Source organism: Dendropsophus ebraccatus, chromosome 7 (assembly GCF_027789765.1).
Source record: "Dendropsophus ebraccatus isolate aDenEbr1 chromosome 7, aDenEbr1.pat, whole genome shotgun sequence".
NCBI classification, from domain to species: Eukaryota; Metazoa; Chordata; class Amphibia; order Anura; family Hylidae; genus Dendropsophus; species Dendropsophus ebraccatus.
The window spans coordinates 20,692,575-20,764,663 of record NC_091460.1 but is presented as its reverse complement, the minus strand read 5'-3'; the positions used below and the strand labels follow the sequence as shown (position 1 = coordinate 20,764,663).

Sequence of the window (72,089 nt, the reverse complement as noted above, 5' to 3'; positions counted from 1 at the left end):
GGATAGTCATGGGTCAGGCGGGAGGTCAGATAACAAGTCGAGCAGTCAGAGGGAATTAGGAAGAGAGACGCAGGAATAGACACGGGGAGCTGGGACCAGGAGTTAACCTAATAGCCAGCGATGAGTAAATTACCGCTGGCTCTTTAAATACAAGACCAGGAGCCCGGACCAGAACATCATTGGTCCGGACTCCTGAGTCCTGATCACAGACAGCTGTAGCACTGCAGAGCGAGTGGCAGTGGTGTCTGCCACTCACTCTGAGTGCTAAACACCGCCCAACTGAGCGGCTGAGTGAACATCACACGGCAGGATATTGACCTTTTTGACCCAGAACTGCACCGGGTCTAAAATATTTAGGGGCATGACTATGACTTCACCTGTCAGGTAAGAGACTGAGGGAGACTTTAATGTTTGGCTGACAGTTTTTTTTGGTTTTGTTTAATTTTTGGCTCTTCTTACCCCGGCTTTTGTACCCCTCTCCTTGGCATTGTGCTTCCCTAACCTTTGGCTACCATGACCAGAATTTTCTGTGGATTGTGATTTGGTACATCTGCTGGCTGTTTTGTGTGACCTCGGGCACAGATGCCCACCCGTTGGTGTTTTAAACCCTCTGCCCATATAACTCATCCTCCACCACCATTTTGCCCCTCTCCGGGCTCAGGTTCACATGGTAGATCATAGCATTGCCCCCTAGGCGATGATGTTCCTCAATGCAGTCTCCATGATCTCATGATGTAATTTATACTGTAATCGCTGTAGCTGACCAACGGAGTATCTACCTCAAATGGTACCACAAATGGTTAGACATCTCGCATCATCGAGGGGGGGGGGGGGGGATACGGGTACAACGAGAAAAGCTTGCACACAGATTTTCAGCAGAAATCAACAGTTTAGGGGGAAGGAGACTAAATAGATAATCACAAGTAAGGAATCAATTGTTAGTCTCACCATGGGCAGAAACATAGTTATGTTTGAGCGGAATACCTCTTTAAGCCTTGCTTCTGAGTCAAAGTTTATGCTAGGTGTCAGCATACAACATAGTTACATATCAAATCTGTGTATTTCCTATGATAGCAGGCCCTGTACTTATGCTGTTGCTGAAGTCCCAAGACTCATTGTTCATGAACTTTCCTTTCTGTGTTCGCTCTACATATTATTTGTACCTACCCTGTACAGAAGAGGCTTTTGGGAACATTTCTTGCATAGTTCCAAGGTGACACCCAGGAATGTACAGTGAAGATCCCTCCTATAGTGATGTCTCCTTCCTGAGAATATTTGTACTCAAAGGTGTAATCCTTCATTGTAAGATGACATTGAGCTGCGGAGTCCTGGATCTCAGAGATGCAGAAGGTCACACAGAGAACCAACATCAGGAACATTTTCCAAACGTAATAATATATATCACTACATTGTGTACAGCATCATAGGGAATCATGCAGCAGTGCCGCACAGGGTATGACAGGGAGAGGTTTATATCATCATCTTACATCTCTAAATAAGCACAAAGAAGAATTGCTGAGTTACAGCAGAAAGACACCACAGCAAAATAGTTACATCCACCAGAGACCAAACAAAACAGACAAAATCTGGATTTTCTATTTTTTTTATTAACTATACATCATCCACATCACATTTTTAAGTAAAAGAGGTTTCTTATTGTTATATTATTACTGTAGGGTTACACTTGCTAAAAAAAAAAAAAAAAAGGTCTTTGTAAAACAGTGGAGTTAATTTGTAACTATTTAAACTATTGTAACGTCCCAGAATGGATGTGCCATTACTGTTAGCATGTATATTCCGGCACTGAAAGAAGAGCCATAGACTCTGTATTCTGAGGACCGAAGGCTGTAGTAATGCTCTCCTGCCACTAGATGTCTCACTATATCTCAACCTTTATTAGGCTTACTAAGGTTAACCCCTTAAGGACAGAGCCTGAAATGGCCTTAATGACAGAGACAAATTTTATGAAAATGACCTGTGTCACTTTATTCATTAATAACTTCGGGATGCTTTTACCTATCCGGCTGATTCTGAGATTGTTTTCTCGTGAAATATTGTACTTTACATTTCTGGTAAATTGGAGATGATATTTATAACGAATATTTATGAAAAAACCCCAAATAACGTGAAAAATTGTGAAAAAATGCATTTTTTTCAACTTTGAAACTTTTTTGCTTTTACAGAAAGTGGTTATACCACATAAGTGATATATTAAATAGCATTAGCAACATGTCTACTTTATGTTGGCGGCATTTATTAAACAATCTTTCATTTTTTTTAGACAATAGAAAGCTTAAAACATAAGCAGAAAATTTTCAAATTTTCTGTAAAATTTCAAAATCAGATATTTTTAGGGACCTGTTCAGGTTTAAAGTGTATTTGAGGGGCCTGTATGTTAGAAAGCCCCACAAAGCACCCCATTTCAGAAACTGAACCCCCCAAACTCTGCAAATTCACATCCAGAAAGTGTTTTAACCCTTTAGGAGAGTCACAGAAATAAAAGCTAAGTGTGTAAGAAATTTGAAAATTTAAACTTTCTGTACAGAGATTTTATTGTAATCCAATATTTTTCATATTTATAAACTTATTACCAGAGAAATTCATCCCAATATTGATTGCCCCATTTCTGCAGTTTATAGAAATACCCCATATGTGGCCCTAATGCATTGGTTTACGCAACCACAAGCCTCAGATACAAAGGAGCGCCTAGTGAATTTAAATGGCTCCGTTCTGACTGTACCACTTCAGGTTGGCAGAGGCTCTGGGGTGCCAAAACCTAAAAAACACCCCTAAAGGGACACCATTTAGAAAACTACACCCCTTAAGGAATATAACAAGGGGTGCGGCGAGGATCTGGACCCCACAGGTGCTTCTCAGATTTTAATAACAATATGACATAAAAAAAGAAAAAAAATTTTTTTACACTAAAACGTTGTTCTAGCCTTACATTTTTCATTTTCACAAAAGGATAAAAGGAAAAAAAAAAAAAACACAAAACGTGTATCGCAGTTTCTCCCAAGTACGGAAATACCCAACATGTGGACATAAAGCGCAATTTGGGGGTTGTTACCAACCACCTGTAAGAGCAAACTAAGTACCTGTAAGAGCGACCCGGGTCTCTTTAAGAGCGACCTGGGTCCCTTGAGGGGGTAAATGGGTCCCTTTAAGAGCGAAATATGTCCCTTTAAGAGCGACCTGGGTCCCTTTAAGAGCGAAATGGGTCCCTTTAAGAGTGATCTGGGTCCCTTTAAAGGAAATATTTTGCTCTTAAAGAGACCCATTTCGCTCGAACTGGGTCCCTTTAAGAGTGAAATATGTCCCTTTAAGAGCGACCTGGGTCCCTTTAAGAGCGACCTGGGTCCCTATAAGAGCGAAATATGTCCCTTTAAGAGCGACCTTGGTCCCTTTAAGAGCGAAATATGTCCCTTTAAGAGCAAAATGGGTCCCTTTAAGACCGATCTGGGTCCATTTAAGAGCGAAATATGTCCCTTTAAGAGCAAAATATGTCCCTTTAAGAGATAAATTGGTCCCTTTAAGAGTGACCTTGTGGTCCCTTTAAGAGCGACCTTGGTCCCTTTAAGAGCGACCTGGGTCCTTTGAGGGGGGAAATGGGTCCCTTTAAGAGCGAAATATGTCCCTTTAAGAGCGACCTGGGTCCCTTTAAGAGCGAAATGGGTCCCTTTAAAAGTGATCTGGGTCCCTGTAAAGGAAGTATTTCACTCTTAAAGAGACCCATTTCGCTCTTAAAGAGCGACCTGGGTCCCTTTAAGAGTGAAATATGTCCCTTTAAGAGCAACCTGGGTCCCTTTAAGAGCGACCTGGGTCCCTATAAGAGCGAAATATGTCCCTTTAAGGGAAAAATGGGTCCCTTTAAGAGCGAAATATGTCCCTTTAAGAGCGAACTGGGTCTCTTTAAGAGCAACCTGGGTCCCTTTAAGAGAGAAATATGTCCCTTTAAGAGCGACCTTGGTCCCTTTAAGAGGGAAATATGTCCCTTTAAGAGCGAAATATGTCCCTTTAAGAGCAAAATGGGTCCCTTTAAGAGCAAAATATGTCCTTTTAGGAGCGACCTGGGTCCCTTTAAGAGCGACCTGGGTCCCTTTAAGAGCAAAATGGGTCCCTTTAAGAGCGAAATATGTCCCTTTAAGAGCGAAATATGTCCCTTTAAGAGCGACCTGGGTCCCTATAAGAGCGAAATATGTCCCTTTAAGAGCGACCTTGGTCCCTATAAGAGCGAAATATGTCCCTTTAAGACCGATCTGGGTCCATTTAAGAGCGAAATATGTCCCTTTAAGAGCAAAATATGTCCCTTTAAGAGATAAATTGGTCCCTTTAAGAGTGACCTTGTGGTCCCTTTAAGAGCGACCTTGGTCCCTTTAAGAGCGACCTGGGTCCTTTGATGGGGGAAATGGGTCCCTTTAAGAGCGAAATATGTCCCTTTAAGAGCGACCTGGGTCCCTTTAACCTCTTAAGGACATAGGACGTATGCGTACGTCATATGTCCTCACTTGCACTTCAAAGCGGGGCCGCGCGGCGGCCCCGCTTTGAAGTGCCGCGATCCCGGGTGCCGCGAGTAGCCCGGGACCGCTGCTATTAGCGGGCACGGTCTGATCGCCGTGCCCGCTAATTAGCTAATCGGAGACAGCTGTCAAAGTTGACAGCTGCCTCCGATTACCGGAGGCAACGTTTCCCTGGGGTCTAGTGGGGGAGATCGCTCCTCCGGGACCTTGTCCCGGAGGAGCGATCTCCGTTACTGATGCCGGCCGGGGATGCGTCCAAGATGGCGCCGTCCTCGGCTCGGCACTCGTTCGTTTTCGGCTGCAGCAGCCGAAAGCAAACGAGTGCCGATCTCATGGATCTCTGCAGCATATCTATGCTGCAGAGATCTCAATGAGAGATCACAGTGTATATACTAGAAGTCCCCCGGGGGGGCTTCTAGTATATGTGTAAAAAAAAAAAAAAAGTGTTGTTAATAGTAAAAAGCCCCCTCCCCTAATAAAAGTCTGAATCACCCCCCTTTTCCCAGGTTTTAAATAAAAGTAAACAAATAAATAAATAAATAAACATGTTTGCTATCGCCGCGTGCGTAATCGCCCGAACTATTAATTAATCACATTCCTGATCTCGTACGGTAAACGGCGTCAGCGCAAAAAAATCCCAAAGTGCAAAATTGCGCATTTTTGGTCGCATCAAATCCAGAAAAATTGTAATAAAAAGCGATCAAAAAGTCGTATATGCGCAATCAAGGTACCGATAGAAAGATCACATCATGGCGCAAAAATGGCACCTCGCACAGCCCCATAGACCAAAGGAGTAAAGTGCTATAAGCCTGGGAATGGAGCGATTTTAAGTGACGTATATTTGTTGACAACGGTTTGAATTTTTTACAGGCCATCAGATACAATATAAGTTATACATGTTATATATCGTTTTAATCGTAACGACTTGAGGAACATGCATAACAAGTCAGTTTTACCCCAGGGCGAATGGCGTAAAAACACATTTCCCCCAAATAAAAGAAATGCATTTTTTTTTTCAATTTCACCACACTTTGAATTTTTTTCTGGTTTCGCAGTGTACTTTATGCAAAAATTCAGCCTGTAATTGCAAAGTACAATTAGTGACGCAAAAAATAATTGCTCATGGGGGTCTCTAGGTGGAAAAATGCAAGTGCTATGGCCTTTTATGCACAAGGAGGAAAAAACGAAAACGTAAAAACGAAAATGGGCCATGTCCTTAAAGGGTTAAGAGCGAAATGGGTCCCTTTAAAAGTGATCTGGGTCCCTGTAAAGGAAATATTTCACTCCTAAAGAGACCCATTTCGCTCTTAAAGAGCGACCTGGGTCCCTTTAAGAGTGAAATATGTCCCTTTAAGAGCAACCTGGGTCCCTTTAAGAGCGACCTGGGTCCCTATAAGAGCGAAATATGTCCCTTTAAGGGAAAAATGGGTCCCTTTAAGAGCGAAATATGTCCCTTTAAGAGCGAACTGGGTCTCTTTAAGAGCAACCTGGGTCCCTTTAAGAGAGAAATATGTCCCTTTAAGAGCGACCTTGGTCCCTTTAAGAGGGAAATATGTCCCTTTAAGAGCGAAATATGTCCCTTTAAGAGCAAAATGGGTCCCTTTAAGAGCAAAATATGTCCTTTTAGGAGCGACCTGGGTCCCTTTAAGAGCGACCTGGGTCCCTTTAAGAGCAAAATGGGTCCCTTTAAGAGCGAAATATGTCCCTTTAAGAGCGAAATATGTCCCTTTAAGTGCAAAATCGGTCCCTTTAAGAGCGACTTTGGTCCCTTTAAGAGCTAAATATGTCCCTTTAAGGGCAAAATGGGTCCCTTTAAGAGCAACCTGGGTCCCTTTAAGAGCGACCTGTGTACCTTTAAGAGCGACCTGGGTGCCTTTAAGAGCGAAATATGTCCCTTTAAGAGCAAAATGGGTCCCTTTAAGAGCAACCTGGGTCCCTGTAAGAGCAAAATATGTCCCTTTAAGAGCGACCTGGGTCCCTTTAAGAGCGACCTGGGTCCCTTTTAGATAAAAATGGGTACCTTTAAGAGCGAAATATGTCCCTTTAAGAGCAAAATCGGTCCCTTTAAGAGCGACCTGGGTCCCTTTAAGAGCGCAATATGTCCCTTTAAGAGCGAAATATGTCCCTTTAAGAGCAAAATGGGTCCCTTTAAGAGCGAATTATGTCCCTTTAAGAGCAATCTGGGTCCCTTTAAGAGCAAAATGGGTCCCTTTAAGAGCGACCTGGGTCCCTTTAAGAGCGAAATATGTCCCTTTAAGAGCAAAATCGGTCCCTTTAAGAGCGACCTTGGTCCCTTTAAGAGCAAAATATGTCCCTTTAAGAGAGACCTGGGTCCCTTTAAGGGCGAAATATGTCCCTTTAAGAGCAAAATCGTTCCCTTTAAGAGCGACCTTGGTCCCTTTAAGAGCAAAATATGTCCCTTTAAGAGATAAATCGGTCCCTTTAAGAGCGACCTTTGTCCCTTTAAGAGCGAAATATGTCCCTTTATGGTGCGTTCACACCTACAGGATCTGCAGCTGATTTTCTGCAGCAGATTTCATTTAAATAACTGAACACAGCATCAAATCTGCTGCAGATCTGCTGCAGATCCTGTAGGTGTGAACGCACCCTTAAGAGCGAAATATGTCCCTTTAAGAGCAAAATGGGTCCCTTTAAGAGCGACCTGGGCCCCTTTAAGAGCGAAATGGGTCCCTTTAAGAGCTAAATGTGTCCCTTTAAGAGCAAAATGGGTCCCTTTAAGAGCAAAATATGTCCCTTTAAGAGATAAATCGGTCCCTTTAAGAGCGACCTTGGTCCCTTTAAGAGCGAAATATGTCCCATTAAGAGCGAAATATGTCCCTTTAAGAGCGAAATGGGTCCCTTTAAGAGCGACCTGGGCCCCTTTAAGAGCGAAATGGGTCCCTTTAAGAGCGAAATATGTCCCTTTTAGAGCGAAATATGTCCCTTTAAGAGCAAAATCGGTCCCTTTAAGAGCGACCTTGGTCCCTTTAAGAGCGACCTTGGTCCCTTTAAGAGCGAAATATGTCCCTTTAAGGGCAAAATGGGTCCCTTTAAGAGCAACCTGGGTCCCTTTAAGAGCGACCTGTGTCCCTTTAAGAGCGACCTGGGTCCCTTTAAGAGCAAAATATGTCCCTTTAAGAGCAAAATCGGTCCCTTTAGGAGCGACCTTGGTCCCTTTAAGAGCGAAATATGTCACTTTAAGAGCTAATTGTGTCCCTTTAAGAGCAAAATGGGCCCCTTTAAGAGCGAAATATGTCCCTTTAAGAGATAAATCGGTCCCTTTAAGATCGAACTTGGTCCCTTTAAGAGCAAAATATGTCCCTTTAAGAGCTAAATATGTCCCTTTAAGAGCAAAATGGGTCCCTTTAAGAGCGACCTGGGCCCCTTTAAGAGCGAAATGGGTCCGTTTAGGAGCGACCTTGGCCCCTATAAGTTACCTGGGCCCCTTTAAGAGCGACCTTGGTCCCTTTAAGAGCGAAATATGTCCCTTTAAGAGTGAAATATGTCCCTTTAAGGGCAAAATGGGTCCCTTTAAGAGCAACCTGTGTCCCTTTAAGAGCGACCTTGGTCCCTTTAAGAGCGAAATATGTCCCTTTAAGAGTGAAATATGTCCCTTTAAGGGCAAAATGGGTCCCTTTAAGAGCAACCTGTGTCCCTTTAAGAGCGACCTTGGTCCTTTTAAGAGCGAAATATGTCCCTTTAAGAGCTAAATATGTCCCTTTAAGAGCAAAATGGGTCCCTTTAAGAGCAAAATATGTCCCTTTAAGAGCGACCTGGGTCTCTTTAAGAGCAAAATGGGTCCCTTTAAGAGCAAAATCGGTCCCTTTAAGAGCAAAATCGGTCCCTTTAAGAGCAAAATCTGTCCCTTTAAGAGCGACCTTGGTCCCTTTAATAGCAAAATATGTCCCTTTAACCCCTTAAGGACAGAGCCAATTTCGATTTTTGCGTTTTCGGTTTTTCCTCCTTGTGCTTAAAAGGTCATAGCACTTGCATTTTTCCACCTAGAGACCCACATGAGCCCTTATTTTTTGCGTCACTAATTGTACTTTGCAATTACAGGCTGAATCTTTGCATAAAGTACACTGCGAAACCAGGAAAAATTCAAAGTGTGGTGAAATTGTTTGTTTGGGGAAAATGTGTTTTTACGCCATTCGCCCTGGGGTAAAACTGACTTGTTATATATGTTCCTCAAGTCGTTACGATTACTATGATATATAACATGTATAACTTATATTGTATCTGATGGCCTGTAAAAAATTTAAACCGTTGTTAACAAATATACGTCACTTAAAACCGCTCCATTCCCAGGCTTATAGCGCTTTACTCCTTTGGTCTATGGGGCTGTGTGAGGTGTCATTTTTTGCGCCATGATGTGATCTTTCTATCAGTACCTTGATTGCGCATATACGACTTTTTGATCGCTTTTTATTACAATTTTTCTGGATTTGATGCGACCAAAAATGCGCAATTTTGCACTTTGGGATTTTTTTGTGCTGACGTCATTTACCGTGCGAGATCAGGAATGTGATTAATTAATAGTTCGGGCGATTACGCACGCGGCGATAGCAAACATGTTTATTTATTATAGTGCTTGAAAAGCACTATATTGTAATCCGTATTCTTCTTCTTCTTCTTCTTCCAGCCATTTTTCGCCGCGTAATACAGCCCAAACCGCTTTGTGCACACACTCCGTTCAAACTGCGTTTCGAAGCCCTCGGCGGTGTGTGGTGTGCTATCTATTTTTCGTTTCGATCGGATTTGTCGTTTTTAAGAAATTTACGTTAAACGACCCCAAATTTCCCATAGAAAATAATGGCCCATTGCAAATAATGGCCACACTCTAACCGCTGACAGCCAATCACAGCACATATGCAAATAGCTGAAATATAGCAGCCAATAGGAAGTCTAAGGTCTCGTCATGCAATGTATCACAACATCCACAGTCACATGTCCACTATTGGCCAATAGAAGATGTAATATATGGAAGGTCCTTAACGATTTTGTCTCCCCCGACATGAGTAAGATTGTCATGGTAACCGAGCAATGATCTTTACCATTATAAGTACTCAGATCGCTCTTAAAGGGACCCAGGTCACCCTTAAAGGAACGCAAGTCGCTCTTAAAGGGACCCAAGTCTCTCTTAAAGGGACGGGAGCCATGTCGCTCTTAAAGGGACCCAAGTTGCTCTTAAAGGGATGGGAGCCATGTCGCTCTTAAAGGGACCCAAGTCGCTCTTAAAGTGGCGGGACCCAAGTCGCTCTTAAAGGGACGGGACCCAAGTCGCTCTTAAAGGGTCCCATGTAGCTCTTAAAGGGATCCAAGTCGCTCTTAAAGGGACGGGACCCAAGTTGCTCTTAAACGGACGGGACACTCCAAAAGGTATGGGACCCATGTCGCTCTTAAAGAGACCCATGTCGCTAGAGCGACCTGGGTCCCTTTAAGAGCGGCCCGGGTCCCTTTTAAGAGCGACCTGGGTCCTTTTAAGAGCGAAATATGTCCCTTCAAGAGCGACCAAGGTCCCTTTAAGAGCGGCCCGGGTCCCTTTTAAGAGCGACCTGGGTCCTTTTAAGAGCGAAATATGTCCCTTCAAGAGCGACCAAGGTCCCTTTAAGAGCCAAATTGGTCCCTTTAAGAGCAACCTGGGTCCCTTCTAGAGCAAAATATGTCCCTTTAAGAGCGACCTGGGTCCCTTTAAGAGCAAAATATGTTCCTTTAAGAGCGACCTGGGTCCCTTTAAGAGCGAAATATGTCCCTTTAAGAGCGAAATATGTCCCTTTAAGAGCGACCTGGGTCCCTTTAAGAGCGAAATATGTCACTTTAAGAGCAAAATGGGTCCCTTTAAGAGCAACCTGGGTCCCTTTAAGAGCAAAATGGGTCCCTTTAAGAGCGATCTGGGTCCCTTTAAGAGCAAAATGGGTCCCTTTAAGAGCGAAATGGGTCCCTTTAAGAACGAAATGGGTCCCTTCAAGAGCGACCTGGGTCCCTTCAAGAGCGACCTGGGTCCCTTTAAGAGCAAAATATGTCCCTTTAAGAGCGAAATATGTCCCTTTAAGAGCAAAATATGTCCCTTTAAAAGCAAAATTGGTCCCTTTAAGAGCGACCTGGGTCCCTTTAAGAGCAAAATGGGTCCCTTTAAGAGCGATCTGGGTCCCTTTAAGAGCAAAATGGGTCCCTTTAAGAGCAAAATGGGTCCCTTTAAGAGCGACCTGGGTCCCTTTAAGAGCAAAATATGTCCCTTTAAGAGCGAAATATGTCCCTATAAGAGCAAAATATGTCCCTTTAAGAGTGAAATATGTCCCTTTAAGAGCAAAATGGGTCCTTTTAAGAGCGACCTGGGTCCCTTTAAGAGTGAAATGGGTCCCTTTAAGCGCGAAATGGGTCCCTTTAAGAGCGAAATGGGTCCCTTTAAGAGCGACCTGGGTCCCTTTAAGAGCAAAATATGTCCCTTTAAGAGCGAAATATCTCCCTTTAAGAGCAAAATATGTCCCTTTAAGAGCAAAATGGGTCCCTTTAAGAGCGACCTGGGTCCCTTTAAGAGAGAAATTGGTCCCTTTAAGCGTGAAATTGGTCCCTTTAAGAGTGAAATTGGTTCCTTTAAGAGCGACCTGGGTCCCTTTAAGAGCGACCTGGGTCCCTTTAAGAGCGACCTGGGTCCCTTTAAGAGCGACCTGGGTCCCTTTAAGAGCAATCTGGGTCCCTTTAAGAGCAAAATGGGTCCCTGTAAGAGCGATCTGGGTCCCTTTAAGAGCGAAATGGGTCCCTTTAAGAGTGAAATTGGTTCCTTTAAGAGCGACCTGGGTTACTTTAACCTCTTAAGGACAGAGCTTGAAATGGCCTTAATGACAGAGACAAATTTTATGAATATGACCAGTGTCACTTTAGTCATTAATAACTTCGGGATGCTTTTACCTATCCGGCTGATTCTGAGATTCTTTTCTCGTGACATATTGTACTTTACATTTCTGGTAAATTGGAGTCGATACTCATAACAAATCTTTATGAAAAAAACCCAAATAATGTGAAAAAATTTGAAAAAATGCATTTTTCCAACTTTGAAACTTTTTTGCGTATACAGAGAGTGGTTATACCACATAAATTATATATTAAATAGCATTAGCAACATGTCTACTTTATGTTGGCGGCATTTATTAAACTATGTTTTATTTTTTTTAGACAATAGAAAGCGTAAAACATTAGCAGCAAATTTCCAAATTTTCTGTAAAATTTCAAAATCAGATATTTTTAGGGACCTGTTCAGGTTTAAAGTGTATTTGAGGGGCCTGTATGTTAGAAAGCCCCACAAAGCACCCCATTTCAGAAACTGCACCCCCCAAACTCTGCAAAAGCACATCCAGAAAGTGTTTTAACCCTTTAGGGGAGTCACAGAAATAAAAGCTAAGTGTGTAAGAAATTTGAAAATTTTAATTTTCTGTGCAGAGATTTTATTGTAATCCAATATTTTTCATAATTATAAACCTATTACCAGAGAAATGCACCCCAATAATTATTGTCCCGTTTCTGCAGTTTATAGAAATACCCCATATGTGGCCCTATTGCGCTATTTGACGCAACCACAAGCCTCAGATATAAGGGAGCGCCTAGTGAATTTCAACGCCTCCGTTATATTTGGTCATTTCTGACTGTACCACTTCAGGTTGGCAGAGGCTCTGGGGTGCCAAAACCTAAAAAACACCCCTAAAGGGACACCATTTAGAAAACTACACCCCTCAAGGAATGTAACAAGGGGTGCGGTGAGCATCTGGACCCCACAGGTGCTTCACAGATTTTAAGAACAATATGGCTTGAAAAAAGAAAAAAAAATTTTTACACTAAAATGTTGTTCTAGCCTTCAATTTTTCATTTTCTTCAAGGTATAAGAGGGAAAAAAAGACAAAAAATGTGTAGCGCAGTTTCTCCCGAGTACGGAAATACCCCACATGTGGCGATAAAGTGCCAAGGGGGCGCAGGACGAGCCTCCAAAGGGAAGGAGCGCCAATTGGCTTTTGGAAGCTGAATTTCACTGAAAAGGATTTCAAGGGCCATGTCGCATTTACAGAGCCCTCGTGCTGCCAAGACACTGGAAACCCCCACAAGTGACCCATTTCTGGAAACTACACCCCTCAAGGAATCTAACAAGGGGTTCAGTGAGCATATAGACCCCACTGGTGACGGGCACAAATGTGGAACAATGTGACGTGAAAGGGAAAAATTTCATTTTTTCACTTTCATGGCACAAATGTGCCCGTCATCAAGGGGTCCATATCCTCACTGCACCCCTTGTTAGATTCCCTGAGGGGTGCAGTTTCCAGAATGGGGTCACTTGTGGGGGGTTTCAACTGTCTTGGCAACACAGGGGCCTTTTGAATGCAACATGGCCCCTCGAAATCCATTCCATCCAAATCCAGCCTTCAAAAACCAAATGGCGCTCCTTCCCTTCGGAGGCTTACCCTGCACCCGCATGGCGCTTTATGTCCACATGTGGGGTATTTCCGTACTCAGGGGAAATTGCGCTACACATTAAATGTTTTTTTTTATCTTTTAACCCCTTGTGAAAATGAAAAAATCATGACAAGATTAATGATTTAGAGTAAAAATTTTACAAAAATTATACTAAATGTTGGTCTAGCCTTGATTTTTTTCCATTTCCACAAGGGGTTAAAAAGAAAATGAACACAAAACGTGTAGGGTAGTTTCCCCTGAGTACGAAAATACCCCACATGTGGGTATAATGTGCTATATGGGCACAGGGCAAGCCACCAAAGGGACAGAGCGCCATTTAGAGGCTGGAATGGAGGATGGAGGCCATGTCGCAATTACAAAGCTCCTGTGCTGCCAGGTCAGTAAAAACCCCCCACAAGTGACTCCATTCTGGATACTACACCCCATAAGGAATCTAACAAGGGGTGCAGTGAGGATATGGACCCCACTGGTGACGGGCACTTACGTAGAACATGTGCCGAGAAAATAAAAAATACAATTTTTTTCATTTTCACGTCCCAAATGTGGCCGTCACCAGGGGGCCATATCCCCGCTGCCCCACTTGTTAGATTCCTTATCGGGTGTAGTTTCCAGAATGGGGTCACTTGTGGGGGGTTTCTACTGTCCTGGCCGCACAGAGGCTTTGTAATTGCATCATGGCCTCCTTTAATGGGAATGGCGGCCATACCTACTTAGCTGAGGAAAAGGGACAATTCTAATTTATTTGGGGGTATTAGGGCAATTATTAGTTTATAAGGTTGAAAATGACAGGTGTCCATCAAACTCAACCTGTGTTGATCCAGAGGAAGGCAAAAAACCCTCGTAAGGCAGACGACAGTAGCCTCATCACAGGGGAAAATTCCTTCCCGACTCCATAATGGCGATCAGAATAATCCCCGGATCAACGTGACCCCTGAAATAGGAATAAGGGACAGAATTTAGATAATGTGGAACCCCAATGACGTGTGGTGCGCCTTGGAGCGATCCAGTATGCAGAGGCCGGGGTGATCAGGACAGGTGTCACACTGGTAAATGGTGTCCTTCCTGATCCCCCTGTTACGCCACACTCTGCACTTCTTCTGGGGTCTCCCTTTCTCCAGTGTGGGGGACGTCACCTGGAAAATGTTGTCCTGGTGCGATACGGGGTCCTTCATATCCAGAAGCGCTGGGTCCGCTCCATGGCTGCTAAATATTAGGGCACTATTACGGCTTCTGATATGTTCGGATCGTGCCGCAAGCTACAGTAGCTCGGGCAGCGAGGGACCAGAAGAGGGGGGTGCTGGTATAAAAGTTATCCCCGTACAGGTGGTGACCTTTATCCAGCAGTGGGAAGATCAGTTCCCGGACGATCTTCCCACTTGTTCCGAGGATGGGGGGGGGGGCATCTGGGGGCTGCATTCGGGTGTCCCTTCCTACATACACTCTGAGGGTACGAGCACACTGCGGAATCGCGACAGATAACCCTTCGTGCATTCCGCAGTTGGCACCCACCGGCTGACTGATGCAGGCGCACGTCTCCACACGTGTCATAGACTCCATTCTATGCACGGGCGGATTCCGCTCTCTGTCCAACGTATTCATTCTTTGGACGGACGATGGAATCCGCCCGTGCATAACATGGAGACTATGACACGGGTAGAGACATGCGCCCGCATCAGTCCGCCGGCGGGTGCCAGCTGCGGAATGCACAAAGGGTTATCCTTCGCCATTCCGCAGTGTGCACGTACCCTAAATCTGTAAGAGTACCCTGAGGTACGCTCACAGAGTTAGTAGAATTTTACGCCATACCGTCATCTCTTATTGGGACGGTACTGGCGGAAAAGACGTGTCTGGGGGGCAGCGTACGCTAAGCTACCCCCAGACACGTCACTGGATGATGAGGATGATGAGGATGAATGGAGGAAAGAAGGATCCCCCCATTCATCCTCACTGGCTGTTTTGGTGTCGGAGGCAATAATAACGTATGCGTCTGACGCCGAAAACACCCTGGGGGCCATCTTTATACGGGGATTGGTATATGGGGTATGTAGTGGTGTAGTGTCAAACTTTATTCAATGTAGTGTGGTGTAATGTAGTGTTTTTTACGTGTTTTTTTACAGTAAGTATAAAAAAAAAACCTACGCCAAGAAAGGAGTTGCTGATAAATGCCGCACTTATGTGCAGCACTTATCAGCAGACCGTGGCAGTAGAATATAAAAAAAAACACCCTACGCCAAAAAGGAGGAGTTGCTGATTAGCAGCGCACTTTCGTGCGATGCTGATCAACACTCAGCGGCGATAGGGTGCGGAAAATAGAAAAAAAAAAATTTGGAAAAAAAACTTTCTACATTCTGAACATCCCTGTAGCTGCTGATAAGTGTATTACACATATCAGCCGCTAAAGGGCAGCAGAGCGCAAAATACGGAAAAAGCCGACGCTGGAGCCGAAAATAGCCGAGAGAAGCCGAACGTGACGTCACGGAGGAAGCCGAAGACCCGAACGAAGACGAGGACGCCGCGCACCCGGAAGACGCCGATCAGGAGCCCGGGACAGGTGAGTAATGTGCAAATACCTGCTCTGGACCCCTCGGCTACCTAGCTGAGGGGTCCAGGGCAGGTATTTACTATTTTGTGGGACTCTGATCGCCGTGCCACCGGCCCGATCGCCGTGAACGGGTGGCCGGCCGTTCACGGCGATCGGGCCGGTGGCACGGAGATCACCATTACTTTTTACAGTAATGGCGGTCGGTGCTGTCCGAGGACGGCACCGACCGCCATTTTTTTCCGGGTCATCGGGTCACCGATGACCCGGAAAGGTTCCGATCGCCGCTATTGGCTGATCTAAATTGATCAGCCTATAGCGGCGATCGTAAGCACGGGGGGTGTTAACCACCCCCCGTGCCGTGAAGCTAAGATGGCCTGCTAAGATTTATAGCAGGCCATCTTCCCCGATCGCTGTGTGCGAACACGCAGCGATCGGGGAAACATCGGGCGTAAATTTACGCCCTGATGCGCCAAGTACCAGGGCACGAGGGCGTAAGTTTACGCCCGATGTCGTTAAGGGGTTAAGAGCAAAATGGGTCCCTTTAAGAGCGACCTGGGTCCCTTTAAGAGCGACCTGGGTCCCTTTAAGAGCAATCTGGGTCCCTTTAAGAGCAAAATGGGTCCCTTTAAGAGCAAAATGGGTCCCTGTAAGAGCGATCTGGGTCCCTTTAAGAGCGAAATGTGTCCCTTTAAGAGCAAAATGGGTCCCTTTAAGAGTGACCTGGGTCCCTTTAAGAGCAAAATATGTCCCTTTAAGAGCGAAATATGTCCCTTTAAGAGCAAAATATGTCCCTTTAAGAGCGAAATATGTCCCTTTAAGAGCGAAATGGGTCCTTTTAAGAGCGACCTGGGTCCCTTTAAGAGCGAAATTGGTCCCTTTAAGCGTGAAATTGGTCCCTTTAAGAGCAACCTGGGTCCCTTTAAGAGCGACCTGGGTCACTTTAAGAGCGAAATATGTCCCTTTAAGAGCGACCTGGGTCCCTTTAAGAGCAAAATATGTCCCTTTAAGAGCGACTACCTCAACTACCCAGATATAGATTGGGGTCACGGTTCAGCTAAAACCACAAAGGGGAGGGAATTTCTTAACCTCCTGCAGGATAATTTTCTGGGCCAGTTTGTGGAGGAGCCAACTAGAAGTGATGCCTTGTTGGATCTGGTTATTTCTAACAACGCTGAGCTGGTTGGGGATGTCACTGTGCATGAACACCTGGGTAATAGTGACCACAATATAGTGACTTTTAGCTTAAAGTGTAGAAAAGAAAAACATGTTGGGAGGGCAAAAACTCTTAATTTTAAAAGGGCCAATTTTCCTAGGTTAAGGGCAGAACTTCAGGGCATAGACTGGGAGCGGCTGCTGTCATATACGGATACAGCTAATAAATGGGAAATCTTCAAATCCACATTAAATAACTGTACTGCCAAATATATTCCTATGGGTAACAAATATAAACGGTTAAAATCCAATCCCACATGGCGACAACCGAGGTTAGAAGGGCTATAAATGAGAAAAAAGGGGCATTCAAAAAATATAAATCAGAGGGGTCAGCTGTAGCATTTAAACATTACAAAGAAGTCAACAAAACATGTAAAAATGTAATAAAAGCAGCAAAAATTCACAATGAAAGGCAGGTAGCTATAGAAAGCAAAAGAAACCCCAAAAAATTCTTCAAATATATTAATGCAAAAAAACCAAGGTCAGAGCATGTAGGACCCCTAAATAATGGCGACGGGGAATTAATAACTGGGGATCAGGAGAAAGCTGAGTTACTTAATGGGTTCTTCAGTTCTGTATATACAAAAGAGGATGGAGCTGTGGTGGGTGGGGCCAGTACTGAGGTGGGTGGGGCCAGTGCTGCTAACACATGTAATGTACTGAACTGGTTTACTATAGATATGGTCCAAGATAAATTAAACAAACTCAATGTAACCAAAGCTCCAGGGCCTGATGGATTGCACCCCAGAGTTCTTAGGGAACTCAGTTCTGTAATTTCACTACCCTTGTATGAAATATTCCGTGATTCTTTGCTTACTGGTATTGTGCCTAGGGACTGGCGTAAGGCAAATGTAATGCCGATCTTCAAAAAGGGCTCTCGAACTTCCCCAGGTAACTATAGACCGGTAAGCTTAACGTCCATTGTGGGGAAACTATTTGAGGGGCTTATAAGGGACTACATCCAGGAGTATGTAGTGGCTAATAGTATTATAAGTGATAACCAGCATGGTTTTACTAAGGACAGAAGCTGTCAAACCAACCTAATATGTTTCTATGAAGAGGTAAGTAGAAGCCTGGATGGCGGCGCGGCTGTGGATATAGTGTACCTGGATTTTGCAAAAGCGTTTGACACAGTTCCTCATGGACGTCTGATGGGTAAGTTAAATTCTATTGGTTTGGAAAATTTAATGTGTAACTGGATTGAAAACTGGCTTAATAATCGTACCCAGAGAGTGGTGGTCAATGATTCCTACTCCGAATGGTCCCCGGTAATAAGTGGTGTACCCCAAGGGTCAGTACTGGGCCCTCTTCTGTTTAACTTGTTTATTAATGATATTGAGAATGGAATTAACAGCAATGTTTCTATCTTTGCAGATGACACCAAGCTTTGTAGTACAGTACAGTCTATGGAGGATGTGCAGATATTACAGGATGACTTAGACACTCTGAGTGTTTGGGCGTCCACTTGGCAAATGAGGTTCAATGTGGATAAATGTAAAGTTATGCACCTGGGTACTAATAACCCGCATGCATCATATGTCCTGGGGGGAGTTACTCTGGGAGAGTCACTGATGGAGAAGGATCTGGGTGTACTTGTAGATAATAGACTACAGAACAGTACACAATGTCAGTCAGCTGCTTCTAAGGCCAGCAGGATATTGTCATGCATTAAAGCAGGCATGGACTCTCGGGACAGGGATATAATATTACCGCTTTATAAAGCTTTGGTGCGGCCCCATCTGGAGTATGCCGTCCAGTTTTGGAACCCGATTCATAAAAAGGATGTTCTAGAGCTGGAGAGGGTACAAAGACGGGCAACTAAACTAATAAGGGGAATGGAGCATCTTAGTTATGAGGAGAGATTAAAAGAATTACATTTGTTTAGTCTGGAGAAGAGACGTTTAAGGGGAGATATGATTAACTTATTTAAATATATAAATGGCCCCTACAAGAAATATGGGGAAAAGATGTTCCAGGTAAAACCCCCTCAAAGGACAAGAGGGCACTGCCTCCGCCTGGAGAAAAAAAGGTTCAATCTCCGGAGGCGACAAGCCTTCTTTACCATGAGAACTGTGAATCTGTGGAACAGTCTACCACAGGATCTGGTCACAGCAAAAACAGTAGAGGGCTTCAAAACAGGGCTAGACAAGTTCTTAGAGCAAAATAATATAAATGCATATGTATAGAACCTATCATCCCTCCCCCTTCCCTGTATCCATCCCCTCCTTGGTTGAACTTGATGGACATGTGTCTTTTTTCAACCGTATTAACTATGTAACTATGTAACTATGTAACTATGAAATATGTCCCTTTAAGAGCGAAATATGTCCCTTTAAAAGTAAAATTGGTCCCTTTAAGAGCGACCTAGGTCCCTTTAAGAGCAAAATGGGTCCCTTTAAGAGCGACCTGGGTCCCTTTAAGAGCGACCTGGGTCCCTTTAAGAGCAATCTGGGTCCCTTTAAGAGCAAAATGGGTCCCTTTAAGAGCAAAATGGGTCCCTGTAAGAGCGATCTGGGTCCCTTTAAGAGCGAAATGTGTCCCTTTAAGAGCAAAATGGGTCCCTTTAAGAGTGACCTGGGTCCCTTTAAGAGCAAAATATGTCCCTTTAAGAGCGAAATATGTCCCTTTAAGAGCAAAATATGTCCCTTTAAGAGCGAAATATGTCCCTTTAAGAGCAAAATGGGTCCTTTTAAGAGCGACCTGGGTCCCTTTAAGAGCGAAATTGGTCCCTTTAAGCGTGAAATTGGTCCCTTTAAGAGCAACCTGGGTCCCTTTAATAGCGACCTGGGTCACTTTAAGAGCGAAATATGTCCCTTTAAGAGCGACCTGGGTCCCTTTAAGAGCAAAATATGTCCCTTTAAGAGCGAAATATGTCCCTTTAAGAGCGAAATATGTCCCTTTAAAAGTAAAATTGGTCCCTTTAAGAGCGACCTGGGTCCCTTTAAGAGCAAAATGGGTCCCTTTAAGAGCGACCTGGGTCCCTTTAAGAGCAACCTGGGTCCCTTTAAGAGCAACCTGGGTCCCTTTAAGAGCAAAATGGGTCCCTTTAAGAGCGAGCTGGGTCCCTTTAAGAGCGAAATGGGTCCCTTTAAGAGCGAAATGGGTCCCTTTAAGAGCGACCTGGGTCCCTTTAAGAGCAAAATATGTCCCTATAAGAGCAAAATATGTCCCTTTAAGAGTGAAATATGTCCCTTTAAGAGAAAAATGGGTCCTTTTAAGAGCGACCTGGGTCCCTTTAAGAGTGAAATGGGTCCCTTTAAGAGCGAAATGGGTCCCTTTAAGAGCGACCTGGGTCCCTTTAAGAGCAAAATATGTCCCTTTAAGAGCGAAATATGTCCCTTTAAGAGCAAAATATGTCCCTTTTAAGAGCAAAATGGGTCTCTTTAAGAGCGACCTGGGTCCCTTTAAGAGCGAAATTGGTCCCTTTAAGCGTGAAATCAGTCCCTTTAAGAGTGAAATTGGTCACTTTAAGAGCGACCTGGGTCCCTTTAAGAGCAAAATGGGTCCCTTTAAGAGCGACCTGGGTCCCTTTAACCCCTTAACGACATCGGGCGTAAACTTACGCCCTGGCGCCCTGGTACTTAGCGCATCAGGGCGTAAATTTACGCCCGATGTTTCCCCGATCGCTGCGTGTTCACACACAGCGGTCGGGGAGGATGGCCTGCTATAAATCATAGCAGGCCATCATAGCTTCTCGGCACGGGGGGTGGTTAACACCCCCCGTGCTTACGATCGCTGCTATAGGCTGATCAATTCAGATCAGCCAATAGCGGCGATCGGAACCTTTCCGGGTCATCGGTGAACCGATGACCCAGAAAAAAATGGCGGTCGGTGCTGTCCGAGGACGGCACCGACCGCCATTACTGTACAAAGTAATGTTGATCGCCGTGCCACCGGCCGTTCACGGCGATCGGGCCGGTGGCACGGCGATCAGAGTCCCACAAAATAGTAAATACCTGCCCTGGACCCCTCAGCTAGGTAGCCGAGGGGTCCAGAGCAGGTATTTGTACATTACTCACCTGTCCCGGGCTCCTGATCGGCGGCTTCCGGGTTCGCGGCGTCCTCCGTCATTCCGTTCGGTCTTCGGGTCTTTCCGGCGGTCCTCGTCGTCTTCTTTCGGCTATTTTCGGCTCCAGCCTCGTCATTTTCCGGATTTTGCGCTCTGCTGCCCCCTAGCGGCTGATATGTGTAATACACTTATCAGCAGCTACAGGGATATTCAGAATATAGAAAAAGTGTTTTTTTTTTTTCCCCAATTTTTTTTTTTCTATTTTCCGCACCCTATCGCCGCTGAGTGTTGATTAGCATCGCACAAAAGTGCGCTGCTAATCAGCAACTCCTCCTTTTTGGCGTAGGGTGTTTTTTTTCTATATTCTACTGCCACGGTCTGCTTATAAGTGCCGCACATAAGTGCGGCATTTATCAGCAACTCCTTTGTTGGCGTAGATTTTTTTTATACTTACTGTAAAAAAAACACGTAAAAAACACTACATTACACCACACTACATTGAATAAAGTTTGACACTACACCACTACATACCCCATATACTAGTCCCCATATAAAGATGGCCCCCAGGGTGTTTTCGGTGTCAGAGGGATACGTTATTATTGCCTCCGACACCGAAACAGCCAGTGAGGATCAATGGGGGGGATCGTTCTTTCCTCCATTCATCCTCATCATCCAGTGACGTGTCTGGGGGTAGCGTAGTGTACGCTGCCCCCAGACACGTCTTTTCCGCCAGTACCGTCCCAATAAGAGATGACGGTATGGTGTGAAATTCTACAAACTCTGTGAGAGTACCTCTGGGTACACTTACAGATTTAGGGTACATGCACACTGCGGAATGGCGAAGGATAACCCTTTGTGCATTCCGCAGCTGGCACCCGCCGGCGGACTGATGGAGGCGCGCGTCTCCATCCGTGTCATAGACTCCATGTTATGCACGGGCGGATTCCGTCGTCCATCCAAAGAATGAACACGTTGGACGGAGAGCGGAATCCGCCCGTGCATAGAATGGAGTCTATGACACGGACGGAGACGTGCGCCTGCATCAGTCCGCCGGCGGGTGCCAACTGCGGAATGCACAAAGGGTTATCTGTCGCGATTCCGCAGTGTGCACGTACCCTTAGAGTGTATGTAGGAAGGAACACCCGAATCCAGCCCCAGATGCCCCCTCCCCTCCCATCCTCGGAACAAGTGGGAAGATCGTCCGGGAACTGATCTTCCCACTGCTGGATAAAGGTTACCACCACCTGTACGGGGATAACATTTATACCAGCATCCCCTCTTCCGGTCCCTCGCTGCCCGAGCTACTGTAGCTTGCGGCACGATCCGAACATATCAGAAGTAGTTATAGCGCCCTAATATTTAGCAGCCATGGAGCGGACCCAGCGCTTCTGGATATGAATGACCCCGTATCGCACCAGGACAACATTTTCCAGGTGACGTCCCCCACACTGGAGAACAGGAGACCCCAGAAGAAGTGCAGAGTGTGGCGTAACAGGGGGATCAGGAAGGACACCATTTCCAGTGTGACGCCTGTCCTGATCACCCCGGCCTCTGCATATTGGATCGCTTCAAGGCGCACCACACGTCACTGGGGTTCTACATTATCTAAATTCTGTCCCTTATTCCTATTTCAGGGGTCACGTTGGTCCGGGGATTATTCTGATCGCCATTATGGAGTCAGAAAGGAATTTTTCCCATTGATGAGGCTACTGTCGTCTGCCTCACGAGGGGTTTTTGCCTTCCTCTGGATCAACACAGGTTGAATTTGATGGACACCTGTCATTTTCAACCTTATAAACTAATAATTGGCCTAATACCCCCAAATAAATTAGAATTGTCCCTTTTTCCCAGCTAAATAGGTATGGCCGCCATTCCCATTAGAGGATGCCATGATGCAATTACAAAGCCTCTGTGCGGCCAGGACAGTAGAAACCCCCCACAAGTGACCCCATTCTGGAAACTACACCCGATAAGGAATCTAACAAGGGGTGCAGCGGGGATATGGCCCCCAAGTGACGGCCACATTTGGGACGTGAAAATGAAAAAAATAGTATTTTTTTATTTTCTCGGCACATGTTCTACGTAAGTGCCTGTCACCAGTGGGGTCCATATGCTCACTGCACCCCTTGTTAGATTCCTTATGGGGTGTAGTTCCCAGAATGGGGTCACTTGTCGGGGGTTTCTACTGTCCTGGCAGCACAGGAGCTTTGTAATTGCGACATGGCCTCCATCCTCCATTCCAGCCTCTAAATGGCGCTCTGTCCCTTTGGTGGCTTGCCCTGTGCCCATATGGCACATTATGCCCACATATGGGGTATTTTCGTAATCAGGGGAAACTACCCTACACGTTTTGTGTTAATTTTCTTTTTTAACCCCTTGTGGAAATGGAAAAAATCAAGGCTAGACCAACATTTAGTGTAATTTTTGTAAAATTTTTACTCTAAATCATTAATCTTGTCATGATTTTTTCATTTTCACAAGGGGCTAAAAGATAAAAAAAAAAAAACACTAAATGTGTAGAGCAATTTCCCCTGAGTACGGAAATACCCCACTTGTGTACATAAAGCGCCATTCGGGTGCAGGGTAAGCCTCCGAAGGGAAGGAGCGCCATTTCGTTTTTGAAGGCTGTATTTGGATGGAATGGATTTTAAGGGGCCATGTTGCATTCAAAAGGCCTCTGTGTTGCCAAGACAGTTGAACCCCCCACAAGTGACCCCATTATGGAAACTACACCCCTCAAGGAATGTAACAAGGGGTGTAGTGAGCATATGGACCCCACTGGTGACGGGCACAAATGTGGAACAATGTGGCGTGAAAATGAAATATTACATTTTTTACACTATAATGTTGGTTTAGCCTTGAATTTATCATTTTCACAAGGGGTTAAAAGAGAAAAAAACACACAATATGTGTAGAGCAATTTCCCCCGAGTCTGTAAATACCCCACATGTGGACATAAAGCGCCATGTGGGCGCAGGGCAAGCCTCCAAAGGGAAGGAGCGCCATTTGGATTTTGGAGGTTGGATTTGGCTAGAATGGATGATGAACGCCATGTCGCATTTACAGAGCCCTCGTGCTGCCAAAACACTGGAAACCCCCCACAAGTGACCCCATTCTGGAAACTGCACCCCTCAAGGAATCTAACAAGGGGTGCAGTGAGGATATGGACCCCTTGATGACGGGCACATTTGTGCCATGAAAGTGAAAAAATGAAATTTTTTACTTTTACGTCACATTGTTCCACATTTGTGCCCGTCACCAGTGGGGTCCATATGCTCACTGTGCCCCTTGTTAGATTCCTTGAGGGGTGTAGTTTCCAGAATGGGGTCACTTGTGGGGGGTTTCCAGTGTCTTGGCAGCACGAGGGCTCTGTAAATGCAACATGGCCCTTGAAATCCTTTCCAGTGAAATTCAGCTTCCAAAAGCCAATTGGCGCTCCTTCCCTTTAGAGGCTCGTCCTGCGCCCCCTTGGCACTTTATCGCCACATGTGGGGTATTTCCGTACTCGGGAGAAACTGCGCTACACATTTTGTGTCTTTTTTTTCCTCTTATCCCTTTAAGAAAATGAAAAATTGAAGGCTAGAACCACGTTTTAGTGTAAAAAATAAATTTTTCTTTTTTCACGCCATATTGTTCGGAAAATCTGTGAAGCACCTGTGGGGTCCAAATGCTCACCGCACCCCTTGTTACATTCCTTGAGGGGTGTAGTTTTCTAAATAGTGTCCCTTTAGGGGTGTTTTTTAGGTTTTGGCACCCCAGAGCCTCTGCCAACCTGAAGTGGTACAGTCAGAAATGACCAAATATAACGGAGGCGTTGAAATTCACTAGGCGCTCCTTTGTATCTGAGGCTTGTGGTTGCGTCAAATAGCGCAATAGGGCCACATATGGGGTATTTCTATAAACTGCAGAAACGGGGCAATAATTATTTGGGTGCATTTCTCTGGTAATAGGTTTATAATTATGAAAAATATTGGATTACAATAAAATCTCTGCACAGAAAATTAAAATTTTCAAATTTCTTACACACTTAGCTTTTATTTCTGTGACTCCCCTAAAGGGTTAAAACACTTTCTGGATATGCTTTTGCAGAGTGTGGGGGGTGCAGTTTCTGAAATGGGGTGCTTTGTGGGGCTTTCTAACATACAGGCCCCTCAAATACACTTTCAACCTGAACAGGTCCCTAAAAATATCTGATTTTGAAATTTTACTGAAAATTTGGAAATTTGCTGCTAATGTTTTAAGCTCCCTATTGTGTAAAAAAAATGAAAAATAGTTTAATAAATGCCGCCAACATAAAGTAGACATGTTGCTAATGCTATTTAATATATAATTTATGTGGTATAACCACTTTCTGTATACGCAAAAAAGTTTCAAAGTTGGAAAAATGCATTTTTTCACATTTTTTCACATTATTTGGGTTTTTTTCATAAAGATTTGTTATGAGTATCGACTCCAATTTACCAGAAATGTAAAGTACAATATGTCACGAGAAAACAATCTCAGAAACAGCCGGATAGGTAAAAGCATCCCGAAGGTATTAATGACTAAAGTGACACTGGTCATATTCATAAAATTTGTCTCTGTCATTAAGGCCATTTCAGGCTCTGTCCTTAAGGGGTTAAACCAAGGTACCACTGTATACTCATTCCCCACCCCCCTTTATAAATGATCCCCTTTAAATAAAATACACATATTTGGTATCACCGCATTCATAATGACCCCCTCTATTAACCATTACATTAATTATCCCCCCCCCATTAACACCTCAAAAAAATAAAAAAAAAATGTAAATAAATGTAATTTTTTTTGTTTATCCCGCCCCCTAAAAATATAGATAAAAGCTATCAAAACGTCACATGTACCCAAAAGGTGTACCAATAAAAACTTCAGCTTATGCCACAAAAAAAAAAGCCCTCACATAACTCCGTTGGCGAAATAATAAAAATATTACTGCTCTTACAATATGCAAGACACAAATACAAATATAGCATAAATACCATAAACTATAACAAAAGCTATATAATATGGATACCGCTGTAATCGTACCAACCTGACAAATAATGATAACATGTCTTATGTGACATATAGTAAATGGCGTACAAAAAAACTATGAAATAGGAGCTGCTAAATTGTGTTTTTTATTTATACTACCTCATAAAAATGTAAAAAAAAAATTATTAGGGTTTCACATGTCCAGACAGATGGAAATGTCAACTTGTCTTACACAAATATTTTGGTAACGCTATGCCTTTGTGACATGGTATAATGCCTAAAGAAAAAAAAAACCTGAAATAAAAAAAAGGCACCACTGTCTGCAGCCTGTGGTTGAGTCAGGTGACGCACTGCGGCCACATAGGGGGATTTCTAGAAACATTAGAATAAGGGAAATCAATAGTGAGGGGTATTTCTCAGTTAGTATTTGCTGTGTTAGAGGAAAAAATTTATTAAAATAAAATATCTGCAAAAAAAAAAAGACATTTTTAAATTTCCTCTCCAACTTGCTTAAATCTCTGGGAAACACCTAAAGGGTTAATAGACTGATGAAATGTTAATTTAAATACTTTTAGGGGTGCAGTTTTTACAGTGGAGAGATTTATGGGGATAACTAACATACAGGCCCCACAAATCCACTTCAGAACTGAACTGAACAGAACAGAATTGAAATGATGAAAATTTAAAAAATTGCTGCAAAATTTTGAAGTCCTCTAACATCCTAACAAGTAAAAGGAAGTTCACCAAAATTATGTAACCACAAAGCAGACATGTTGTAGATGTTGGAGTAATAATTTGTTCATGTGGCTTGATTATCTTTCTTAGGAAAGGAGAATTTAGATTTTGTTTTTTGAGCAAATGTGTTTTTTTTTTTTTTTTTTTTACAAAAAACTACTGAGTGTATAAACGAAAGTATACCATAAACATAAACAGGAATATGTCAGGAAAAAACAATCTCAGAATAACTTTGTATCAAAGTCTAACTCTGTGGCGAGTATTGCAACATGACAAGGGTACCAAGGCAGGCATCCAACCACAGATGGCTGTTTTAGGGTATTTGCCCCTCATCAGTGTGGACCAGGATTCTGCCTACCAAGGGCAATGAAAAATAGACCAACAAAACACAGCAATCACTGAGCTCAAGGAGATCAGCGACCAAAAAAAACCTATGGAGTACTCACTCAAGAGTCTCCACTGATCCATTGCAAAATCAAATTTATAGGGGGCAATTTATCAGTAAACACTCTTGAGTGAGTATTCCATTGTTTGTTTGTTTTTTGTTTTACGCTGATCTCATTGAGCTCAGTGATTGCTGTGTTTTGTTGTCATAGTTTCACAGTACACTATTCCGGTACAGCTGAAGTTAAACTTCTCAGATTCAGTCACAAGGTGGGTTTCCCTCAATCCTAGAGCTTTCTGGGGTGACGGGATAAAGAAGTTTAACTTTCAGTTGATCTTCACTGCCTTGTCTGAGGAGGAGAGAGAGTGTAGGCTAGAGAGTTCCAGTGAGAAAGTTCTCTAGTATACAAAAAGAGGTCCAGAGCTAGCCATGTCTGGCTAGAACAACCTTAGTGGAGTAAAAGAGATAGGGGATAACTTTATCCAAACAGATGGGCTATCAGAAGAATAAAAGGAGATTTTGTCTTTAGTCAAGCCAAACCAACAGTTAGCTAAGTAGATTATTTGAACTGAGACTGCTGCAAGTCACTAGGATTCCTGAAGGATCATCCCAATAGCTAGCTTTCCTGCATTTGAGGTCTGCCTCCCTGATCATGTGTCACTCAGTGCCCACGGGATAGCCAAGGTGGATGTTCATCCCTGTGGATGCAGGTATTTTTCTATCTGCACTCTCAAGGTGGTCAGAACATATAATATCAGTGACCCCTGAGGCCAATATGGTGAATATCTCTACAGTGACCATGTGTTTCCCTGTACTGCTCAGATAGGCCAGGATGGCACAGATCCAGACACTGCAGAACACCAGCATGCTGAAGGTGATGTACTTGGCTTCATTGTAGATATCAGGTAATGTCCTCACCAGGAAAGCTAGAACAAAGCTCACCGCTGCCAGAAACTTCATATAACCCAACATGAGGTAAAAGGCCAAGACTGACCCTTCATTACACTGAATGATGATCTTCCCAGGATAATCCAGGTTATACTCCTGATATGGAGGAGACAGTGACAACCAGATAACTGCATTCAGGGTCTGAATAGATGAACAGACCAACACTACAGTATAAGGAAGCTTAACTTCCACACACTTTCTCCAGGGACTGTCAGGTCTGGTGGCCTTGAATGCTATGCAGACTATGATGGTCTTGGCCAGGACAGAAGACACGGCTACTGTGAAGAAGATCCCAAAAAAGATTTGTCTCAGCATGCAGGTTATATCCACTGGGCGACCGATGAAGAGAAACACACAGAGTAAGCTGAACATGAGAGAGATCAGGAGAATGAAGCTGAGGTTCCGGTTATTGGCTCTGACAATGGGAATGTTCCGGAATAAAGTGAATATTCCAATTATACATAAAGTTATAAGAGAGAGTAATATGGAGATGATGGAAAAGACTAAAGCAACAACATCAGTCTCATAGGACAAAAACTCATCATCCCTCACAACACAATTGTTCCTCCCCTCATTCGGCCATTCATGGTCAGGGCATCTCTGGCAATTTTCACTATCTGGGAAAGAATAACACAAAACGAATTGACAATAGCTAATAATTTTGCCAAATGCTTCCATCAACTTGATGGTCTATACCAGGCTTCTCCAATTGTGTCTCTTCCAATTAACATTAGGATAATCTTTTCTACCATTTATTTATCTATTTTTAACAAGGAGATGGTAAGGTGGTGATTGTGGATGGTCATGAGTATAGACGTGCCTATGACTAGCTAAGGACATACATATACTTATACTCCTGAGAAAGAAGATTAAAATTTGCGTAGATCGGCATGCAGTGTATACTTAGCAACCCTAAGAGAACTATGAGTAATGCCATTAATTGTTTCTACAAAAAGGCAGGGAGCTGCCATATATAGAGATTAGTATTAATGATGAACGAATAGTGAGATATTCCAATATTCTATATTCGTACGAATATCCGACGAATATTCAAATATTCGATCCCATTAAAGTTTATGGGAACAAGTAATCGATTAGTGAAAAACACCTATTTGACCATTTGGAGGGTGAAACCGGAAGCTGGGGAATTTGAACATTTATCGTTTATCGAATATTCGCGGGATAGTCGTACGAATATCGAATATACTAATATCTCACTATTCGATCAAATAGCTATTTGATCGAACAGTATTCGCTCATCACTATTATGTATAACTATATTAGTATTACAGTGTATTCTACAAATGGTGGATTCAAGTAATGAAAAAAACTTTTTGACAATGTAAAAAATGCCCCATATAAAATTCAATACACCCTTTTCCCATTTTCAAAGCAAAGAAGAAAAAAATCTATAAAAAATGTATATGTCAAATATGTCTAAAATGCGACCCAAGAAATGATTATAATTGACACGGTGCTTAAATGTTGGCTCATATAGATGCTATAGATGCTATCAAGGGAATAGCCCTTACTTCCCAATAGTATTAGAGTCAAGAATCAAATCAATGCATCTAGCGCTTCTACCTAGAACTCGCATATAGACGGGTATATAAAATGACTTACTCTTTATTCTTTTCAAGGGTGTAACGTAGATGGTGAATCAGTCCAATGTCCCGACAGGAGATACTTGTCCACGCTGGGAGCACGCCCTGGCCGGTGGCACGATCTCTACCAGCTACAGCGTTCCGTGAAAGTTCCCTATGACGTCACAAAGTTGGCTATGGAATCTCACAAGGACCACAATTCCTCCTACAGGTTTCAGCGTAACCTTACGCTGACGAAACGCTGTAGCTGGTAGAGATTGTGCCACCGGCTGGGGCGCACTCCCAGCGTGGTCAAATATGTTTAGTATTTTTCACATGGTAAACACCATTATTTTTATATGTTTAAATCAACATTATACATATGGCCACTGGTGTCTCCATTCACTACATATGTGTACAGCTGCTGTGTGTCCTTATTCAGTGGCAGAGAATTCTGGCGGTGCTTGTATTGTATGGTCAGCTCTCCTGTCACTCATCACCAAAACCTCTACAACCACACAGTGACATTATACTGACTAAATTGTTGCAGAACATAGAGAATTGTCTCCCATTAGCTGGATCCTTGATAATATAATTAGTACCCGGTAATAATATATGTAGCCTATATTTTGCCCTCACTTATATAACCTGCATGATGAACAGGGGACTCCTTGTGCTCGTCCAATCACAAGCCCCACAGTGATGTAAGCAACTCCCCCTCAACCTGCGTATAGTGTGCTCCACTTCCTAGCAGTCGTCTATGTGTGCAGAGGAGAGATGAATTGCAGCAGGCATTTAGTGCAAGGCAGGAAGAGAAATAGGAAGGGAGGAGAGGATAGGATAGGAGAGTTGATTGTGGGTGGGTGCTGTGGGTGAAATTATCCCAGTGTGTTTAAGAAGTGGTCTTTGTCCAGTGAATCCAGGCTGTGAGTGGTTAACCCATTGGTATCCAAATGTGAGGCTGCTATGAAGCGAGACCGCAGTGAATCCAGTGTCCAATCAAACCAGTCTGTGGGTGCTGTGAAGTCAGTGTCCATTCAAACCAATCTGTGGGTGCTGTAAAGCCAGTCTTCAGTTAATCCAGTCTGTGGGTGCTGTGAAGCCATTGTCCATTCAAACCAGTCTGTAGGTACTGTAAATCCAGTCTCCAGTGAATCTAGTCTGTGGGTGCTGTGAAGAGAGTGTCCATTCAAACCAGACTGTGGGTGTTTTGAAGCCAGTCTCCAGGGAATCCAGTCTGTGGGTGCTGTGGGTAATTAATATGATACAGTGAGGGAAGTGTGAGATCAACTGCAAAATAGTGTCTGACGAGGTGAACCTGAAAAAACTCCGATACCCTAGGAGAAGAGAAGATAATAGACAAAATACGGGGGATCAGGTCCTCAAGAGAGACAGGAGTAGAAAATAAGGAGTATAAAATATAATAAGGGTAATAATCCAGTATATGGAAGGGTCTCAAGATGGCTAAATAAATATGGGTGAAGACATGCAATAGAAAACCAGGGTTATTAGAAACTAGATGGGAAATCACTGGTAGTAGTGTAACTAGATGATGAATAATAAATGTGACAAGGGTGAATATAACAAATCACCTAGATCTAATCAAAATTAAATAAAACAAAAAATGTACATAGGTATAGAAACAACAATAAAATGGTATAAAGCACAAATAATATATTGCAAAGTAGATAAATTTATTTTACAGTTATAAAAAGTAGATATTAAAAAAGGTTGATCTGGTACCAAATCTCAAAAATGTATTAGAATGCTAAAAATAACAATGAAACATGAGAAATAAAAAAATAAAAATGAAAAAATGAATAATAAAGTAGTAAAATATGAGTTCTATGTGTTTTGATAAAAAGGAAAAGGAGATGGGAAAACACAGAGCAGTTGAGTGGTGAATTGGGTTTATGCAGTCAATAGAAACTCTGCAGAGAGGAGTTAATTGATTTACTCTGAAGTAATATAATGGAAGCAATTAAGTTGTAATTGGTCATCTGTGGCTGGTGATAGGTTGATGATTGGATCTTGTTAAGTATCCATAATATTTGTACAGTCATTAAGTGATTACTCAGCAAGAGTTACGGTGTTTGCGGTTCAGGCAACTGTCAGAGAAAGCCGGCAGTGATGTGTTCTTACTTATTTAACACTTTGTAAGCTGCTTTTGCAGTATAATGTAAAAAATGCTCACTGAATTAGTGGTTATCAGTGAAAGAAGCAGTATTTGGATTTACTGCAGCGCTTCAACTGTCAGAGAAAAGCCGGCAGCGATGTGCTCTCACTTATTTAACACTTTGTCAGACGCTTTTCTGCAGTGTAATGTAAAGATCCTCACTGAATTAGTGCTTGTCAGTGGGAGATGCAGTATTTAGAGGAGATGCAGCACTTCTACTGTGATAGACAAACGCCGTTTGTTAAATGCAAGATAGCTGTTGCTTGATAGGGTAATAACTTGTGGTGCGATATGCACCTCTCACCCTTCTGCCGGTTGCTGGTTTCAGGCCAGGTCGGGTTCGGTGTGGAGCTATTCTTTTTCCTTTTCGGCGTGGTCTGGTGCTGTTCCAAGTGTTGTAGCAGGCGCCTGCGGCCGGGTTTGCCTTCAGATTTATAGAGTGGATGACTTGCGCATGCTCAGTGGAGTTTGGGGCCCGCGGGACCTCGTGGATTTTTGGCGGTAATTACAAATTCTGCCGTTGGTGAGAAACAATTTTTACGTGGATGTAGTCTTATGGTATAAATTGTAGTGGGACTAGGAATTAGCTGGACGCATTTCAGAGCCTTCTTGGCTCTTTCCTCAGCAGCGGATATAGTGTAAAAATAATGGAAATGTCCGATATTTAAAGGGACCATTCACTAATGATTAGATGCTAGATACCCAGTAGAGTCTAATCTCTACCAGTCACTCATGTTCCAGTCCGGAGATTAGACTCTACTGGGTATCTAGCATCTAATCATTAGTGAATGGTCCCTTTAAATATCGGACATTTCCATTATTTTCACACTATATCCGCTGCTGAGGAAAGAGCCAAGAAGGCTCTGAAACGCGTCCAGCTAATTCCTAGTCCCACTACAATTTATACCATAAGACTACATCCACGTAAAAATTGTTTCTCACCAATGGCAGAATTTGTAATTACCGCCAAAAATCCACGAGGTCCCGCGGGCCCCAAACTCCACTGAGCATGCGCAAGTCATCCACTCTATAAATCTGAAGGCAAACCCGGCCGCAGGCGCATGCTACAACACTTGGAACAGCACCAGACCACGCCGAAAAGGAAAAAGAATAGCTCCACACCGAACCCGACCTGGCCTGAAACCAGCAACCGGCAGAAGGGTGAGAGGTGCATATCGCACCACAAGCTATTTCCCTATCAAGCAACAGCTATCTTGCATTTAACAAACGGCGTTTGTCTATCACAGTAGAAGTGCTGCATCTCATCTAAATACTGCATCTCCCACTGACAAGCACTAATTCAGTGAGGATCTTTACATTACACTGCAGAAAAGCGTCTGACAAAGTGTTAAATAAGTGAGAGCACATCGCTGCCGGCTTTTCTCTGACAGTTGAAGCGCTGCAGTAAATCCAAATACTGCTTCTTTCACTGATAACCACTAATTCAGTGAGCATTTTTTACATTATACTGCAAAAGCAGCTTACAAAGTGTTAAATAAGTAAGAACACATCACTGCCGGCTTTCTCTGACAGTTGCCTGAACTGCAAACACCGTAACTCTTGCTGAGTAATCACTTAATGACTGTACAAATATTATGGATACTTAACAAGATCCAATCATCAACCTATCACCAGCCACAGATGACCAATTACAACTTAATTGCTTCCATTATATTACTTCAGAGTAAATCAATTAACTCCTCTCTGCGTAAACCCAATTCACCACTCAACTGCTCTGTGTTTTCCCATCTCCTTTTCCTTTTTATCAAAACACATAGAACTCATATTTTACTACTTTATTATTCATTTTTTCATTTTTATTTTTTATTTCTCATGTTTCATTGTTATTTTTAGCATTCGAATACATTTTTGAGATTTGAAACCAGATCAACCTTTTTTAATATCTACTTTTTATAACTGTAAAATAAATGTATCTACTTTGCAATATATTATTTGTGCTTTATACCATTTTATTGTTGTTTCTATACCTATGTACATTTTTTGTTTTATTTAATTTTGATTAGATCTAGCTGTGGGTAATTAACCTAGTGGTGCCCCAGTGTGTAGGTACTGTGAAGCCAGTCTTCTGTTAATCCCTTCTGTGGATAATGTGAAGCCAGTGTCCATTCATTCCATAAAACCAGTGTGTGGGTGCTGTAAAGACTGCAGTAAATTGAGTGTCCATTTAAACCAGTCTGTGGGTGCTGTAAAGCCATTTTTAATTTAAACCAGTGTGTTAGTGCTCTAAAACCAGTGTCCATTCAAATCAGTCTGTGGGAGCTGTAAAGTCAGTGTCCATTGAAACCAGTTTTTGGGTGGTTAACCCAGTGTTTCTGCTTAGTTGAATTCCTGCTTAGTTGGATTACTGAATAGTTAGGTAAATATTTGCTGTACTTTATTGTAAAACACACATGGTTAAAATATTACAAAACACACTTAAATCTCCATCAAACCCTTTCCAACCCCAATGAGGAAGTCAAAGACCACCGATCTCTGTTGGTTTCAATCCACGAATGTATTGGATTTAGCAGAGCATGTTATGGCCACATACAAGTGGCTGAAGTGGGTACAAAGTCTGGGAAGGACAGTCTGAATGTGCAGGGTTTGATAGTGCTTGTATGCCACAGGGACATGGCTTGTTTCAGCATGATGACCAGTCGAGGTGGTGGAGGTAGATGATGAGGTCTCTGGATGATGTTCACGCAGAAATCTATGTGAAGATAGTGGCTGGACCTCCATTTATTGTTGCTGCTGCTGCCACTCTCCCGGCTGGGCTATCATCCTTCATGCCATCACGGGCATATACAGCCCCTGGCCATAGCTGGAACTCTTGACGTCCATGCTTAGATGTACCTGATGCAAGACAGAGTTTTCAAGCTTCTGTAAATAAAGGCCACTCAACTTAGCCAGTTGTCCATTTATCATCTTTGCTGTAGGGTCGGTGATGGCGTAGTGCTGTTTTATTCCGATGGCTCCAGATATGGACTCCTGTCTCAACATTGGTGGTGTTTTTCCCCTGGTCCAGACGGAGGAGGAAGAGGTAGATGTGGGCAACTTACTGCTTCCAACCAAGGCTGCATAATCCTGACTTGAGATGGTAGCTGCAGCCATTGGTTATGGGCAAGAAGTGGCATGGGGGTCCTGGTTTTTCCACACACTGGGGTTGTGAAATTCCATGTAATGACTTTTAGAAGCAGTACCTGGGTTTGAACCCTGAACTACTTTATGGTCACAGATGCTGTAAATAGCACCATGGTCTTTGCTGCCACCAACACAGAAAAACTGCCACACTACTTATTGCTTTGGAGTACCCCTTAAGTGTCTGTGTCTTTCTTAACACCAATCTGGTGACTAGCTGACACTGTACCTCTCTCCTTTTGCCTCCAGACCAACAAGCTGTGGATGGAACCTGACACTGGCTCAGTTTAACAAATACATCTTCATGCCCTGATGATGATAACATCTAGGGACCAAGATTCCACTCGGGGTCTGCGACATTACCGTAGTCTGAGACAAAGTTTTCATCTTCTAAGCTCGCCTTTTCTAGTGCCATTGACTGCTTTAAGTCCTAGAAACCACACTTTTTTTTATTTTTTAACTTTTTCGCTCATCTCTGATTATTATAAAAAGTGATGTTCTCTCGAGTCATTCAGTGCCTGTCCCCCGAACCTCCTTTTAGTTGCCTGGCCTACCCTGCTTTACATCCCTTAAATTGGAACTCCAGGTAGAGGTTAAAAAAACTGCTAAGCATATACCATTGCTTACCTGTCTAACAAAGTTTTGAAACTACCAAAAATCCATGTGGTTTGGGGGGGGTTTGGTCTGTATTGTGTGGCTGTACTTCCTGGTTGAGCAGTTGTACACAGTACTACAGGTTCCAGAATACATTGATTTTCCTCAGCTGTTCTAGTATATACACTTTGATCTCACATTGAGATCTTTGCTGAATAGTTATACAGCAAAGATCAATGAGATCGGCACTCGTTTGCTTTCGGCTGCTGCAGCCGAAAACAAACAAGTGCAGAGCCGGGGTCGGCGCCATCTTGGAGCGGACCCCGGCTGGCACAACGCACGGAGATCGCTCCTCCGGGACAACGTCCCAGAGGAGCCATCTCCCGCACTAGACACCAGGGAACGGATGCCTCCGGTAATTGGAGGCAGTTGTCAACATTGTCAATATATGCCCTTTGTCGTTAAGGGGTTAAAGGCACAATTTTTGAGGGCTCACCTCATGAACCTCCAGATAATTTTTTTAAAGTGCTCATCTCAAGGGCCATGCATATGATTTTTTCGGGGGCTCACCTCAAGGGCTTTAAACTCCACTTTTGAGGGTTCACCGCAAGGGCCTCACAAAAAATTTTGAGGCCTCACCTCAAGGTCCTCACATTCCAATTTTGGAGGGCTCAATTCAAGAGTCTCGAATGTAATATTTGGAGGGCTCACCTCAAGGGCCCCAAACTCCACCTTTTAGAGGGCTCACCTCAAGGGCCACAAATCAATTTTAGAGGGCTTACCTCAAGGACCTCAAACTCCACTTTTGGAGGGCTCACCTAAAGGGCCTCAACATCCATTTTAGAGGGCTCAGCTCAAGGGCCTAAAAATACATTTTAGAGGGCTCAGCTCATGGGTTCCAAACTCCACTTCTGGAGGGCTAACCTCAAGGGCCTCAAACTCCATTTTTAAGGGGTTGCCATGAGACCCACACCCCTTTATGTGTAAGTAAGGGCGTATGGAAGTGGCAGATGACTTTCAAAATTTAAACAGGACGTCTCTGACCACATCACAAACACACACAATGGAAGTTAGGGGTGGGTGCTGTGTGATTTCCCCCTTGTCTGTGCCATCAGTGGTTGTCATAGGCAACATGATTTAAAGGGGTGCATAAAAAATTTTCTTTTGCTTAAAATTTGGCTTTCTGTCCATGCTAATGTAAAGGAAAGAAGGTTTCCATGTTTTTTTCCCACTTTACATAGAAGTTATATTGTGTTTGGAGTGTACTGTTGAGAGGCTGTGATAGTGGTGTAATACTGCGACTTGGGCGAGTAAGATGCACCCAGGCATGCTTCCCCTGCTGTTCCAGTTGCATTCCAGAGATGTGGGCATCAATTTCTAAAGTTTTAAATATAAGAAAACAGCGTCTGGTGCACATAGTGTATTACCATAGCATATTGTGTCCAATTAATTCAGATATGGTGTTGCTCACCTTTGGCGTTCGCGTTAGGAGCCCGACACTGCCTGAAGCTTTAGCTGAAACAACTTATCGCACGCTGCCCGTCCGGGGGTCCGTAAATTCAGTGAGAAGATCCAAGAAAGTTTCACTCATCTGAGGTACAATGCGTGGAGTCCCTGGAAGCCTGGTGCAGAGCAAATCAGCCACAGATAGTAATCCAATAGATGATGGGAGTCATGGTGTAAGATTGTTAGACACCTTTATTAATATGATGTAAAAACCATATGTTTTGAGGGTGACCCTCTTCAACAGATTATTACAAACAAAAATTCTTCTCAGGGTTTTATAATCTGGACCCACAGGTGCTTCAATTTGTGGACTTGGTGACCTCCAAGTGTGTCTTTGTGTCATTGTGGACTTGGTAACCTCCAAGTGGTCGAATTTAGCTTTCCAAGAAACAAGAATTTTTCTCTCATAGAATTTATTGGGGTTCAAAATTGGATCGAATAGTCAAACATTGCTGTCTGTTCACTACAAAATTTTTCACTACTCATTCACTACTCCAATGGTCCCTAAGCAAACTTTTGATCTGTAGTATTTGGGAATATTAGCATATACTGTACATCAGAAAGGTTAAAGAAGAAGTCAGGCGAAAATTGTTAATAAAGTATTGCATTGCCCCTCAAAAGTTATACAAATTACCAATATACACTTATTACGGGAACTGCTTATAAAGTGCTTTTTTTCCTGCACTTACTACTCAAGGCTTCACTTCCTGGATAAAATAGTGATGTCACAACTCGACTCCCAGAGCTGTGCGGGCTGTGGCTGCTGGAGAGGATAATGGCTCAGTCTCCCTCCAGTGCCCTGTGTCCCTTAGTGTCCCCCTTCCATCATCCTCTCCAGAAGCTACAGCCCTCACAGCTCTGGGAGTTGGGTTGTGACATCACCATTTTATCCAGGAAGTGAAGCATTGATGCAGTAATAAGTGCAGGGAAAAAAAACACATTATGTGCATTTCCTGTAATTGGTAATTGGTAATATGTATAATTTTTGGGGAGCAATGCAATACTTTTGCTGGACTTTTTGCCAAACTTTTCCTTTAAAGCGACTCTGTACCCACAATCTAACCCCCCAAACCACTTGTACCTTTGAATAGCTGCTTTTAATCCAAGATCTGTCCTGGGGTTCATTTGGCAGGTGATGCAGCTATTGCCCTAAAAAACAACCATGTCTATGCATTAGGCTGGCACAACCTCTCTGTCCCTCCTCCCCACCCTCCTCATCATTAGAAATGCTGCAGGCAGATTGTCTCCTATTCGTCAGCTGTGTGAATACTGAACATGGGATGGATTGTTAAGGCACCTGTGCAATGTTCAGACAGGGGAAAATGTTCCAGTTGCATTCCTAATGATGAAGAGGGTGGGGAGGAGGGTCGGAGGGGTGGTGCAAAATTAGGGCACAGATACTCCCCTTGGGCACGGGGCTGCACGTTTAAAAGTTGTTTTTTAAGACAAAAACTGCATCACCTGCCGAACAGACCCCAGGACAGTTTTTGGATTAAAAGAAGCCATCCGAAGGTACAAGTGGTTTGGGGTGGACAGATTGTGGGTACAGAGTCGCTTTAAAGGGATTTTCTGAGCAAGATAGTTTTCATGTATATGGATGGGAAGGGGGTGACTGCTAAAAGACAGTACTGCAATCTAACATGTGCAGCCGCCATGTTTAGCGAATTCACGAATCGCTACGAAACTAATTGGAATTCGTCAGATTCGCTTTGATCATTTCTAATTAGGACCTTTCTAAAGCAGAAAGGTCCTAATGTTGGACTGAAACATTGCTATTGCTGGAGAAATAAACACATTTATTTGACTTCAATTGGAGTGCCACAGTGATTCTATTCGGATGGATATATAGATAGATAGATAAACAGATAGATATGATATAGATAGTCATTCTGTTGCATCTTAGAAGCCATTAAGAAAATATTTAATATATTTAGATGCCTAAAGGTCAATGTAATGACCCCTGTCTGCCAGGAACCAGGGAGGTTATCAGGAGAGGATATCACATCTGCTGCTATGACTGCGCCCCATGTCCAGAAGGAGAATTTACCAACAGTACAGGTAAAAATGTTATGGTTTACTTCTTCTTTACTTGAGTTCAATAGTGTATAGAAAAGCATTGACGAAGCCACACTTATCATTGACATGATTCATTGCTGCAGCTCACAGATTTTAATAGGAGAGTAGATGCAGTAACTCGCCATGGCCACTACACAATGGTTGGTGCTTTACGTTTCCTCCTGTACTTTACTGTGTACACCAGCACCACAGCTGCAAACGGCTAACACTAATCTCATAATGATGACGTATCTGGTGGATATTCACACAATGTACCACCTATTACCACCCCCAATCTTCCCACAAGACCGTTCCTTAATTTTAAAAAAGAAAAAAAAAACTTCTTCCTGAAGTAATCAGGGTCTTCTTGTAGATAGAAAGGAAAAAAATAAAATAAAGAGAGAGAAAAAAAGTTCAAATTCTTACCTCTTCTGTGGTGTCTGTACTGTATTGCTCATTGCCATAGGGCAGGGGTGTCAAACTCAGGCCCTCCAGCTGTTACAAAACTACAATTACCATCATGCCTAGAAAGCCAAACCTTTAGCTTTGCCTGTCCAGGCATGATGGGAATTGTAGTTTTGTAACAGCTGGAGGGCCTGAGTTTGACAACTCTGCCACAGGGTTTCCCAAGCAGCAAGAGGTTTCAGCCAACTGTGCGACAGAACTTTCTGCCCCTGTCCGGGAAACCCAGTGGCAGTAAGCAAGCCAACACATTGGTTTTCAGTCCCTAGATAGTTTTACCGACACTTGCTGACAGTATCATGAATTGTAGAATTTGATGCTTCACTAAGAGCTCCCTAATGTGATAAACCAATACTGTATCATTTCAGAGATGATCTTAACAAGGCCTACATCTGACAAAGCAAATACTGTACAGCTCACCAAGGACATGTTATGTGTGATGATGTCATTCACAATGTAGACACTCTCAGAGGTAGTAGAAAATATTTCTGGTAGCACCCATAGTATCTAAAGCTTTCTAGCTGTACACTAAAGCCCTGTCACATATTTCAATTGTCTTCCTCAGGGAAATAGGGAGGAAATGAGATAATATGAAATTGGGTATGATTACTCCAGGTCTCTGCTGTTCCTGCAATAAATTTTGAAATCTGAAAGTTTCTGTGTTATAACTTGTTGTGTCTATTTCAGTCTTCACTGGTCTCGACTCCAAAGTTTCTGACATTACAGATTATAGTGAGATCCCCCCATAATATTTTTACTCATCCGAGATAGCAAAACAAATGAATATTCCTGTTTGCAGATTTCTTAAAACCTCACTACTGTTCCTCTAATATTGTAAGATGCTTAAATAAGAAAAAAAAATCACTAGATCATATTTAATATTCTCTCGCAGACAGTGAGAATTGCCAGAGATGTCCTGACCATGAATGGCCCAATAAGTCAAATGTGTTATGAGATATTATGAGTTTTTGTCCTATGAGACTGATGTTGTTGCTTTAGTCTTTTCCATCATCTCCATATTACTCTCTCTTATAACTTTATGTATAATTGGAATATTCACTTTATTCCGGAACATTCCCATTGTCAGAGCCAATAACCGGAACCTCAGCTTTATTCTCCTGAACTCTCTCATGTTCAGCTTACTCTGTGTGTTTCTCTTCATCGGTCGCCCAGTGGATATAACCTGCATGCTGAGACAAATCTTCTATGGGGTCTTCTTCACAGTAGCCGTGTCTTCTGTCCTGGCCAAGACCATCATAGTCTGCATAGCATTCAAGGCCACCAGACCTGACAGTCCCTGGAGAAAGTGTGTGGGGGTTAAGCTTCCTTATACTGTAGTGTTGGTCTGTTCATCTATTCAGATCCTGAATGCAGTTATCTGGTTGTCACTGTCTCCTCCATATCAGGAGTATAACCTGGATTATCCTGGGAAGATCATCATTCAGTGTAATGAAGGGTCAGTCTTGGCCTTTTACCTCATGTTGGGTTATATGGGGTTTCTGGCAGCGGTGAGCTTTGTTCTAGCTTTCCTGGTGAGGACATTACCTGATATCTACAATGAAGCCAAGTACATCACCTTCAGCATGCTGGTGTTCTGCAGTGTCTGGATCTGTGCCATCCCGGCCTATCTGAGCAGTACAGGGAAACACATGGTCACTGTAGAGATATTCGCCATATTGGCCTCAGGGGGAGGAATATTGAGCTGTATGTTTTTACCTAAATGTTACAATATCCTGATGCAGCCTCAAAAGAATAGCAAAGGACACGGGAAGCAAAACTTTTTCTTCAAATAAAAAATAATGTAAAATAAAATGAATGTTTTATATATCCTTATTCTATTCTAAAGGATTATCCAGTTTGCAGATTCCATTGGTTCCACTGTACATTATTCTTGACTTGTCATGTAAGATTATAAACCTCCACGTGAAGGCAATTTTGGCAGTAAGATACAAAAATCTATTACTTGGTAAAAAGAATCTGCCAATTCTTGTGGGATCTACTACTATGTGGGATCTCTCGTTCTCTTTACTGTCTCCAGGTACCTCTCTACTCTTTCTAGGTCAATCTCCACCCCCTCAGTGAGGTCACAAAAGGACATGAGGACCTGCTGACAACCTGAAGCTGTTTTAGACAAAAAAAAAAGTAAAAAAAAATATATATACACACACATATACAGTGGGCAATGAATATGGATACATCCTGATAAAATGGAAGTGGTTGATGATCACCTTACAGCTTAGTGATAGTGGCATATTAGTACATGGGAGGGGGGCAAATATTTAAGGCTGGGTGACACCCATGGGGGCCATCTGTAAAGCCACCATTTTGAATTCAACTTTACTTTTTTCATTCGGAAGAGGGTCATGTGACACATGTCAAACACATAGGGCCACATGTATCATCCGGCGAACGGATGATTTTCGTCGGAAAGTGCCGATTTGCGTTTTTTTTTTTTTACGCAAATGGCCGATTTGCAAATAAAATATTCGCAAATCGGCACTTTCCCCCGAGTACGCCAGGGGGCGGAAAGGGGTCGGAAAGTGGGTGGAACGGAGGGCGCGGACTCAGAGTCCGCGCAATTTACCATCCGTTCCGCCAAAATGTACGCCGAAAACCTACTCCAGTCCTCAGCTGGCGTAGGTTTTCGGCGGTGCGCAACGGCGCGCACGGGATTTATGTAGAGGCAGTCTGCCTCTACATAAATCTCCGTAGCGCCGGAGCTGCGGGGGCATTTTTACGTCCGGCGTAAAAAACGCCGGACTTAATAAATGCCTCCCATAGAGAATGCAGAAGAAAAACAATGGTGTGCTCATTTTTAACAGAGATTTAATCATTATCGAGTTATTGACACATTTCTTATTGCTATAGCCATTAACATGTTACAGAGGTTAATCAACGAGGAGCGGACAGACTGTGGGGGTAAATTTATCAAGGGTTTTGTGCCTTTCTGGTAGATAAATGGATTTTTCGACCATTTTTGGTCTAAGTTCTATTTATGAACCAGTATTCGACTGGCAAATATTTTTTAAGATGCAACTTTTTTTAATCTGCCTTTTTTAAGTATTCACCCAAAAGTTCCCATAATCCAGGATTAGCTTCCAAGTTATCATTTGCGACAAGTCGTACAAACAGGTGTAGGCCTATGTCTGGTCAGTACCAGGTGAATATGATTGCGTAATTTTTGCAATTTTGCTACTTTATACTTAGATACATTCACTATGGCAGTACTAAATTTTAATGAATCAGTCACAAGATATTGGAACAAAATACACACCAATCCTCATTAGAATAGTTGCACACTTTAGACTCCTTAATAAATGCCCCCCCCCATTGAGTTGATGTCTGGCTATTGCAGCAGACTTTAATGCAAGAAACCCTACGAGACCGCCCATCTCCCCTGCGACAGTTAGCAAACTACTCGCCAAATTACATGCTACTAGTTCGGTGTTGGATAAGCTTGAATCTGGACATATGAAAACTGTCACCAATGAGCAAACATCAGTGGCTTTCCTGTGTTGGAACACAAAAACTGATGGTGTGGTGTGGTATACGGGGTACAAGGATAGTGAGGACATTCTTCATCAATGGAAACCTAAATTCCACTGGGTATCTGCAATTGATACATGATGGTGTGTTTCCCTCTCTGTGTACTGAAGCTCTCACATTCCCTGAGTTCTTCCAGCAAGAAGGTGCACCACCACATAACGGATGTCAGGTCTGAACGTTTCTCGATGAACAGTTTCCTGGGAAGTGGACTGGCTGCTGTGGCCGAGTGGAATGGTCCCCAAGATCTCCGGATCTCACTCCCTTGGACTTCTATCTCTGGGGCCATTTGAAGGCTATGGTGTACTCTGTGAAGATCCAGGATGTGGGGCAACTGAAACAATGGATAAGGAGGCCTGTGATAGCATTTCTTCTGCGGTGTGTCAAGAGTGGGTGAAGAGAATCACGTTGACAATTCAACACAATGCAAATGCAATGCAAAGTGAAAGCAAACGTGTTCATTTATTCACATCCTACTACGCAACATTTTGACTGCTATTCATCCTTTTTTTAAGCATGACTACACAGTGCCAAAAAATCACTGATAAATGAGCTACACGGCAATCAAGTTACAGTTAATATGCCAGTTAGTTTCACAGTAAACATTAATCATCATCATTAAATTATAATTGGTACTGTCGTTGCTCCATGTCAAAAACATGTCAATAACTCCATAATGGATAAATCTACATTAAAAATGAGCACTCAGTTGTTTTCCTGTGCAATTCTCGATTTGTTTTTGATGTGTCACATGACCCCCGACCCATTAAAAAAAGTAAAATATGAATCCAAAATGGCAGCTTTACAGACCGCCACCCATGTACTAATATGACACTAAGCATCAGCAACCACTTCCATTTTATCAGGGTGTATACTGTAAATACTTATGACCTACCGTGTGTGTGTGTGTGTGTGTGTGTGTGTGTATATACAGTGGTTTGCAATAAATTAGAATATCAACAAAAAGTTATTTTTTTCAGTAAATCAATTCAAAAAGTGACCTCATATATTCTATAGAGTCATTACATACAGAGTGAACTTTTTCAAGCGTTTATTCCTGTTAAAGTTAATGATTATGGATTACAGCCAAGAAAAACCCATAAGTCAGTATTTCAGAAAATTAGAATATTATATAAAACCAACTGAAAAAAATGTTTTTAACACAGAAATGTCGACCAAATGAAAAGTCCGTACAGTAAATGCCCTCAATACTTGGTCGGGGCACCTATTGCATGAATGACGGCATCAAGGCGGCAGTGTGGCATGGAGGCGATCAGCTGATGGCACTGCAAAGGTGTTATTGAAGCCCAGGTTGCTTTAATAGCGGCCTTCAGCTCGTCTGCATTGTTGTCTCTCATCTTCCTCTTGACAATACCCCATAAATTCTTTATGGGGTTAAGGTCTGGCGAGTTTGCTGGCCAATCAAGCACAGTGATGCTGTAGTTAGTAAACCAGGTTTTGGTACTTTTGGCCGTGTGGACAGGTGCCAAATCCTGCTGGAAGATGAAAATTCCATCTCCAAAAATCTTTTCAGCACAGGGAAGCATGAAGTGCTCATAAATTTCCTGGTAGACGGCAGCGTTGACTTTGGTGTTGATGAAACACAGTGAACCTACACCAGCAGATGACATGGCTCCCCAAACCATCACTGATTGTGGAGACTTCACACTAGACCTCAAGCAGCTTGGATTGTGTGCCTCTTTACTCTTCCTCCAGACTCTGGGACCTTGATTTCCAAATGAAATGCAAAATTTACTGTCATCTGAAATCAGCACCTTGGACCACTGATCACCAGTCCAGTTCTTCTTTTCCTTGGCCCAGATAAGACGCTTCTGGTGTTGTTTCTTGGTCAGGAGTGACACATGGGATGCAACACTTGTAGCCCATGTCCTGCAGACCTCTGGATGTGGTGGCTTTTGAAACACTGACTCCAGCAGCAGTTCACTCTTTGTGAATCTCTCCCAAACTTTTGAATGGCATTTTCGTTACAATCCTGTTAATGTTTCAATAGTATTTTATTAAGGATTTTTCATATTTTACAGCAAACATAGGTTGCAGATATACTGTATAGGCAGGTAATGTAAGCAAAAGAAAAAGTGTACAAACAAGTAAACTGGTGTAGACTAATATCATAACAGTCGGATCTGAACTTACCAACAAACAAACAATAAGGGGATGACAAACAGACAAGTCGTTCTTGTTTAGGCTTTTTAGATAGGAGCTTTAGAAGGGAGGCAATACATTATAGTTATGTCACTGAACCAATAAATCAGTTGTTGGAGTCAGGTGAGGGTTAGGGTGGATAAGGAAGTCAACTGACAGGCAGTGTCCCAATATTAAATGTTAGCGTCATCTGGGAGTATTAGATGGTAGTGCACTTGTCAAGGTTAGTAGCAGAGAAATAAGATTGATATATAACAATTAAGGCATGGTATGGTAGGCTAGAAAGGAACAAAGAACAATTATCATGAGCCGAGGCCTCAATCTAAGGTAGGAGCTTACTGCTAGCGTATAACACACACACACCAAAGAGACAGAACAAACTAACATGGAAAGAAACAGTTACAATGGGCATACATGGAAATACGAAGCACAACAGCATACTACCGATAGCACAGTACGCTGACTGTCGCATAGCAGTGATTTACCTGGACTGTATGGCTACACACAACTGATTCCTTTGTGCAAATTGCTGGTCCCTACCAAAAAGATTTTCCACATCTAGAGTGCCGTTCCTGATTATATATAAATATATATATATATATATATATATATATATATATATATATATATATACAGTATGGACCAAAAGTTTGGACACACCTTGTCGTTCAAAGAGTTGTCTGTTTTTTTCATGACTATGAAAACTGTAGATTCACACTGAAGGCATCAAAACTATGAATTAGCACATGTGGAATTACTGTATATACTTAACAAAAAAGTGTGAAAAAACTAAAAATACAGTATGTCTTATATTCTAGGCTCTTCAACGTAGCCACATTTTGCTTTGATTACTGCTTTGCACACTCTTGGCATTCTCTTGATGAATTGGTCTTGATGAAGACCTAAAATGATCTTAACAGTCTTAAAGGAGTTCCTAGAGATGCTTAGCACTTGTTGGCCCTTTTGCATTCACTCTGCGGTCCAGCTCACCCCAAACCATCTCGATTGGGTTCAAGTCTGGTGACTGTGGAGGCCCCATCACTCTCCTTCATGGCCAAATAGCCCTTACACAGCCTGGAGGTGTGTTTGGGGTCATTGTCCTGTTGAAAAATAAATGATGGTCCAACTAAATGCAAAACGGATGGAATACAATGCCACTACAATGTACAGTTCACATAGTCATAAATAGACAGAAAACTCTTTGAATGAGAAGGTGTGTCTAAACTTTTGGTCTGTACTGTATATATATATATATATATATATATATATATATATATATATATATATATATACCTACTGAACCCAGCCCTTCGATGCTGGCGGAGCGACAATTTCAGAATATCGATCCTTAATTCTCCTTCCCGGTGTCTGGTAACAAGGCATGGGGGCAGAGCCACAGCGACATGTACTCATACTGTCTCCACCCTCCTCCCAGTCACTCGCGCTTAACTGGTAACCTGAGCGCTTGAAATTTAGTGCAAAACCCAGTGCTCAGGCAGCCAATCAAACAGTAGTGACTACGAAGAGGGCGGAGGCGGCATTACTACATGCCATGGTTGCTCCACTGCCATTCCTGTGCTCCACTCCATGCTGTGACTTAGGTTTAAAGATCAATATTTTGAAATTGCTGCCCTGCCGGAGTCTGCCTAGCACAGCATTGGAGATTTGTGCCAAACAGCTATAAGGTGCTTGGGTCAAGTCATACTCCCCCATGGAGGTGATAGGTTACCCATTAAGGGAAGATATATAAAAAAAAGTATTACCATTCTGAGGTTTTTTCTTTTAATGAAAATCAGACATTACTTTTGAACTGTGGTTCAACAGAAAAAAAAATAGTTTTCCATTTGCAGGCTGTAGTAGAAAATCACAGAAATAGAAGCAATACAGTACTACAGTACTAAAAGATCTGTTGTACAAGTCCCCTAGGACATTGAGTTTAAAAATTTAAACTAAATCCAGAATCAAAGTTAGTTGAGCTAAAAGTCTGGTCTAGATATGGAATCCAGATCAACTGATCCCAAAATCAAAGTACTCTCTCTCTCACAAAAAAAAAGAAAAAAAAAAGGATTAGGGAAAACAAATGATTTTTTTTTTTCATTAAAACAATCAGCCCTAAACTATCACTGAAAACTATTGTGTCAATGATTTTATTTCCCAGTTTGTATGTTATATTTTAGAATTTTGAGATATTTTCTCCTTTTCCAATGCATTGTTCCTTGTAGAAGGGTTTATCAGGGAGGAAAACAGCAGGAGACAACAGTATATTGGAATTGGGTTACTACTGTTTACCTCAGGTTCAACTTAACTTGGGCATGTAGTCACTTATAGGCTACTTCAAGAAAAGAGAAAAGGCGTCCAAGTTTAAAAAGACATCCATATATGCTGCAATTTAATTGGTTTCAATGTAATGCATTGAAGTCAATGGTATGACGGACGTCCAAATCAAACAGTATAGTAAATAACAGACATTGCGCGGATGTCAAAATATTATTATTAATATCATTAATTTTATTTTTGGATGTCTTTTGCAAACACCGGGCATTATATTTTACTTGTTCACAGATAGGGGAAGATTTATCAAACTGGTGTAAGGTAGAATTGTCTCAGTCGCCCCTAGCAACCAATCAGATTCCACTTTTCATTCCTCACAGATTCTTTGAAAAATAAAAGGTGGAATCTGATTGGTTGCTAGCAGGGCCGATTCTGGGGTCTGTGCCGCCTGAGGCAAACCTCAGGCCGCCGCCCCCCTCACTGGCACTCAAACCACCCCCGCCCCCAACCCCCCCTCCCCCCCGTTCGCGAGCGGGCCCGCGGCAAGCCCACCACCTACATACACTACCGCCCCCACCTCACTGGAACAGCCAGGGGCCGCCGGACCTCTTCAAGGTGGATCTGCCCCTTTTAAAGTAGGGGGCTCCGATACCACTACCTGTTCTAACCAGTCCATTGAGCTTCCGGGACAGGTCACCTGATGCACGCCGGCCCCGTAAGCTCACAGCTCCAGCCCCGCGCGCCGCACCTCTCTAGTCTCCTGCTCAGTGGCATACATGTAACAGCTGACCGCACAGGACCGCGGGAGAGGTGCGGCACACGCGGCTGGAGCTGTGAACTTACGGGGCCGGCGTGCATCAGGTGACCTGTCCCGGAAGCTCAATGGACTGGATAGAACAGCTAGCGGTAGCGGAGCCCCCTGCTTTTAAAGGGGCAGATCCGCCTTGAAGAGCTCCGGCGGCCGCATCCCCTGGGTGTTCCAGGGAGGTGGGGGCGGTATTGTATGTTCTGGAGGGGCCCGGCAGGCGGCCCTACAACTGATAATCTGGGCGGCCCAGTGGGCATTTGCCCGGTCCGCCAGATTATCAGCCGGGCATGCCGCCCCCTGCAGGACCGCAAAATCTGCCGCCTGAGGCGGAATACTCATTCCGCCTCATGGCAGAAGCGGGCCTGGTTGCTAGGGGCAAGTAAGACAAATCTACTTTACGCCAGTTTGATAAATCTCCCCCACGGTGTTTCTTTTTTTACCGTCCTTTCAGCTTTTTTTTTTTTACTATTATATGCAATGGACTTTTCAATTAAAGACACACGCAACAGCGTGCAAGACAGCGGCCATTGTTTGACACGGTGTCAAAATACGGCCGTTGTTCTTACATTGTGTAAACATACCCTAATAGTAAACAGACTAATTCTAAAAATCCACTATGAAGAGAAAGATTTCCCCTTCCCTCATTCTACGTGTTATTTTAATGAAAAAAATAAATAAAATAAAATAAATAAAACTCCAACAAAAACAAACAGAGTACTTAGAATTGCCCTGTGTGGAAATTTCAGAATGAATATCATTATTAGATTAAAATATAACATGCAAGAAATCGATCACATGACTCTAGGGATGAAAAAACATAAAAGTTAAAGTGTCACTGTCACTTCAGAAAATTTTTGACATGTCAAAGATACATAGCAAAAGTTTTGTTTGGCCCGGGTCTGAGTGTTCAGACCTGTATCGGTTGGGAGTTAGAGCCACAGCTACAATGCGTCCTCTCTCGGCTCGATGTTGTCACGTGATCAGTCAAAATGACCAGTCTGGCTCCATGGACCTCCATTGTAAGTCAGACTGATCGCCTGACACAAAGCCGGGAGACGACGCGCTGTTTTCTGAAGTGACAGTGACACTTTACAGAGATGCATAACAATTTTTTAAAAAGAAAGAAAGAAAACCTGCAAAATAAAGATAAGACGTCAATTGTACCGCAAAGTGAACAAAGGCCGCACAATTTTTTCTTTTTATGATTAATTTTACCTCAAAAATATGTGTTTTGTTTTTTGCAATATTTTATATAGTAAAATGAAGGGTGACATTATTTAAAATTATTTGTCTCAGAAAAAAAAATAGAAATCAGCAATTTATAAGGTATAAATCTATGTTATATAAAATAAATCCACCTGCTAAATGCAGGAAAGAGGAGTCTACTCCTCTCAGCAGTCTACTCCTGAGTTCTCTACAATTATAAGATCTGCTTACAGGAATTATTCACAATGAGTTTACATTGTGCTGATAAGTTCTGTATCAGGTTTCTGCAGAATGATGAATATAAAACAAATAACCAGACAATGAGTCTAAGCAGAAAAACCTCCGGAGGCTGCAGCGAGCAGGTCAGGAATAGACAGGGTTATGCAATGGAATTGTCAAACTGACTAAACACATTCTTAGTATTCTAAGGAATATACAACGACAGGTAACATATTATTATACGGTATATTTGTATTGTACTACAAGCTTTGTAAAGGAAGAATAAATAATTGTTACATTTTTCATATATTTCGCCTGTAGATTTACTAAATGAAAATAAAAATAAAATAGTCATTAAGGTTTTATTGGTTAAATTCCTAAGAATTATAAGTCTGTGTTGTTCCTTTAATGAATTGAAACAGACAAATAGATACAGTGGTGCCTTGGATTAAGAGCATAATTCGTTCCGGGTCCGAGCTTGTAATCCAAATCCACTCTTAAACCAAAGCAGATTTTACCATAAGAAATCACTGAAATGCAGACAATTGGTTCCACAACCCAAAAATAATGATTTATTATTCTGAATAACATGTAAAACAAAGGGAACAAACATTCAGAAACAGCAGAATATGTGATATTATAAGTTACTGTACAGTAATGGAGAGGATGGGAAACACAAGGGCGGACAGAGACTGCAGGGAGCATGAAGAAATGAGCAGGGCAGATGTGGATCTGCTATGATTTTGAAGGTGAGGGAGACTTCCTGGGTCAGGGTACAGTGCTGTAGACCCCGCTATGCAGACCATGCCCCTCCTCCACCCAGTACAGGGAGCTCTTAAACCAAAGCAATGCTCTTAAACCAAGTCACAATTTTGAAAAACTGTGAGCTCTTAAACTAAGTTACTCTTAAACCAAGGTACCACAATAGATAGATAGATAGATAGATAGATAGATAGATAGATAGATAGATAGATAGATATGCAAAGGAAAATCCACAGCACTCCCAGATTTGTGAAAAAAACTTCAAACTGGTGTTCATTTCAGTGTTTAATCACATACAGCAATCGTGAGACGCAACATTTCGGTGGCCGTCTGCCAGGATTTTCAAGCGTGCAAGTGAAATATCTTACAAACAATTTATACATTCATCAAGTGCTACAATTGGTTACTACTAAGGATGGTCCGAACCTGCCGAGGTTCGGGTTCGTATGCGGGTGGATACAGTGGGAGGACCGCCTGGAAAACTGTGATGTAGCCTATGGCTATGGGGCTATGGCTGTATCCCAGTTTTCCAGGCGGTCCTCCCACTGTATCCACCCGCTGCACGGAGCAGGCAGACAGCGGGAATCATTGCTGAGAGTTCGGTTTCGATTGAACCCGAACCTCAGCAGGTTCAGACTAGGGATGGTCCGAACCGAGTTCGGATCGGGTTCGTATGAACCCGAACGCTCGGCATCGGATTCCCGCTGTCTGCCCGCTCCGTGCAGCGGGCGGATCCAGCGGGAGGACCGCCTGGAAAAATGGGATACAGTCATAGCCATAGGCTGTATCCCATTTTTCCAGGCGGTCTTCCCGCTAAATCCGCCCGCTGCACAGAGCGGGCAGACAGCGGGAATCTGGTGCTGAGCGTTCGGGTTCATCCGAACGCGAACCTCGGCGGGTTCAGACCATCCCTAGTTCGGACCATCCCTAGTTACTACATAATTACAAAGTGAATACAACTGTGGGTTTAGGTCACATGGGGTTCCTCTCCATCCCCTGTGATTAACATATGCATTAGGCGTTTGTGCTTATTCAAAGTGAATAGTGCTGACTAACAGCTTGAAACAAAATGGCTGAAAAGCCGATGTTTACAAAATGTCCATAATAATGCACAGGTAGTATATATTCTCTCATTGGATGAGGACACTCACCACCTTCCAGCCAGATCTCATGACAGTGTGACCAAACATGTAGCGTCCATCTTAGAAACAGGTGATAATGTCACATGCTATGCTTCCTGGTCTCCCAGGCAACCGATGTTAACAGAGAGCAGATCACATGACTGAGTGTTCCGCCTCCTGGTAGCCTAGGTAACCTCACTAACAAAAGCACATACCAGCTGGGAATCATCATCAGAACTTCACCTTGCAATCCAGATCAGACACCTCACTACCAGAGTCCCGAATTGGGGTGTCCAGTAGCCATCGCACCCGCATATGGAGTCCCCACCTCAGGCAAGAGACTTCAGTTTGCAGAGTGTCATCTTTCCTGTCCAGGAGGACCCCTCCAGGTCAATAATAATAATAATAATAATAATATATAATAATATTTATTTGTATAGCGCCAACAGATTCCGCAGGTCCATAATGGTAAGTGTATGTAACGCCTGGTGTAGTGGACCCTCTGTACCGTCACTAGCGATGGCACAAACCGAACAAGGGAGCGGAGTCTAGGGGGCCGCTGGTTTTCACCAGAGCCCGCCGCAAGGTGGGATGGACTTGCTGCGGCAGGTGACCCCTAGGTTGCTACCCCTGGATGGTTGCTTGTGACGGCGGGCGAGGTGTGGCAGGAGTAGTAGGCAGGTGATAGTGCTGGCAGTGGTAGATAGGCGTCACCACGGATCACAGGCAGAGCACAGGAACAATGGACTAGGTAGCGGACGGGGACTAAGGACAGGAACAGCGGACAGGAACTAGGAACAAGGACTGAGGTCAGGAACAACAGGGAGCTGGGGCAAACACTATGGGAAGCATGTAGAGGCTCCAACACGAGGGACAGGGCATGCTGGGATTTATAGGGAGTGATTAGTGCAACTTCCAATTAGGGGCAGACTGTCCCTTTAAATCTGAGACAGCCGGTGCACGCGTGCCCTAGGAGGCGGGGACGCACGCGCCGGCCTGGACAGACGGAGACAGGAGCGGGGCGAGGTAAGGCGCCCCCCGGGTCCAAACTAGTAGCAGCGCCGGGTCCCTGCACATGGACCCCGGCGGCTGCATGGGATAGAGGGAGGTTGCGGCGGCAGCCCGGAGCACGGGCCGCAGCCGTGACAGTGTAAAAAACGCACAGTGTGAATTGACTCCAAACGGAATTTGCTGGTTCAGCAGAAAAACGGGTCGAAGTGATAATAATAAAAAGGTAGAGACCGGTCACAGTGTCCTTAACTGGATGTGGTGGCTCCTTCATCCACAAGATCTAAAAAGGTAGAAATCACAAATATTGCAAATTTTAGATATTTCACACACATATGCCAGATGTGTGGACAAAACATGGGCAAGTGGAGAAAGGCTCATCTGTACATCGCACCACTCACTTAGTACTCCACGTTGAGTCCCATGTCAACTAATGCGTCAAGATTGTAAATGCAATTTAATTCTCTTTTTTTGAGTACCGTTAGTCTATCACCTCCATAATTTAGTGGGGGAATTCTGTCGATGACCATGACCTTTAAGTCCTTCTCTGAATGTCTCATTTCCACACAAATGTTTGGACACAGGTAAGTCAAGTCGCTGCTTGCGTACCAAATACCGTCAAACAGACCTACTGTATCTGAGTCCTCCTAAAATGGGATGTTTTCCTAGTCCTAGCTGTGTCACATGTAGATATCTAGTGAAAGGGACACACTATATACATCCGCACACTAAAAAATGTTACCAAATAAAACACTACCCCACATGCTCCTCGGACTGGATAATTTATGTCATCTGGTGCCCCTGTAATAAAATCTATATAGGGGAAACCACTCATACAGGTATTTGGTACGCAAGCAGCGACTTGACTTACCTGTATCCAAACATTGTGTGGAAATGAGACATTCAGAGAAGGACTTAAAGTCATGGTCATCGACAGAATTCCACCACTAAAATATAGAGGTGATAGACTAACGGTACCGAAAAAAGAGAATTTAATTGGATTTACAATCTTGATGCATTAGTTGACATGGGACTCATCGTGGAGTACAAAGTGAGTGGTGCGATGTACAGATGAGCCTTTCTCCACTTGCCCATATTTTGTCAACACAACTGGCATATGTTTGTGAAGTATCTAAAATTTGCAATATTTGTGATTATTAATTTGTTTATTTTTTCTACCTTTTTAGATCTTGCGGATGAAGGAGCCACCACATCCAGTTAAGGACACTGTGACCGGTTTCTACCTTTTTATTATTATCACTTTGACCCGTTTTTCTTCTGAACCAGCAAATTCCGTTTGGAGTCAATTCACACTGTGCGTTTTTTACACTCACCATTATGGACCTGGAGGGGTCCTCCTGGACAGGAAAGATGACACGCTGCAAACTGAAGTCTCTTGTCTGAGGTGGGGACTCCATGTGCGGGTGCGTTGGCTACTGGACACCCCAATTCGGGACTCTGGTAGTGAGGTGTCTGATCTGGATTGCAAGGTGAAGTTCTGATGATGATTCCCAGCTGGTATGTGCTTTTGTTAGTGAGATTACCTAGGCTACCAGGAGGCGGAACACTCAGTCATGTGATCTGCTCTCTGTTAACATCGGTTGCCTGGGAGACCAGGAAGCATAGCAGTGGGTCATGTGACATGATCACCTGTTTCTAAGATGGACGCTACATGTTTGGTCACACTGTCATGAGATCTGGCTGGAAGGTGGTGAGTGTCCTCATCCAATGAGAGAATATATACTACCTGTGCATTATTATGGACATTTTGTGTACGTCAGCTTTTCAGCCATCTTGTTTCAAGCTCTTTGCATATGCAAATCACAGGGGGTGGAGAGGAACCCCATGCAACCTAAACCCACAGTTGTATCACTTTGTAATTATGTAGTAACCAATTGTAGCACTTGATGAATGTATAAATTGTTTGTAAGATATTTCACTTGCATGCTTGAAAATGGTGGCAGGCCGCCGCCGAAACGTCGCGTCTCACGATTGCTGTATGTGATGAAACTCTAAAATAAACACCAATTTGAAGTTTTTTCACAAATTCAGGAGTGCTGTGGATTTTCCTTTGCATACTGTATGTGAATACGGTCCTAGAATCAGACTTGGATCTGCTGGCACCCCTTACTACCTGGAGGTAGTGCTGCTTCCCCGTATACCTTACTGTACATAGAAAGATAGATAGATTGGAGAAAGAGATATAGATAGATAGATAGATAGAGCCAATGAGATAGATAAATAATAGATATATAGACAGACAGAGACCTGATCGGTTCGTGTTCCCAGGAGAACTGAACGGCCAGCAATCAGCTTTTAATTCACCATATGAGTCACAGGGAAGCCGGCATCTCCTAAGGGTCCAGTTACACAAAAAGATAATCTAACAGATTATCTGCCAAAGATTAGAAGCCAAAGCAAGAAACAGACTATAAACAGAGATCAGAACATAAAGGAAAGCCTGAGATTTCTCCTCTTTTCAAATCCATTCCTGGCTTTGGCTTCCAATCTTTGGCAGATAATCTGTCAGATAATCCTTCTATGTAAATGAACCCTCATGCTGATCAGTGAGTTGCTCCGTCTCGATACTCAGAACTTAATTGAATGGACTGCTTTTTTAAGTTTATTTCCTATGAACTAATAAAGTCATTGAACTTCAAACTTGCACAGATAATTAGTGGACATACTTTAGTTCATGCGTGATATGGACTTGCACTGAATGCACATAGGACCTGCAAAAAACGGCCCTAAAAATAGAAAGAAAGAAAAGAGAAAGAAAGAAAGAAAATAGAAAGAAAAATAGCAAAATTAGAATGAAATATGCAGTAAACATGCAGTAAAAAAAATATATAGTAAATTAGCGGTGGCTAATTGTCGGCTATGTTGCATTAGACACTATGCCTTTTGCATTTAAGCCGCCAGGTATTTTGCTATATATTTACTCAATACTGCATATTTTTGTTCTAATTTTCCTATTTTTCATCTACAAAAGCAAAACTGAAATAAAAATATACTGTTTTAAGTGATTATAAGGTTAATTATGGTTCAGTTCGCATGTTCGTGCATTTTATGCCCAAAATTTGTGAACTGCCCAAGTGAATTTTTGAAAAGTGTTTTCATCTCTAATAATAACAATAATAATGATGATGATTCCTTTATTTATATGACACCAACTAATTCTATATTGATGTACAGAGCTTGCCATAGATAACTCTCTGCCCCTATTCAGGCTTCCAATCTAATTTTGTCTATCAGTAGTTTTGGAGTGTGGGAGGAAACCATGCAAACACTGGGAAAACATACAAACTCTATACCGATGTGTCCTTGGTGAGATCAAAACACATAATCCTAGCACTGTAAAAAAAACTGTGCTAGCCACTGAGACACCCAGTACTCCAGGAGCGAAAAGAAGCCTCCTTTATTATCATTACAGCATATTACATGTTTATTAGACACATGACTCCAACTCCAACTACAGTAAACATTTTTTATGTCAAAATGGCCAGAGCTTTATTTATATGATAAAAAATGTTTTAGGTGAATTGCTTGGCCCTTGGAATTCAAGAATACTTTAATGGGGTATTCCACTCTAACATAACTTTTTGTATGTTGCTTCCCATGGTGACACTAACAATTCATTCCATACTTGTTATTGTCTATTTAGTCTCCTCCCAGTTCTGAGCTGAGGCTTTCTGCTGAAAACATTTGTGTATGAGCTTATCTCTTTAGACCGTAATAAAAGATTTTCAAGCATTTGATGACTCAAATCGTGAACAGAGTCTCTTTATTTAGAGGAATAAATTACATTAAGCATTTACAAGAAATCCAGTAGATACAGCTTATGGCTGGGTTTACACACAGTATATTTCAGTCAATATTGTGGTCCTCATATTACAACCAAAACCAGGAGTGGATTGAAAACACAGAAAGGATCTGTTCACACAATGTTGAAATTGAGTGGATGGTCGACATTAAATGGCAAATATTTGCTGTTACTGTAAAATAACAGCTGTGGGTGGGTTCACACTAAGGAATTCTCGCGGATAATGTCTGCCGGCTCCATAGACACCATTCTATGAGATGGCGTATTTCGCTATCCGCCGAAAGAAGTGACATGCCGGCCCATAGAATGGTATCTATGGAGCTGGCGGAAAGGCACGCGGACAGAATTCCGTAGTGTGAACCCACCCTATATGTGGATAAATTCCATGGTTTATTCCCAAACCCTCCGTGTGAAGTCTTTACAGGAGTCCCAGTTTAGTGAATGTAAGAATGAAAGATGGAACAACAATGGAACTACAATTAGAGATTAGCAGTCCTGTATGTTTTCCACCCGGTCCTCGGGCCTTCTCAACCTTCTCTACAGGGTGGGCAGACAGCAGGATTTAAAAGCTGAGTGTTCAGTACAAAGCAAAACTAAGAGTGCTCTGCTTATCTCTAACTACAATTAGTCCCAGAATAAAATAGTCTTTATAGAGAGATTCATAGAGATTGTTAAAAAAAATGATAATGGCGGAGGAGCCTATTAAATCAGCAAAAAAGAGAAACTCTTTAATACAATAAAGGAAATAAAAATTACTTTGTATTTTATATTAATAATTAGATTTTATGTGGAATTTTTTTTTTTTGTTTCTTTACTATTCCTCTTCTTAGACTCCATCAGGATATTGTAACATTTTGGAAAAAACATACAGCCCAATATTCCTCCCCCTGAGGCTAATATGGCGAATATCTCTACAGTGACCATGTGTTTCCCTGTACTGCTCAGATAGGCCGGGATGGCACAGATCCAGACACTGCAGAACACCAGCATGCTGAAGGTGATGTACTTGGCTTCATTGTAGATATCAGGTAATGTCCTCACCAGGAAAGCTAGAACAAAGCTCACCCCTGCCAGAAACCCCATATAACCCAACATGAGGTAAAAGGCCAAGACTGACCCTTCATTACACTGAATGATGATCTTCCCAGGATAATCCAGGTTATACTCCTGATATGGAGGAGACAGTGACAACCAGATAACTGCATTCAGGATCTGAATAGATGAACAGACCAACACTACAGTATAAGGAAGCTTAACCCCCACACACTTTCTCCAGGGACTGTCAGGTCTGGTGGCCTTGAATGCTATGCAGACTATGATGGTCTTGGCCAGGACAGAAGACACGGCTACTGTGAAGAAGATCCCATAGAAGATTTGTCTCAGCATGCAGGTTATATCCACTGGGCGACCGATGAAGAGAAACACACAGTGTAAGCTGAACATGAGAGAGTTCAGGAGAATGAAGCTGAGGTTCCGGTTATTGGCTCTGACAATGGGAATGTTCCGGAATAAAGTGAATATTCCAATTATACATAAAGTTATAAGAGAGAGTAATATGGAGATGATGGAAAAGACTAAAGCAAAAACATCAGTCTCATAGGACAAAAACTCATAATATCTCAGAACACATTTGGTTTTCCCCTCATTCGGCCATTCATGGTCAGGACATCTCTGGCAATTTTCACTGTCTGGAAAAGAAGAAACAAAATGAATTAACAATAGTTTATAATTTTGCCAAATGCAGGGTGGAAGAGTTATTTCCATCAAATTGATGGTCCATACTAGGCTCTTCAGATTGCATCCCTTCCATTTCACATAAGGATAATATTTATTTATTTTTCCCTCTCCCCCCCCCCCCCCCCCCCCCCATCCAAACCGATCAGGCGCAGTCAGAGGCCAAAAACATTATATCCAATTACTCTAAGGTGACGCCTCCTTATGTGCCAATGTGTCCTAATAAACTGTCACTGTGTTCCCTCATGTACCGTGCTACTGCCTCCACCTCTCGTACTGTGCCACTGTCGGTGGTGATCGGACGGTAACCTTCATAATTTCTCCAGCTACTTCTGTGTCTCACCGCACAGGATCCGTCATCTCTTCTCTCAGCACTGACAATTCTACCGGGCAGCCGTCAGCCTCATTTATAGGATCCTCAACTCTCAGACTGCTTACTACTACTATGGTCACATCCCAAAGACGTCCCCAGCTTTCCCAATAATATTTTATTACAATATTACAGTATTACTGATGTACAGTAGAACTGCGGAGAGAGGACATGACAGATCGCCAGAGAAGCTGTGAGGTCAGATACTATTTTAATGATGTTTGAGATAACAACTGTATTGCTTCCCAGTTCAACAGTGGGGGAGCTGGGGGTGACTGAGGGGGAGCTGGGGGGTGACTGAGGGGGAGAAGGGGGTGACTGAGGGGGAGAAGGGGGTGACTGAGAGGGACTGGGGAAGCTGGAGGTGACTGAGGGGGAGCTGGGTGGGACTGAGGGGGACTGGGGCAGCTGGGCATGACTGAGGGGGAGCTGGGGGTGACTGAGGGAGACTGAGAGGGACTGGGGCAGCTGGGGGGACTGAGAGGGAGCTGGGGGTGACTGAGAGGGACTGGGGCAGCTAGGGGTGACTGAAAGGGACTGGGGCAGCTATGAGTGACAGAGGGACTGGGGCAGCTAGGGGTGACTGAGGGGGAGCTGAGGGTGACTGAGAGGGACTGGGACAGCTGGGGGGGACTGAGAGAGACTGGGGCATGCTGGGAGCAGTAGTTATACACATACAGGCTTTCAGGGCATGCTGGGAGTAGTAGCTATACACAGGCTGTCAGGGCATGCTGGGAGTAGTAGTTATACACAGGCTGTAAGGGAATGGTGGGAGTAGTAGTTCTACACAGGCTGTCAGGGCATGCTGGGAGATTTAGTTCTACACAGGCTGTCAGGGCATGCTGGGAGCTGTAGTTATACACAGGCTGTCAGGGCATGCTGGGACTAGTAGTTCTACACAGGCTACCAGGGCATGCTGGGAGATTTAGTTCTACACAGGCTGTCAGGGCATGCTGGGAGCTGTAGTTATACACAGGCTGTCAGGGCATGCTGGGACTAGTAGTTCTACACAGGCTACCAGGGCATGCTGGGAGTAGTAGTTCTACACAGGCAGTCAGGGCATGCTGGGAGCTTTAGTTCTACACAGGCTGTCAGGGCATGATGGGAGTAGTAGTTCTACACAGGCTGTCAGGGCATGCTGGGAGTAATAGTGCCATACAGGCTGCCAGGGCATGCTGGGAGTAGTAGTTCTACACAGGCTGTCAGGGCATGCTGGGAGCTTTAGTTCTACACAGGGCATACTGGGAGTAGTAGGAGTAGTAGGTCTACACAGGCTGTCAGGACATGCTGTGAGTAGTAGTTCTACACAGGCTGTCAGGGCATGCTGGGAGCTTTAGTTCTACACAGGGCATGCTGGGAGTAGTAGGAGTAGTAGGTCTACACAGGCTGTCAGGGCTTACTGAGAGTAGTAGTTCTACACAGGCTGTCAGGGTGATAAGGCCAGCGATACGATTTTACCTACCTGCACCGTACCTGTATGACTACATATATATAGGCCTCTTGCTCAGAAGCTCCAGCACATTAGAGAGTCCCTGATAGGGTTAACTTATAGTTGGACCATTTCTTACCTTGGAAAACTTCTGATATGGACACTAGAAAGAATGTTTTGTCTCAAGAACTATTTCCCTCAGAGACATGTTTATCAGCGTTCAAGGCCGTTCTCAGAGGAAAGCTGACTGTCTGTTACAGTGGGAATAATGTGAAAGTATCATTGCACAGAATGTATTGTTCTAACCTTTTTGAATAATAATAATGAATACTAATATAGATGCCATTGCGCATGACTGAATATCTAAATCACTAGCACCGCCTCATCTATGTCTTATTAGCATTTGTTACCACCCTATATTTTATCTGTCTATAAAATGTGATTACCATAATAAAACTTGGGCCATTTTCTCCAGGCTTATAATCATGATACATTGTCTTATCTGTGTCCATGACGTATAAGTAACGAGCTGGTAATACTGCAGGATTCCAACTCTAGATATAATTTAAAAACCATCCTTTACCTGGGTTTTTGGCTTCTCTCCATAGAGAGAGGTCAACATATAAATTTAACCTTAACATTTGGCGTCCGAATCGGGACTCAGCCTCTTGCAACCAGAACGCAGACAGACGGGATGCGGTGATTTATCCGTCATCGGACGCACAGATATAACTGGCCAGGTAAGAAAGACTTTCCCTTTCTTACGTACTATCTGTGCCTCAGGGGAACGGATCTAATGAGATTCCCGTCACCTGCGTTCTCTATATATGTTTGTAAAGCTGAGTCTATTTGTTAGACAAAGAACTCTGTAACCCAGGATAGGACAAGGTTAAAGTGCTGCATTGCCGTCGCAAACTGTTGTGTGATTGAGATAAGCTGTTGCTGTATTCATGCTGAATTAAGGAAAGGGATTGCCGAACTTATTCACTTCTACGTCCTTACGGGGAGGCTGTGATTAATGCTTAACCCTTGTAATACAGCATGGCATCGAGAACAGCTGCGAGGTCACAGACAGCAGGCACATAACTTTTGGAGTGAACGGGTTCCTGATAAGTGATATCTGTCTCGAGCAGCGGGAACAATACTCGTATTGATCCCATTATTTGTGCTTGTACTGTGGTAGAGAGCAGGTCAGAAGATCTGTGACTTACCCCCTTGCCCCCTAGGAGGAATTAGCAACGAGGGACAGTAGGTTGCTGTAGTGCGTCGCCATAGTGTGTCACTGTGACGGCTGGGCCTATAGCAAGGTTGCTGTAGTGCGTCGCCATAGTGTGTCACTGTGACGGCTGGGCCTATAGCGGCTGTGCTTGTTAAAACCTAAGGTTTAGGTTTCGTTCCCCAATACGCTACCTAGGGATTAGCTGAGCAAGGATGAGACAGTTATTCTCTAAAAAAAGGGATCCCCAGTCTCCACAAGAAGTTTATGTGAAGCTGATGTGAAGCTAAGGAAGATATAGTTAGCGATGGGCATGAGAAGATGCAGTGCAAGATCTAGAACAGATCTTTAGGAGGTTTGATATGAAGGCAGATACATGCCTTAGCCCCACCAACCTCTGGCTCTCTGACCAACACTTGGAAAACCCCTTACACTCCTGTGCACACTTATTTTTGCCTTGTGGGTAGGTAACCAGACCTACATGTAACATGCAGGGCAAATGGGTCCTTGGAATTTCCAGGAACCTTAAGGGTCAATGTAAGTACTATCCCTAAGGGGGAATCAAGGATTAGAGTTCTAAGAGGGGAGGGTGTGGAGTAGATAGATGAGAGCCAGAGGGTCAGACAGAAGGAAAACATTTAGGATAATGGGTGGGAAGCACAGGTCCAGCTGGGTGGACATGTCATGTGCCGGTGACCAACAATTTCTAGATAAGACAGAATATTGTAGTGTGTGTGGCAGACCCAAGCCACATCATTATGTTACACCATTGTACCCAGTTTATATCTGTATACAAACCCCAGATCCTGCGAAAAGCCAACCTACATCCAATGGTGGCGTATAGACCCTTTGTTCTGCAGGAATCTTCCCCTTGGTCGGCTGTTGAAGTAGTTACTTTGATTTAAAGTGCCCCTTACCTGATAGTAAGACCAATGCCTTTGTGGAGGTGGGCAGCCTAACCTCAAATAGTGTACAGTGCCATATAAGTGTCTAAGTACAAAGCCACGTACTCAGACAAGGAGAACAGTCCAGCTCATTGCTAGATACAGTACTGAGAGAGCTGAAGAGGTTAATTAATGCTGCGTAGTGAAGCAGCATACAAAGTTTTTTTTGTGTGTTATTTGTTATGTTTTGTACAAGGCCATCAACCAGCTCTGAGAGCTGCAGATCACATGCAAGCAGCATTAGAAAAAAAGAAAAAAAAAAGAGAATCAGAGCTGTTAGTGTAATGTAATGTACTCTCCTACATTATACTGTATTTCAGCCAGTCTTACTAAGCTGGTGTTCCCCTTTAGAAGTATGTTACGTGTTAAAAAAATGTTGATCATTTTCTGTTGTCCCGACCGTGGAACATTTGCTTATTTGTGTACGCCACTTTTCTGTAATCAGCCCTCAAAGATGGCGACTGAAAGCCAACCACTCCCACATATCATCCACGTCTGTATTATAATTGTGACGTCTCAAAACCATGCCCTAAGCCAACACCCTTATATCCGGTTATCTAGTCCGGTGGCCATTTTAACTCCTGGCATTTCTGTCCTCCGCCCATACTGCTTAGTGTCACTGAGGGGGCGGGCACAGGACTCTCCGATAGAGTCTAACAACTGTTTTGCACATTTATTAATGAATATTATTACCTGATGGTGAAGAAAGTTAGACAAAGGTTTGTTGGAGGGAAAAGCAATGAGACTGTTTGAAGGAGCTGGGTCTATTAGACCTATTAGTGTATAAGATTGTTATACGGAAGTGTCAGTAGGAGTCAGAGAGAAAAAGTACGTTTTATTAGGAATGTCAAGAGAAAAGTGATAATTGGTAAAGATCAAACGCAGAATTTTGTGCACTTATTAAGAACCCAATGGTATAAGGAGCCTGTAGTAACTTATTACTGTAACTTACACATTTATTTAAAAAGTATATATATGTATCCCAATATATATTGTAAGCAGATTTTCTTTAAGTGTGTGTCCCCAACGTATGATATTTCAAAGAAGAAGTAGTTTACTACAGTAAAATATATATATTTCTATGTAACTTTATTTAACAAGTGTTTATATATATATATGTGTACATATGTGTACACATCTATCCTAATAAGTTCTACGCAAATTGTTTTTTTTCCTACTAAGTTATAAGTATGTGTGCCACTGTCCAAGGTTACAGTCTGGTGCATAAGAGCACAGCGCTGATATCTTCTGTAACTTCAAGGATGTTAGAAAAAAAAAAAAGAAGTTTTAACTCTTGTATCTATGATTTTACTGCTCACTGCTCAAGGTTAGAAGTGAGGTACAGAGCGTTCTACTTACTGATAAGAGACGCTTACTAGAGGAATGGATTCATTTCAGCTAATGATGGTACAAATTAAGCTGAAGGTTCTGACAAAAAGAATTATTCTATATACCGTATGTTTTACATTTCATCTTTAAGGTGTGTTTTATTAAATTTTTTTATCAAAAGAAGGTTAATATAGGACGAGTGTACAATGTTTTTATTTTTAGGGTTAACAGTTTTGTGATGATTATAGCAAACTTAGCTCATGAATATATATGTACTTTTATCCCTAGTAAAAACCAAACCCATGTCCATGGCTCCAGTCTGCACGCCTTATGCCCCCCCAATATATATATATTTTGTGTTAAGTGCATTGAATCTAGCATCTCTGTTGCCTCTTGATGTAGATTCAAATGGGGGAGGGGATAGAGGTGAATGGAAATGGGAGTAGCCCATTTTGATGTTTAAAAAAAAAACAAAAAAAAAAAAAAAAAAATTTTAAACACCGTACAAATTTTTATTTTTGAATAAGGATGTTTTTGTTACTTATTGTGTTTGATATTTTAAATTGTGAAAGATGAAAATGTAATTGAAAGCCCAAATATTAATGAAAGTTTAAAAGTTTTCATTGTAGATTATCTCAGACTTTTCAAAGATGGATGACACAAGACGCAAGGATATATGGTGACCGCCATGCAGAGTGACGTTCCACTGCAGAAACCGCTCCTGCTATAAGCTGGAGGTGAGGACAATCACTGAGACATGTAGGATGGTTGAAGGTAACTGTGCAGATGTCTATATGAAGCCCACCATTATGGGTTAATTGGCAAATTAGAGATTTGTTTGGTCCCTGGGCTTACCAAAAACACTTCAAAGAAGCGTTCAAAAAAACTGTTCAAAGAAGAAGAAAAGCTGCCATAGAGCGGCTGAAGCAACGTTCACGCAGACAAACCCTGAAGCCTAAATGGTGATGGATGAAGCTGGTGATGCGGTGGTTTCTGTGCTCTTCCCAAGGTAACAGTGTACAAAGCGTACAAGGGAATGGGGAGATGTTTCCAGTCTCTTCCTGAGGTAACCGTACATAGTGTACAGGGGGATGGGGAGATGTTTCCGGTCTCTTCCTGAGGTAACCGCACATAGTGTACAGGTGGAGGAGGAGATGTGGATCTGTTTGTTTTTAAGTCTTTTCCAGAGACAATCAGCAACAAGCTGTGAGACCAGCGGATGGAGAAGAGGTACTGGGTAAAGATGGCAGTCAGACAGTAAGTAACTGTGTTTGCCGCCTGCCTTGTATCCCACTGTAAGTTATCTGACAAAACCAGCAGAAGGAAGCCATGTGTAATGTGATGTAGAATCCTCACATTGGGCGGCCCAGGGGACAACAAATATAGCAGAGAGGGTTGTGTACGGCTGTATTATCTACACCTGTCATAACCTACTGTAAGTAACACCGTAAAGTGCCTGTCTGCATAGTCTGTCATCTTCCTGCCTGTTTCAGGGAATGTAAGTGGACGTCATCCACCTGCCACAGGTGGCCTATACAGGTATGTCCTTGTCTGTATTGGTGTCTTCTTTACAGGTCAAGCCAAAACTATGGGAGACGACAAAGCCAATGTCTGAGGTGATACGAGTGGCCTTAAAAGAAGCGATATAACTGAGGCCAAGAGTCCAAGTGTCTGTAAAGAGGCCTGTCAGTCAAAAGATGGGTTTAAGGATAAAGGATCCATACCAATGCTACTATTACAAAAAGGATCATATGATATATATTATTCTCATAAAAAGGCTTTGAAACTTTAGGTGATGTATGGTTTACACTTTGCTGTTATTTCTATGGTGGTTATCTTATGTGTAATATATGATGATCTCAGTCAGACAAGAGACAATTCAGTAGGATCCAAATATTATATCGGTAATAAGCGCCCAGTTACTTCATATTATTGGTGTATGTATTATACTATATGATTATGTACAGGAAGAGATGTGACCATGCGACCAGTCATTAGTCCTGTGTGATCTAATCATAAAGACGTTTTCTAGGTACAAAATGAAGTAAAAAGACTAAAAAGAAGTGGGAATTTTGAGAATCCCTTACTGAAGATTGTGAATTCACTAATTGGTTATTATAAGTGAATCTAATGGTTACATAGTAGGTCACATTGTGGAGATGTTATTGCATTTACCTGTTGTGCTGTTTTTGGTTTATGTATCAATCAACTTTTCATTTTGCTTTTGCCATGAGATAAGATTTGCTCACATCTAAACTTTTTATTTTCAGAAACTTTTTAAAGTTAGTTTTTGTGACTTTCCAATACCCACATGATACCAAAGTGGTAGAGTCCTTGTGATAGAGTCACATCTGTTATATACAGTGAAGAACTTATCGTCTGATCACTCAGTGTCACAGGGAGACGTAGGAGTGACAGGAGACTAGTTAGGTTCGGGACGGAGGATTGTCTTACCTTTAAAGCAGTCCTACGGTAAAGGGACCTAGAGAAGGGGGCTACATCTGTAGTCAAGATTAGGGACAAATCTTAGGGACAGGAGTGATGAGACAATAAGGTTTGGTTATTTTGATAAAATCCGGAGAGGTATTTGTCATATACATATATTAGTTTGGGTATTGATAATAAGCTTTTATTTGTTTTGTTGTAACTAAGCTGTATATTGATGTATACTGTACAGACTCACCCATTGTTTAGTATTTTCTTTCGGTTATTGCAGATCTTCCTACCACATCTGCTGTAAGTTTGTTCCGCCATCTATAACTTTCAATAAAACGTATGGTACTATTTTTGTCTATCCTATGGTGATGCCCATAAACTAATGGGAGTCCTTCAGGGTCTCTTCCAAGTGGTCTTATGCATAATACTGATCTGTTTTTCAGTAAAAGTGTTCATGTGTATTTTCTCTCGTGTAAAACCTCGACAAACAGGAAGAAGCTTCACCCTCATATAAGAGACTAACGTTACTATGCTTTCTTTCTCTTATCGGTTCTCTTGAATCTGTGCCGCCTGGACATTTCTGGAGGTTGGATGCTGTACTAGTACTTGGAGGATGTTTTCACCTGTGGTCCCTTGATCAACCTGCGGCTGAGGGTGGAGTCCTTAAAACCTCCGGCTACGACCCAACCACCAGTGATGACCCATATCCATGCTCCACGGATGTCAAATGGGGGAATGATAAGGCCAGCGATACGATTTTACCTACCTGCACCGTACCTGTATGACTACATATATATAGGCCTCTTGCTCAGAAGCTCCAGCACATTAGAGAGTCCCTGATAGGGTTAACTTATAGTTGGACCATTTCTTACCTTGGAAAACTTCTGATATGGACACTAGAAAGAATGTTTTGTCTCAAGAACTATTTCCCTCAGAGACATGTTTATCAGCGTTCAAGGCCATTCTCAGAGGAAAGCTGCCTGTCTGTTACAGTGGGAATAATGTGAAAGTATTATTGCACAGAATGTATTGTTCTAACCTTTTTGAATAATAATAATGAATACTAATATAGATGCCATTGCGCATGACTGAATATCTAAATCACTAGCACCGCCTCATCTATGTCTTATTAGCATTTGTTACCACCCTATATTTTATCTGTCTATAAAATGTGATTACCATAATAAAACTTGGGCCATTTTCTCCAGGCTTATAATCATGATACATTGTCTTATCTGTGTCCATGACGTATAAGTAACGAGCTGGTAATACTGCAGGATTCCAACTCTAGATATAATTTAAAAACCATCCTTTACCTGGGTTTTTGGCTTCTCTCCATAGAGAGAGGTCAACATATAAATTTAACCTTAACACAGGGCATGCTGGGAGCTTTAGTTCTACACAGGGTATGCTGGGAGTAGTAGGAGTAGTAGGTCTACACAGGCTGTCAGGGCATGCTGGGAGCAGTAGTTCTACACAGGCTGTCAGGGCATGCTGGGAGCTTTAGTTCTACACAGGGTATGCTGGGAGTAGTAGGAGTAGTAGGTCTACACAGGCTGTCAGGGCATGCTGGGAGCTTTAGTTGTGCACAGGCTGTTAGGGAATGCTGGGAGTAGTAGTTACACACAGGCTGTCAGGGCATGCTAGGAGCTTTAGTTCTACACAGGCTAACATATAGACCATACCTCCCAACCGTCCCGGATTTCGCGGGACAGTCCCGTTTTCGGGGTGCTGTCCCGCGGTCCCGGAACGGCCCCCAGTGTCCCGCAATATATGTGGCCCCAGCGAAAAAAACAATAAACCAGTAACTCACCTGTCCTCCGGTCCCGGCAGCTCCTCTCCCGGCAGAGCGCGCACTCCCGTCATCCTCCGGGGCGGGCAGCGGAGTACAGAGTCACTGACTGTACCGGAAGTAATTCATATAGAGGCTGCAGGTCACTTCCGGCACAGTCAGTGTCTGTATACCCCGCTGCCCGCCCCCGGAGGATGACGGGAGTGCGCGCTCTGCCGGGAGAGGAGCTGCTGGGACCGGCGGACAGGTGAGTTACTGGTTTATTGTTTTTTCCGCTGGGGCCACACTAATGGGGGGTATTGGCTACTCTGTGGGGCGCTATATGGGGGCATTGGCTACTATATGGGGGGATTGGATAATATGTGGGGCACTATATGGGTTATTGGCTACTATGTGGGGCATATTTGGGGGCATTGGCTACTATTTGGGGCACTATATGGGGGATTGGCTACTATGTGGGGCACTATATGGGGCATTGGCTACTATGGAGCATATATGGGGGATTGGCTACTATGTGGGGCATATATGGGGGCATTGGCTACTATGTGGGGCATATATGGGGATTGGCTACTATGTGGGCACTCTATGGGGGTTTGGCTACTATGTGGGGCACTATATGGGGGCATTGGCTACTATGTGGGGCATATATGGGGATTGGCTACTATGTGGGCACTCTATGGGGGATTGGCTACTATGTGGGGCACTATATGGAGGGATTGGCTACTATGTGGGGCACTATATGGGGATTGGCTACTATGTGGGGCACTATATGGGGATTGGCTACTATGTGGGGCACTATATGGGGGATTGGATACTATGTGGGGCACTATATGGGGGGATTGGCTACTATGTGGGGCACTGTGTGGGGATTGGCTACTATGTGGGCACTATATGGGGGGATTGGCTACTATGTGGGGCACTATATGGGGGGATTGGCTACTATGTGGGGTACTATATGGGGATTGGCTACTATGTGGGGCACTATATGGGGGCATTGGCTACTATGTGGGGCACTATATGGGGGCATTGGATACTATGTGGGGCACTATGTGGGGGATTGGATTCTATGTGGGGCACTATGTGGGGGATTGGACACTATGTGGGGCACTATGTGGGGGATTGGATACTATGTGGGGCATATATGGGGGCATTGGATACTATGTGGGGCATATATGGGGGCATTGGATACTATGTGGGGCACTATAATGGGGGATTGGATACTATATAGGGCATTTTTGGGGGGATTGGATACTATATAGGGCACTATTCAGTCAGCAGCATGTGGTGACTGTAGGGGAGTGGCTATGGAGAGTTGCTATGGGGGCGTGGCTATGGAGGGTCGCTATGGGGGCGTGGCTATGGAGGGTCGCTATGGGGACCGCGGCGCACATGTCCCTCTTTGCTCTTTGCAAAAGTTGGGAGGTATGTATAGACAGATATATACCCATACAGAGACAGACAGACAGACAGACAGACAGTACACAGAAGCCCTGCCATAGCCCTCCTCTCCTGCCGGGCAGTCTGTGGGCGGAGCTTCCTCCTGCAGGGGGACATGTTGTCCTCACACTGATCAGCTTCCTGGGACCAGTGCAGCAGACTTCCTCATGTTCCATGTAATGGGGTCCGGCTCTCAGCAGCAGAGGAGGGGCCTCGGGCAGGAAGTAAGGGTTGTCCCATGCGCTGCCTGATACTTTTTTTTTATGCATCAGGCGGTCTCACAGGAACTGGCAATCTGGTCAGCACACTGGTCTGTCAGATTGTCAGTCCGGGCAGGGAGGGCTTAGTGCATTTCTCTCAAACTGGCTGTCATTATCAAAGCCCGTTGGACAGAAATGCAGAGTGACAGGAAGTGGTGAGAGGGGGGGCGGCGGGCCCCCCTAGCATAGGGGCCCGGTCGCCATGGCTACTGCTGCTAACCCTATAGCTACGTTACTGGCAGGAGCTGTATACAGGAGAACTAGAGGCTCTAGTTCTCCTGTATACAGCTCCTGCAGTGATATACAGGCCTGTATTTAGAGTTCATGCTGCCCTAGGCACTTTGCACGCAGAGGCGCCCCCCCCCCCCCCAACGTTACTGTACATGCATGGTTTATACCCTGGCACTTGGGTGCCGCTCTGCTTGTTGCCCGTTCTTCTCATCAAACAGACGTGATGGAGGAAGGAAGGAGGCCGGGGACGTCTTAGTTTGGGGACCGCTTCTGTCCAGTGTTGGACTGGGGTACCTGGAGCCCACCAATATACAACCAGTGAGACACGACATGCTGACCCGCTCCTTTCCTGAATTCATCTGTATCTGTGACAAATCTCAGAACACCCTGCATTTATACAGCTCTCAGGGTATGCTGGGAGTTGTAGTCTCTGAGAGGACAACCCTGTAATAAATCATTGTGTGCAGAAGCTCCTGGTGGCTGCAATCTGTGGGTGACAACCATCAGCCCTGAAGGTCCAGCAATACATCTGTCTACAGCGGCAGCTATCATAGGATTGTACTACTGTACTACAACTCCCAGCATATCCTGAGAGCTGCAGACTGTCAGTACATGCTGGGAGTTGTAGTGCCTGCAGCTGTTGTAGTTGGGTCCTATACACTAAATGCTTTGTGGCATATAAGAATACATAGATCTGTGGGGGCTCAGTGCAGGGAAGTGACCCCAGAACATCACTAATAGGGGATAGAACAAAAACATCTCCCCCCTATATCTTATTAGTGATGTTCTGGGGTCACTTCCCTACACTGAGCCTCCACAGATCTATGTATTCTTATATGCCACAAAGCATCCAGTGTATGATGCACCTAAGACCCAACTACAGCAGCTGCAGGCACTACAACTCCCAGCATATCCTGAGGGCTGCAGACTGTTCTGGGAGTTGTAGTGCCTGCAGCTGTTGTAGTTGGGTCCTGGAGGCGTTATGGGAAATCAGAATACAGAGATCTGTGGGGGCTCAGTGCAGGGACGTGACCCCAGAACATCACTAATAGGGATAGGGGGAGATGTTTTTGTTCTATCCCCTATTAGTGCTGTTCTGGGGTCACTTCCACACACTGAGCCCCCACAGATCTATGTATTCTGATCTCCCACAAAGCCTCCAGTGTATAATGCACCTAGGCTGGGGGTTAGAGGGAGAAGCTGGGGGTCAGGGGGAGGGGCTGGGAGGCAGGGGAGTAGCTGGGCATTCAGGGGGAGAGGCTGGGGGTCAGGGGGAGGGGCTGGGAGGCAGGGGAGTAGCTGGGCATTCAGGGGGAGAGGCTGGGTGCAGGGGGAGAGGCTGGGGGTCAGAGGGAGGGGCTGGGAGGCAAGGGAATAGCTGAGAATGCAGGGGGGAGAGGCTGGGGACCAGGAGAGAGGCTGGTGGGCAGGGGGAGCAGCTCGGGTCAGGGGAGAGGCTGAGGGTTAGGGGGAGAGGCTGGGGGAGCAGGGGAGAGTCTGGGGGGTAGAAGGGGAGTCTGGGGGGGCAGGGGAGAGGTTTGGGTCGGGGGGAGAGGCTGGGGTGGCAGGGGAGAGGCTGGGGGGGGCAGGGGAGAGGCTGAGGGTTAGAGGGAGAGGCTGAGGGTTAGGGGGAGAGGCTGATGGTTAGGGGGAGAGGCTGGGGGTAGGGGGAGAGGCTGGGGGGATAGGGGGAGAGGCTGGGGGGGGCGGGGAGAGGCTGGGGTCAGGGGAGAGGCTGGGGTCAGGGGGAGAGGCTGGGGTCAGGGAGAGGCTGAGGGGGCCGGGGGGCGGGCAGACGCTGGGGGGCACAGGGGGAGAGGCTGGGGGGTAGACGGGGCGGCCAGGAGAAGGATGGGCAGGCAGGCTGGTTCCCTCACCCCATGCAGCGGCGAGGTTCGGGGTCCGGGGTGCGGGGCCGGGGGTGAGCTTCTGGCACACACAGTCTGACAGAGGCCGGAAGCTCACAGCTGCAGCCCCACGGTCCCAGATCTTCTCTCCTGCTCGGCGATGACGTCACATCGAGGCACGAGGCTCGATGACGAGGCACCGGACCTGCATGGGGGAGGGAACCAGCCTGCCTGCCCATCCTGCTCCTGCTCCCGTGCGCTCCGTCAACCACGGGTGCCTAGTGGCAAATACGGCACTGGTGATATATATGACACATGGACATGCTGATACCTCTAGTTCTCCTGTATATAGCTCTTGCAGTGATAGATAGAGATTATCTATCTATCTATCTATCTATCTATCACTGCAAGAGCTGTATACAGGAGAACTAGTGGTATCAGCATGTCCATGTGTTAGATATATCACTGCAGGAGCTGTATACAGGAGAACTAGAGGTCTCAGCATGTCCATGTTCTGTATATATCACTGCGGTAGTTGTATACAGGAGAACAAGAACCTCTAGTCCTGTATACAGCTCCTGCTATGTGTATTTAACATGGACTGGTGCTTCTAGTTCTCCTGTATACAGCTCCTGCAGTGATATATATATATATATATATATATATATATATATATATATATATATATATATATATTGTAGGGATCTTCCCGGGGGAATGGTGTGTTAGGACACAGTTCAGGCAGCAAACTTGGACTTAAAACCGCTTTGGTGTTTATTTGTAGCACAAACGGTCCATCAACATAAATACAGCAACCCCGTGC

At 43.6% G+C, this 72,089-nt stretch overlaps 3 protein-coding genes and 1 long non-coding RNA gene across 4 annotated transcripts; 2 read left to right on the top strand and 2 right to left on the bottom strand.

The window, feature by feature from the left end:
* Positions 1-27,512: 27,512 nt before the first annotated feature.
* Positions 27,513-28,217, bottom strand: LOC138796475 (vomeronasal type-2 receptor 26-like; the record flags this gene model as incomplete). The annotated part of the gene is made up of 1 exon (XM_069976081.1): positions 27,513-28,217. A coding segment is annotated over one exon (705 nt), but the record flags the coding sequence as incomplete, so codon positions are not given.
* Positions 28,218-40,267: 12,050 nt separating this feature from the next.
* LOC138796474 (vomeronasal type-2 receptor 26-like) lies at positions 40,268-41,110 on the top strand. Its single transcript, XM_069976080.1, has one exon. It carries the CDS (start codon positions 40,268-40,270, stop codon positions 41,108-41,110), a length of 843 nt encoding a protein of 280 aa, XP_069832181.1.
* Positions 41,111-55,106: 13,996 nt separating this feature from the next.
* LOC138796473 (vomeronasal type-2 receptor 26-like) lies at positions 55,107-57,726 on the bottom strand (the record flags this gene model as incomplete). The annotated part of the gene is made up of 2 exons (XM_069976079.1): positions 55,107-55,165; positions 57,057-57,726. Coding segments are annotated over 2 exons (729 nt in total), but the record flags the coding sequence as incomplete, so codon positions are not given.
* A 3,676-nt stretch (positions 57,727-61,402) lies between these two features.
* LOC138797269 (uncharacterized) lies at positions 61,403-66,918 on the top strand. The gene is made up of 2 exons (XR_011363913.1): positions 61,403-64,329; positions 64,385-66,918. It is a non-coding gene; the product is annotated as an uncharacterized lncRNA (long non-coding RNA).
* The last annotated feature ends 5,171 nt before the right edge of the window (positions 66,919-72,089 follow it).

Bases quoted from the DNA above. Each gene is read 5' to 3' on its own strand.
- LOC138796474 (XM_069976080.1), top strand. From the start codon at position 40,268: ATGAGATATTATGAGTTTTTGTCCTATGAGACTGATGTTGTTGCTTTA.